Source organism: Ictidomys tridecemlineatus, chromosome 11 (assembly GCF_052094955.1).
Source record: "Ictidomys tridecemlineatus isolate mIctTri1 chromosome 11, mIctTri1.hap1, whole genome shotgun sequence".
Lineage (NCBI taxonomy): Eukaryota > Metazoa > Chordata > Mammalia > Rodentia > Sciuridae > Ictidomys > Ictidomys tridecemlineatus.
In genome coordinates, this window is record NC_135487.1 from 82,992,363 (window position 1) to 83,064,451 (window position 72,089).

Consider the following 72,089-nt stretch of genomic DNA (forward strand, 5'->3'; position numbering starts at 1 on the left):
CAGATTCAGACAACTCAAGGTAGCCAATACTGACCATGTAATGGCTTAGAATATTCCATGGTCACAGTGTCCCAGCTGATGATGCTACTGTGAAAGAATGCAGAATCAAAATGAAATTTATGTACCAAAACCTCACAGAAGTGGAGGGCAGAGGACCATGCAGGAGAAGGTCCTTGAGCTTGAGAGTTTGATAATAGACTTTCAGGAGGACTCTGCCAAAACCACAACTTTACACCAAAAAAATTGCTTCTAAACTCCGAACTCTCCAAAGAAGATCATAGGATTTTTATCATTGGCTCTCAAGAGATTAATAAAACACAGAATGTGACCTGTAAATTCCAAGAAACTCCACTAGAGACTTTCTTCTGCACTGCAGTCGAGTCTATTATGGTTCATTCTCAAGCACATTTTGAAACTGGTGGGCAAATGATTCCAAAGACAATTAAAAAGAGTAATGGCTTCCACGTGGAATGTTCCAGTTGAACATTTCTCAAACAGATGCTCTTTTAAGCCAGGTGAGGTGGGCCATGCCTGTAATTCTAGATTTTCAGGAGCCTGAGAAATGAGGACGGCAGGATTCAGGCCATACTTGGCCATTTGGCAAGCCTGTTTCAAAATAAAACAAAGAGAACTGGGCCGGTAACTTAGTGGTAGAGTGCCCCTGGTTCAATGCTCAGTACAGGAGGAGGGGAGAGAAAGTTTTTAGGCTTCAAGTTGGTTTTATCCAGTTCTCTGATTACATGGGAAAAGGAAAACTGAATCATCTCTGTTAAAAGTTGAAGTATTATTTCATAAGACATAATTTTCTGTATTCACTTTAAATATCTTTCATCACTCTGGTGAAATGACTTATCTTTTATAATGATCTGGGAGCCGAGTTTTCATTAAGAGCTTTAAACCATTTGAGATTATTGACTAACTTCTCTATTATGAAAGTCTACATAGTCTTTTGACCTTGAGCTAACATTGGGATGTTCTAGAGAACTTCATATTTGCTCAAGGGATTTCAAGAAAAGAGACATTAAGGCAATTTGCCTAATTTGATATGATGGGAAGTCATGTCAAATATGACATAACATTTTCAAGTTACATTTATTGGGATACTTTATTAATATTTACTTTATAATGGCAAAAATTCATAAAAAAATCTCTTATGTTTTCAGATATTATTCCGGACATTATATAAAAATGTATTCCAATCAAATCAACTTGTTAATAACTGGTTATCGTACATTGCCAACAGATTTTAAGCCATAAAGATTCAAAATGTTTATCATCAATGGTTATCATTTGGGCTGGGGATGTGGCTCAAGCTGTAGCATGCTCACCTGGCATGCACACAGCCCTGTGTTCATTCCAAAGCATCATGTACAAATAAAAATGTTGTGTCCGCCGAAAAATAAATATTAAAAAATTCTCTCCCTCTCTCTCTCTCTCTCTCTCTCTCTCTCCTCTGTCTTTTTTTAAAAAAAGTTATCATTTGGATGTTTTCCCTGAAGATAATGAAAATCAGATTAATTGATTAAGAAGAAAAAAAAACACTAACAAGTTTACTTGAACACAGGTCTCTCACCTATTCATCTGTCTGTCTATCTATCTATCTATCTATCTATCTATCTATCTATCTATCTATCTATCTATTTATCTATCTATCTACCCATGTATTTCTTTATTCATTTCTTTATTTATTGTTGCTAGGGATCAAACTCAGTGCCTTATGCATGCTAGGCAAATGCTCTATCTTTTCAAAATTCTAATTCAAAACAGGGTGTTTTGGTGAACACTTTTAATCCCATCTGCTGTGGTGTGAAATGATAAATACAATCAATAAGTGTGTCACCTATAGTTATGTAATAGTAAAAAAATACAGATGATGGATATAAAAGTTTGAAATGTGAGATAAGACAATTATAAAGCAAAAACTCTCATAGGCAGGCCTGAGACTCCATTTTGCTTCCTCCTCTGAAAAACTGTTATAAGAGCTGTTTCTGAGAAACTGATATGGAAGCTGTATTCTTATTTTTAAAAAATCGCATCTCTGTATTTGTTCCCCACAAATTGTACCCTACTCAAGATTCACTGGTGGTCATGAAGAGCTATATCCTGGGTTTGAATGCTATTGTGGGTCCACATGACTTTGAAGTAGATTCTCATCCTGATGACCCCAACCCAAATTAAAAATGTGACTGTCTAGCACCTGCTTGAACCCAGGAATGTGCTCAAATGAACTTCAAAGCTAATGTGCTGGCTTGCTGATGGGAAAATTCTGATCCTGCCTAGAGCCCACAGGCCCCACTTATTAATGTTTCAATTTCTATGATTGGCTAGCTTACACAAAATAAGCAAGTCACTGAAATGTGGATTTTGTGCTTATATTGTCTTTGGATGGATCAGAAAGTTGCTGTTCTCTCACAGAGCTTGAGACTCTGTAGTGCGTGACAGTTCCTAGTCAGGTAAGTAAAGCTCTCTTTTGATTTGAAATTCAGAATTAGAGTGCTTCTGGGAGGGACTCCCCATAACACCATCTATTTAACAGGATAAGGCAGAAGGATCTCAAATTCAAGACCTGTCTCAGTAATTTAGTGCAAAACTGTCTCAAAATTTAAAAAAAAGATCTTAAAAATAGTTGTGGGAATGTAGCTCAGTGGTGTAATTCTCCTAGGTTCAAACCTTGGTACCCAACCTGAATATATGCATAATTTCATTAACTAAGTAACTAATTAATAAAAATGAAAAAAGGTGAGGATGTAGCTCAGTGGTAAAGATCCCCTGGGTTTAATCCCCAGTGCCAAAAAATAAAAATTCATAAATTCAGGGCCTAAATATTTAAAAAAAAATGAACATCTATACTCATAAAATTTCTGCAAAAGTGTAACACTTCATAGAATAGTAAAGGCCAAAGCTTGGAGATGAGATACCAAAGGCCTAATGAATAGGCAAAATTGAATTTAACAGAGATTTTTTGGTGAAGGGACACTTAGAGCCACTCTCTCCAAACCCACCTTGTTGTTCAAATGTGGCTTAATGAGTATCAACATTGATTCCTAGTCATCTATTAATTCCCTCCAATGGGGGACTGGACCAACCAGGAAAAGTCCATCCTGGAACTGAGATAGAATCAAACCCTAACCATTAGGTGATGCATTCAGAGGAGAAAACTCTTCATCCCAAGGGGGAAACATAAATGGTGCTCAAATCAACAGGAAGTAACTTTGTCAAATCTTGATAAAGGGGAAGCAGGGTGCTGCGAAGGGAAGGTCTCTGGGCAGCCCTGCATGATGGCAGGAACTATCACAAACCAGTCAGCCCCAACCTCAGCTGTGCATAAAATAAACCCACAATTTCTAAGAGGACACCCGGCCAGTCACCACCTATTGTCCTTGAACTGAGGCTACCCTTTGTACTGAATCTGTGGAACCAGTGATAATTGATTCAAAGCTGCCTTTGACACCCTGTCTCCCTTTGCCTCCTGGATGGGGCACTGACTCATCTTTCCTTAAGTGTCCTGCATTCCTGCCCTATTATGACTGACTACACTTTTCTTTAAAGAGACTCTCTTTTGTGATATAGGTTGACTGTAATTTTGACCTGCCTTGTGCACCAAGTCAGGGGTAATAAGAGAAGCCAGGGCTGTGGCATGAAGTCACCCTTTCAGCTGGTGACACACAGATAAATTCCAGAGAAACTTAAAATTAAATCAGAGTGTAGATTTCAAATATTGTAGAGCATAAAAACCAGAGACAGTGTTGGATGTAGCCTTAATCCTATATAGGTGCACACACGCATGAAATTAAATGTGTTTCATTTGTGGTAAGTTATTATGTGAAACAGAAACCAAATATAAACTTAGCCAATTGTAATTATCTACCTTAGATATGATTATGTGATGTGAGCAGGGACACTTTCCAACAAGATACCCCCAAAAGACCATCACGGTTTAGACGCTGTGTCTCTTAACAGCTCACATGTGACAATGTTTTGGAGGACAAATGATTGGTTTATAGCCATAACCTAGCCAGTGCATTAATCTCTGGTGGGATTAACTGGGAGATAATGGGGGCAGTTGGGCTGTGGCTGGAGGAAGCTGATCTTTGGGGTGTGAATATGGGTGTAGAGTTTGTATCTGCAAGTGGCCAACTCTCTCTCTGCTTTCTGGTAATGTGAGCCTCTTCCCTCTGCCACATGCTTCTGCCATGATGTTCAGTCTCAACTTGGAGGTGCTGTCTCTGGATTGAGGCCTCTGAAACCAAGCCACCAAAATAAACATTTCCTCCTCTGTAGTTTGCCGCAGTCTGCCTGGGCACAGTTCAGGAGCCACTTGTCAAAAAAGAAACTAACTTTATTTTTAGAACTACAAATGCCAAACAAAACAGCTCCTCAGGAAAAAACCCTCAGAGCCCAACTGCCACCACTGGCTTCCCACAAGCCTCTCACCCACACCAGCCTCACCACCTCCCACAATCCTCCTGCTCTTGAGGCCAATTGGCTGGGTCATGTGGGCGGAGCCAAAGAAGTCCCCCAATGAGCAGCTCCATGGTCTGAAAGGGCAGGGAAACAGCCCAATGAACATCACCGCAGAGGAGCCAATCAGCTAGATGTTGCTGGGGCCTCTGTGAGCCAATCATCAGCTTTGCAGTCTGAAGGGCGGGGAAACAGCCCAATGAGCATCACCACAGAGGAGCCAATCAGCTAGATGTTGCTGGGGCCTCTGTGAGCCAATCATCAGCCAGCAGCTGGAAGTTTGCTGGCAGCTGGAAGTTTGCTGGGGCCCCTTTGGCTGTGGCTCTCAACAGTAGTTGTTGTCCTTGGGTCTTTTAGTTACAGCACCATAAAGCTGACTAAAACAAAGAGACCGAAAAAACAGAAATGCAATTGTCTAATCGCCACCCATCATTAAGTGGGTGGAGATTTTGGAAGGTGATCACATACTGCTTTCTGATTGGATGCTGATCAATCAGATGGAGGTGGGGGCGTGGCCAGAGAGGTCCTAAACGCTTCTGCAGAGCCAGAAGAGAAGCACAACTGTCTTGTAGCCTAAGGAGACACATCCTGACCTACTGAAGCTCAGAGCACCTGCACACCTGGCCAGATCCCGTAAGTCCGTCACTGGCCTAAGGACCAGCGCCTTCCCTCCTCACCTGTGTGGATTCAAAAACAATTTTGTTTCTGTCTTTTCTCCTGAAGCAACTTAGGACTTCAATTTTGCTTCTCAGTGTGGTTTTGCCTTCATGCTAAATATTAGGATTTTCATTTTGGTTTATGTCACTTTCAAATTTCCTTTTTTTTAAAATGTTTTTGGTACCCGATATTGAACTCAGGAGCACTTTACCACTGAGCCACATCCCCAGCCCTGTTTTGTATTTTATTTAGAGACAGAGTCTCACTGAGTTGCTTAGCACCTGCTCTTGCTGAGGCTGGCTTTGATCCCTTGATCCTCCTGTGTCAGTCTCCAGAGCCTATGGAATTATAAGTGTAGGCTCCCTCGCCCAACTTTTATTCATTTGTTTATTTTGTTTGTTTGTTTTTTAAGGATTATATGGACAATGTAATTTATTTATTTACCTATTTATTTATTTGGTGGTATGGTATGGTGATTGAACCCAGGGCCTTGTATATTCGAGGCAAGCACTCTAATTACAGAGGTATATCCCCAGGTCACCATTTATTAATTTTTATGTTCTGCTGAGGATCAAGCCCAGTTCAAGCCCCAGCTACTTTTTTTCACCAAGGAGATTGGATTTCTATTTTATTCTAATTGATTGCAATTCTATTTTCTGATGATGGAAATATTTATATTGTGTGCCTATAAATTATACTCTTTTGCTGGGTTGGTGGCACACACCAATAATCCCGCCAACACAAGAGGTTGAGGAGGCTGGAGGACTAGAATTCAAAGCCAGCCTCAGAACACAAAATGCTACACAAATCAGTATGACCCTGTCTCCATCTCAAATACAAAATAGGCTTAGGGAAGTGGCTCAGTGGTTGAGTGTCCTAAATTCAGTCACCAATATCGGCCCCTAAAAGACTATAATGTATGGCCTATGTTGTTTTGTAATTTATAATTTGTTTAAACAAATTAAACCAAAAGCTTCAAATGATCTCATAGAATAGTTCATAGATTCTTCTCTGATCTGTTTGTTCTCTTCAACATCCCCCTAAGATGGCAGAATCTCACAAGTGTAACAGATATCCATGAGACTCTGTTGTAATTTCCAAGTGTTTTATAATATGGCCACAAGCTTTATAAATGTTCATTTAAAAAACAAATTAAAACGAATGTCACCCATATAAGGGCAAGTCCATTTTCAGCCATATAGTTGTTGAATCTAGGAGCCTACTGTTTAGGTCACATGGCACTCCAATTTCCCTTTTAAAACGATAACCTAATAATCCAAAGCTTTCACCCTTAAGAGTGAGGTGTGTTTATAGACTTCCCAGTACCCCCTTACCAGAGGCTGGCAATGGATGGGATAGTGGCCTTTTCTCTGGACCATATTCCAGGACCTTTCTTCTTTCAGACTCCCCAGGATGTGCATCCAGTCTCCACCCACGCTGCTGGAGCTGGCAGGGCGCAGCCTGCTGAGCAACAAGTCCAGGGCCGTCCTGAATCTGGAGGACCTGCCCATAGAGCTCTTCCCACCACTCTTTGTGGAGGCCTTCAGCAGGGGACACACTGAGGTCCTGAAGAAAATGGTGCAGGCATGGCCCTTCACCCGCCTGCCCCTGGGGGCCCTGATGAGGAAGCCACAGCTTGAGATGATCCAAGTGGCCCTGGAAGGCCTGGACATGCTGCTTGCACAGCAGGATCACCCCAGGTAAGGGGGACCCAGGTGGCCTGGAAGGGAGCACCCTCGGGGCCAGGGAAGGAATGGGTATAGGCAGGGAGAGTTGGTGCTGAATTGTGCACCACAGGCTTCCTGTGCTGCCAGCAAGGAGGGGTGGAGAGGCCTTGGCCATGCTGAGCCCCATCTGAGAAAGGCTTCCAGATGTGGAGGTGCTTGTGGCAGCTGTGGTGATCCATGGAGGAGGAGGCTGTACCTGCCCCTGCCTCAGTCTGTACAAGTGGGGGCACCAGGCTGCATTGGAGGGAAGTGGATGGAGAAAAGTGAGACAGAAGGAAGAGGTGGAGCAGGGGGCAGCAGCTGAGAGGTGAAGGAAGGAGCCTCAGGGCTGAGACTCTGCTGTCGTCTCCACAGGAGGTGGAAACTGCAGGTGCTGGATTTGCGGAATGTTCCCCAGAACTTCTGGAGGATGTGGTCTGGAGCCGTGGTTGACGCCTGCTCACCAGAAGACATTAAGAAGAATCGAACATTGAAACTTGGTCCAGCAATGGCAGCTAAGCAACCCTTCAAGGTTTTCATAGACTTGAGCCTCAAAAAAAGACCCCCGGATGAATTCCTGACCCACTTGTTCCTGTGGGTCACACAGAGAAGGGACAGGCTGCACCTGTGTTGCAATAGGCTGAAGATCTTTGGGAAACCCACCAGCCACACCAGGAAGGTCCTGAGACTGCTGCAGCTGGACTCTATCCAGAAGGTGGAAGTGCACTGCACCTGGGCGGCCTCCAGCTTGGCTGCTTTTGCTCCTTTCTTGGGCCAGATGAGGAACCTGAGGAAGCTGCTTGTCTCCCAGGTCTATGTGCCTGCCTACACCTCCCAAGAGGAGCAGGAGCAGCTGCTCGCCCAGCTCACCTCACAGTTCCTCAGGATGGACTGCCTGCGGAAGTTCTGTGCCAATGCTATCTTCCTCCTCAAGGGCCACCTGGAACAGGTGCTGAGGTGAGTAAGACGGGGGAGAGCACCCTCTGCAGACCAGTTACAGAAAATTTGCACCTACCAGCCACTGAAACTCTCATGGTTAATAAGACACTGGAAGTTCACTAACCTATCCTTTTGTTCCTATTCAATCCTGAAGATTGATCGCATAATGTGCATTGGAGCAGACTCCTAAAGGAGGGTCCATAGCCTGGGAAGTGCCACCATGCTGGGAATCCAGTTGGGAGGGACAGGAGCTAGGGATGGGATTGATGTTTCTTCCATGGGAGGCCTGTCCAAATAAGGTGGTGGAAAGTGGGTAGAGAAGAGGGCTTGGAAGGAGGGAAGCCCCCACACTTACACCTGTCAACAGAAAAGCTCTGTGATCCCCAGCTGGGAGCAGAAGACCTGCCTCTATACCCACCTGGGAAAGGCTGTTCTGAACTCCAGGTAGTGATCCTGGGTGTAAGGGTCAGGAGCAGGGGTAAAAATCTTGCTGAGGATATAGGGTGTGAGCCTCTCAGAGGGGTAACCCCAGGGGATTTTGTTACATACTGCCCAAATTTTTCCTTCATACATGACTCCCCATGACCTCCTGTGGCCAGACCTGTGACTTTCTGCTTGGCAGTGAGGAGGGGACACAGAGATGTGGACTCATCTTTTCACAGGAGATGTGGTGAAAGGCTCACCCTGACATGGGGTGATGTGAATCACCAGATTCTGCAAAAGGCAGCATTCTAAGTGTGGACCATTGTCAGATCACCAGGGTGACTTTGGGTTTGGGCCAATTTGTCTTCTCCCTCCTTGACATTGCTCCTCAGTACTAACTTTCTGGTTTTTCCTTAGGCACCTGAAGACCCCCCTGAAGACCCTCTCAATAACCAACTGCCCTCTGTCAGATTCTGACTGGAATTATCTTTCCCAATATCCAAACACCAGACAGCTCAGACACCTGGAACTGAGGGGCACAAAACTGACCGATTTCAGTCTGGAGCCCCTCCAAATCCTGCTGGAGAGCACTGCAACCACCCTGAACAGCCTGGACCTGGAAGATTGTGGGATCACTGACTCCCACCTCCAGACTCTCCTGCCTGCCCTGAGCCACTGCTCCCAGCTTGTGATCTTGAGCTTCCATGGGAACTGCCTCTCTATGTCAACCCTGAGGAACCTGCTGCTTCACACTGCCAGGCTGAGCCAGTTGAGCGTAGAGCTGTACCCTGCCCCTCTGGAGAGCTATGATCCCTGGGGTACCATCCACCCAGGGAGATGTTCCCAACTCTGTGCTGAGCTGACAGCAATAGTGAGGGACTTTAGGCAGCCAAACATCCTTGTGTTCTGTACTGTCCCCTGTCGCCGTTGTGGCTACAAGTTCATGTATAACCAGGGCCTCACTCACTGCTCCTGTCCAACACCTGCATAGATGGGTGTGTTTCAAAAGTGTACCTCTAGGCAATTGGTGTTATAACCAGGATGTAAGGTCACCTTAGAGGGAATACAGAGCCCACAATTTCAGACATTGCCTAAAGTGTGGTTGCGGAAAGGAAAGTACAGCAGGGGGCTTCATTGGAGGGAAGCCCTCTGAGGTTAGGACTTTCAGGACATGTGTCTTTATAGAGACATACATAGGGACCTGAATTTCTAAAATGGGATTTAGGCTTGATGGGCACAGAAAGAAGCTATTGTGTTTCATGGCTGGTCCATAAATAGTCAGAAATGAAGAGAATCTCAAGGTTAGTCTTCTGATGTCTTCTGCACTGGATTTACCTGTCTTCCTAATGAAACCTTGGGATTCTCCAGATGCTGTGGAGAAAGAAGGCATGGAGTACTTGGTGAACAATGAGGTTCAGCCCCAAGAAGTCAAGGTATCAAACTGAAATCTGGTCATGATATGTGGCTATTCTGTGGCTTAACACATGCAGATTCAGACAGATGGATTGGAACATTCTACATAGGCATTGAACATGAGCCATTGCAAAGAAACCTCTTCTCAGTGGACCTCAGTGCCACCCAGACATTAAATGCTGGCCCTTCCTCATGTGTCTCCATGTAGACCCAGAAAACTCAGGTACCAGTCTCTGGATCTGCTGGGCAAGAGCATCTGTGCACAAGACAGGCCGAATTGCCTCACTCCCAGTGCCTGCAGGAAGTGTCCATGCTGCTCATTGATCAGAGCCTCTGGGCCTCACCGAACCTTGCCTGTCATTTACCTAGGTAGTCTGTCCTCATTTAAACTAGTGGTGCCCCTTGAAGGTATCCAAATTACCTTTCAGCAAAATAGTAGAATCATATATGTAGATAACACTTGAAAATATTTCAAAATGAAACTGAATCAATTACAAGCTCTGGTGGGGCGGGAGTTGCACATAACTGACAGATCTTGCCCTAATGCTTCCTTCCACTGAGGACTGCACTGATGGGGTTGTGGAGCGACCTTAGCCTTAGTTTCCCATCCAAGGATGAGAACGAGGTCCACTCAGCCTTCATTTGAGGTGTTCTAAAGCTGCCTGTGGATGTGTTTTAATTATGGCTTGAATAATCCCCCATCCATAGTGAACTGGAACCCACTTTGATGTGTAAACAGAGCGCAGCTCACTCTTGGAACTGGTAGCAGAGTCTGGACCAAGCACAGCCAGCCTCTCTTTCACCCAGAGAGTGATCTTTGTGCCTTGATCCCTCTTTATGGCACTTTCTTTTCTCGGGCTCTAAGTCTAGCTTGCACGTGTGGGGCAGGTGGAAGGTTCTGAATGACATTCAATTTGTTGGATTGTAGGATCAAATAAAGTCAAGGAAAATCTGCATAATGAGATCTGTCATCATGTGTTTTTTCAAGAGTTATCATGACTAAAACGGGTCTTGAAGATATTCTGGTGCCTCCAGACCCCTTGAACACTGCAAGGGTTGTGAGGGTACTTTGCTTTCTCAGACCTGGTTTGAGGTCTGAGAAAGCAAAAGGTGGCCGGGTCAGGAAGTGGGAACTGGGTTTCACTCCTTGGCTACTGAGTGATTCAGAGTCCTTTGTACACCTGTATCCAGACACTAGAGCCCCTTCTGGAACACTGGCCAATTTTACCTCCAAAATTTAGAAACCCAGAAACCTTGCTATTTTAGAGAACTGAGTGAACTTCATCAATGCTAACTCAGGGAGATGGAGACATTTCTCAGTTGTGGAGCACTTGCTAGCATGTTGAAGGGCCTGGGTTCCATCCAAGGCATCACAGAAATAAGTAAACAAATAAATAAATCCAAAAATTATGTGACTACATTGGGAAGGGTTAATTGGAATAGAGGTGTCTATCTGTTAGAAAGTTTCAAAAAGAAGGATCCAGAACCGACATAAAAACAATGGAATGCATTCTCTAATTGGTCTGGACAGGTAAGTCAAATTGATGTCCTGAAAGATTCTCTTCAAAAAACAACTGCAAAAGCCGGCTTGGTGGTGCTCAGCTGTAGTTCTAGCAGTTCAGGAGGTGAGGAAGGAGGCTGGTGAGTTCAAAGCCAGCCTCAGCGATTTAGTGAGGTTGTAAACCTCAGCAATTTAGTGAGGTTTGTGAGACCCTGTTTCAAAATCCTACCTCGGGATGGGGCTCACTGATGTGGCACCCTTGAGTTTACTGCCTGATCCCCAAAACAATAACAAACAAGTATGAAAAGCTGGTTGCAGTGGCACATGCCTGGCATCTCAGCTACTCAAGAAGTTTTATGATTTTATTCCTTCTCCCAATTTTACAAACTAGGGCATGACTTATCCTTATTTTTTCCAGTCCTTTGAGATGCAATGTTGGGCCATTTATTTAAGATCTATTTTCCTAATAAAGGTGTTTCTTGCTGAGGACTTCCGAGTTAGAATTGCTCTTGCTCTATCCCCAGGTTTGAATATCTTGTGTGATATTTTTCATTGGTCTTCAGGCATTTTATACTTTCTTTTAAAATTTTTATTTATTTTTATTATTTCTTACATACATGACAATGTTTTGATTTCTTCAATGACCCATTGGTTATTGGGGAACATGTTGAATAACTCCCATGATTTGTAACTGTCCAGGTGTTCCCCCTGCTATGTATGGATTTCATTCTTATTAAATTTATGGAGATTTATTATGAGAATAAATGGAGAATGTGTCATGTGCTGTTGAGAAGGATGTTTGCTCTGCAGTGGTTGGGTGCGATGGTCTGTAAATGTCTACTGTGTGCAGAGATGATCTGTCCAGTGTTGAAAAGGGGAGTTGAAGCCCCTACTGTTCTTATTGTGTCCTAGTTGACTTTCTTCTTTTACATTCCAGTAATATCTGTATTGCACATGTGGGTTTTTGGGTGTCAGGTACATGTATGTGTACAATTGCTGTCTCATATTGCTGAATTGACCACTTTATCATGGAGCCATCACCTTGTTTTTTTTTTTATTGTGTTTTAATCTGTAGTCTATTTTATCTATTATGAGTCTAGCCATTTCTGCTCTAGGTTGGTTTTCTTTCTGTGGAATATTTTTCCATCCCTTCACTGTCACTCTGTATGTGTCCTGAGGTGAAATGACTTTCTTGTACACAGCAGGTAACTGAGTCCATCAAAAAAAGGAAATCCATTCAGTCACTTAACCTCTTATGATTGGGGAGTTTAATCCCTTTAAATTCAAGGTTTTTGATTGAAAGATACAGAATTATTTCTAACTGGTCTTATTCATTTTTAGTTACTTTTTCTGATTTCTATTTAGATCTTTTTCTATGTTTTCCTCCCTTCCTCTCTAGTCTGTTTCTGTGGGTTGGTGTTTTCTCCTTGGATAAGATTGGATTTGCTTCTTTGTCATTTTTAAACATTCCATAATTTTCTGTTTTTCTCTTTGGGCTTCCGCTGGGATTTAGAAAATTTATATACTTACCAAAGATCATTTTAATCTGAACAGAACCTCCCTCTGCTCTGATACCAGTACTCTGGATTCCATCTTTTTCCTTGTAACATTTGCTTTGGTTGCCTTGGTTTGCTTCTCCTGGTTTCGTGCATTCCTTAACCTCTTACTGTGGCCTTGCTTAATACTAACCATTTTCTTTTTAAATTTCCTATTTGTTATGTGAAAGTTTAAATATCCCTGTTATGTAAGCCAGGCACACTTCTGTATGCATGTGATCTCTCAGGAACCTGAGGCAGGAGCATTGCAAATTGAAAGCTATCCTCAGCAACTTAGCAAGCTCCTAAACAACTTACTGAGACCTTGTCTCAAAATAAAGAATAGAAAGGGCTGACTTCCCATTAGACCCAATACCTTCAAAAGCCTGTACTCTCACCTGAGGCCTGCACTGGAAGATATGCTGTGTTCCCTTCCTGCATAAAGCTGGCTGTGAGATACACCAAGAAACCAGACAGCACAGAAAAAATTTTGAAATGCAAGGGCAGGCCAGTTCTGAGATCTTAAGAGTTCTGCTTCCACACTGGAAGGAGAAAGTGAGTGTGTGTTTTTATTTTTCTATGGGGGATACACAAAGGCTTTTCCATAGAATATGATTCACCAAATAAAGTAATGGGTGGCCTGTCCCAGCCCGACAGGTAACACCCAACCTCAGAGCTACAGAGCAGTCTCTACATCTCCATCACATTCCCCTTCTCTTAACTCTCAAGAACTCTGGTGAGGGAGGCCAGCAGGACTCTTCAGGGGTAATAAAATAAGTTAGCTAGCGATGGTGCATACACACATATATAGATAGGTAATATGTGTTAGTTTTTGTTTGTAGCTGAGGTGGAGTTTAGTTTGCCTTTGAATGAAAGCCCTTCCTTTGTCAAGGAATTCCCCACTCAACATGGGAGTCTCCAAGTAAGGCAGGGTCCACCATCAGTTGATAGGAATAAAAAAAGTCAAATGTATTTTTCTGCTTTCTGATGTAGTTTGGGGTTAATGCCTAAGGTGTGACCTGTGCCCCCAATGTGCTAGGTCACCTGGCAGCAGGTCTTAATCAGGATGTCTGTGGGGGTTCCAAGCTATGGTCCAGGCTAGCTGTAAGGATGGCCTTAACATTAAAATGGCCTAAGCCTGAGTATTTCCAGTTGAAAATGAACCTGCAGGTCCACCAGGCACAGCCTCCAGAGCCCTCTAGTATGAATCAGGCACAGCCTGATAAAGACAAGTTTCTGTCCACAACCCAGTGGAAACTCAGAGTGAAATCATGGTCATTTGCCTTCACCCTGATCGGAGTCAGAGGTGAGAGGTCAGGGCAGAAATTATCAAACCAGAGGTTGTGACCTGAGAATGTAAGAGGTCACTAAGAAACACAGTAATAGCTGATAGGGACTGGAAAGGTGAGCAGAGCCCCAACATTTAGTAGAAATTATGGAGCAAATGAACAGACATTCAGCCAGCTGCACTCATGGCCACATGCTGGAGAGCCTGATGAGGTCCTGCACTAATATCGAACTCTTATCATTATCTGCCTGATCCTCTGCATTGTCCTCACTGCTCTCAAACTCTACAGCCACATCTGGACCCTGGTGAGAATGGTGATTTCCTCTTAACACTGTCTCCTCAACCAGCTGTCACATCCAGCCCAGTAGAAGCCTCCATCGGTTCCTGACCTGATCCCTGTGATCTGAGTAAGTGAGCATCTGCAGGACCCTTAGACTTGAGACTTTAAACCTGGAACTTGAACTGAGCATAAAGAGGTAATGCCTGTAATGAGTCTGGCATGATTAATTATTTGCTGTGCTCAGAGTTAACTTAGAATTTTTAGTTTTGAATTGATTATATGTATTGCAGTGCCCAACATTAAGGATTATCATTTTCTTGATTAAGAACCTATACAATGAAGTTGTATTGAGTGATTTGAGTTAATAAAGCATTGAGAAAAGCATTAGTGTGTGAATATGATTTATTTCTCCCCTCCACTGCAGATGTCACACCTTTGCCCATCACAACACTAGCCAGCTTTACTTGGTCCCTGCCCACTTCCACAGCATTGTCTTAACTTTGCCAATAATCTTGTGGGCTTTACAACATGCTTACTGTACATTCTCTCTGCTTAAATATACCTGGGTTATTTTTTGATACTAAGAACCATGGTTGCCGGTCACAGTGTCACATGCCTGTAATCGCAGTAGCTGAGGAGGTTGAGATAAGAAGGTCACAGGTTCAAAACAGCCTCAGCAATGGCAAGGCACTAAGCTCATCTGTCCCTAAAATATATTCACAATTGTGCTGAGGATCTGGCTCAGTGGTCCAGTGCTCATGAGTTCAATCCCTGGTGCCCACCACAAAACCAATGATTGCTGATGTTTGAAAATATGTAGGGTTCAAGTGACCTAGAGAGTAAACACATATGTGAAAATTATACTCCCTAGCCAAAGGCCAAGTACAGCCTTCATTTAGTATCCATAGTGAATTCATTCTAGAACACACCTTTTTTTATACCAAACCCTGCACATGTTCAAGGTCCAGGTATAAATAATGCAGTGTTTGCATGTAACCTATGCACATCCTCCCATGTGCTTTAAACCATCTCGAGGTTCCTTATAACATTTAATACAATGGAAACATTATATAGAAGTTTACACTTTGCTGTTTAGAGAATAATGACAAGAAAAAAGACTCTACACATTCAGCACAGATAAACTTATTTTCAACCATGTTCACTCCAAGGTTGATTGAGTCCAAAGATGCAGACCCTACAGCCTCAGAGCCCAGATGAGAGTCACCGTAGCACACGAGTGTGAGCAGAGGCAGAAGCAAACAGAGACATCAGTTACAGAAGATGACCAAAGGACCAGGAAGAGCAGCCTTGAGAATTAGAATCACTGCAGCTCTCACATCTCCTTGGTGTCAGCTCAAAGAGACCTACACCCCTAGGGCCTCCAAGGGCATTTCTGAGAAACAAATAAGACTAGAAAAATGAAACTGGTGAATTTCGTTCCATGCCTAGGTTTCAATAATGAAGGGAATTGTGTATCTATTAATTTTTCATTAAAAAGTCCAATGTTTCATCTTACCTCAAAGCAATAAGGTGCAGAAATCAGAAACTGAACTAAAAAGAAAGGCCTAATTGACCAACATGTTGTATGATTAAACTGTTGATTTCCTATAACTTGTATTTACTGTATTTAAAAGAATGCTAGAACTGTGGCTCAGTGTTTTAGTGTCCTTGGGTTCTACTCCTGGTACCAAAGGAAGAAAAAAGAGGAGAAAAAGAAAAAGTCACGTGGGTACCTTGTTCTTTTGCTGAACAAAATTTTGGGGTGGGAAGTTTTTAAAATGGTGGATTGTAGTGGACACAGTGGCACAACCTCTAATTCCACCAACTCAGGAGCTGAGGCAAGAGGATTGCAAATTCACAGACATCCTGAGCAAGTTAGTGATAACCCCTCTCAAAATAAAAAATAAAATGTACTAGGGATGTGGGTCAGTGTTAAAGTACCCCTGGGTTCAATCCCCAGTTCCTCCACAAAAGGAGTTTGGGATGTGGTTCAATGTATAACAGGGGTTTGCTTGATGCTTTCACTAATTTCCTTGTGGCTTGAATCTTACATATGTTTTTCTTTCCCCCAAGACTTCTCCCTAACTTCCTACTCGTGATCTTCTTGTCCCTGGTGTTGTCCTTCCTGGTTTCTTCTCTCTAATCTAATTTTCTCAGAATCACCACTTTAAAAACAACTTGTTCAGCACGAATCTCTAGGGTATATAAAGAACTCAAAAAGCTAAGCACCAAAAACAAGCAACCGAATCAACAAATGGGCCAAGAACTTGAACAGGCACTTTTAAGAAGAGGATATACAATCAATCAACACACGTATGTAAAGGTGTTCATCATCTGTAGCAATCAGAGAAATGCAATTCAAAAGTACTCTAAGATATCACCTCACTCCAGTCAGAATGGCAGCTATTATGAAGACAAACTACAATAAGTGTTGGTGAGGATGTGGGGATAAAGGCACACTCATATATTGCCGGTAGAACTTCAATTTGGTGCAGCCAATACAGAAAGCATTATGGAGATTCCTTGGAAATTTGGGAATGGAATTAGCATTTAACAAAGCTGTTATTCTCCTCAGACTAAGCCCAAAGGACTTAAAAACATCATCCTACAGGGACACATCCATATCAATGTTAATAGCAACACAATTCCCAATAGGTAAACTGTGGAGCCAACTTGGATGTTCTTCACTGGATGAATGGATAAAAAAATGTGGCATATATACACAATGGAATTTTACTCAGCATTAAAAGAGAATCAAACCATGGCATTTACAGGTAAATGGATGGCATTGTAGAAGATAATGCTAAGTGAAGTTAGAAATTACCTCCCAAAACAAATGCCAAATATTTTCTCAGCTTTAAGGAGGCTGACTCATAGTTGGGTATGGAGGGGGACCATGGGGAGAATAGATGAATTCTAGATAGGGCAGAGGAGTGGGAGGGAAAAGAAGGGAACAGGGGATTAGCAAGGATGGTGGAATGTGATGGACATCATTATACAAATACATGTATGAAGACAAGCATTGGTGTCAACATACTTTATATACAACCAGAGATATAAAAAAATTGTGCTGTATACATGTAATAAGCATTATAATGCATTCTGCTGTGATTAAATTTTTTAAACAAGTAAAAAATAACAACCTATTTTTCTGATAGGCAGAATGACAGCCTTTAATACTTCCCACCCGAAAATTTTATTCAGCAAAAGAACAAGGTACCCAAGTTACTTTTTTTTTCTTCTCTTTTTTTCCCCTTTTGGTACCAGGATTAGAATCCAAGGACACTAAACCACTGAGCCACAGTTCTAGCATTTTTTAAAATTCAGTAAATACAGAACAGTGGGGAATTGCTCTTCCAGGCAGGAGATCCCTCCCACATGGGTGTCAGGTGGAGATCTTATACCACTGTAGCCATGGTAGAGGGTACTTTCTCTTTCAGGTGGGTGACCCCTCCCACCTGGGTGGCTGGGGAGTTCCTTTACTACTGCAGGCAGGGTAGAGGGAACTCTCCCCTCCAGATGGAAGATCCCTTCTATCTGGGTGTCCTGGGGAGCTCCTATAACGAGGCAGACAGGGTAGAGGTGAGTCACAGCTCCAGAAGGGAGACCACTTCCAACTGGGTGTCAGGGGGAGTTCTAATAGTGCTGCAGCCAGGGTAGAGTGGACTCTCCCTTCTAGTTGGGAGACCCCTCCCACCTGGGTGACTGGGTGAGCTCCTATAACTCTGCAGCCAGGGTAAAGGGGACTCACTCCTACAGGCTGGATCCCCACAGCAAGGACAGAGGGAACATGCCCCTGCAGGCAGAAGACGCCTCCCACTTGGGTATACTAGGAGCTCTTATATGACAAAAGGTGAAGTAGAAGGGACTAGCCCTTCCAGGTGGGATACCCCTCCTACCTTTGTGTCAGGGAAGCTTGTATACTTGGAAAGCCAGGGTAGAGGGGACTCTACTGTCCATGCAGAAGACCACTCCCACCTGTGTGTAGGGGGGCACTTGTATACTACCTTAGCCATAGTAGAGAAGACTTGCTCCTCCAGTCGGCAGACGCCTCCCACCTGGGTATCTGGAAGAGCTTGTATACCTCCACAGCCAGGATAGAAGGGACTCATTGCTCCAGGTGGGAGACCCCTCTCACCTGGCTATGGGCGGGGGCCGCCTATACCCCCTCAGCAAGTGTAGCGGGGACTTGATTCTCTAGTTGGGAGACCCCATAACCTGGGTGTCTGTGGGAGCTCCTATACCACCAGGGTCAGGGTAAAGTGGATATGCACCTCCAGTTGGAAGACCTACAGTTGCAACTCCAGTTGGAAGACCGCTCCCACCAGGGGAAAGTCATATATTGCTGCAGCCAGAGTAAAGTGGACTCTCCCCTCGAAGCATGAAACCCTTCCCTTCTGGGTGTCTGAGAGAGCTGGTACACCCACTCAGCCAGGGTAGAGGCACTCAACCCTCCAGGCGGGAGACCCTTCCCTCTTGGGTAACAGGGAAAGCTCCTTAACTTCTGCAGCCAGGGTAGAGTGGTCTGGCCTCTGCAGGCGGAAGACCCCTCCCTCCTCGGTGTCAGAGGGAGCTCATATCCACGGTAGAGGCAACTCGCACCTGAGGCAAGAAACACCTCCCAACTGGGAATGGGTGTAACTCCTATACCCCCTTAGCCCGCGTAGGGTAGAGGGGACTCCCCGCTCCAGGTGGAAGACCCTGCCCACCTGGGTGTCAGGTGGAGCTCATATACCCTAGCAGCCAGGGTAGAGGCGACCAGCACCTACAGGCAAGAGACACCTCGCACCTCCCACCTGGGAATGGGGGTAACTCCTATACCGCCTTAGCCAGGGTTGAGGGGACTAGCCCCTCCAGGCAGAACACCCCTCCCACCTGGGTGTCTGGTGAGCTCATATACCCCAGCAGCCAGGGTAGAGGCAACTCCCTCCTCCAGGAGAGAGACACCTACCACTTGGGGATGGGGGTAATTCCTATACCGCCTTAGCCCGGGTAGAGGGGACTCGCCCCTCCAGTAATAATCTGGGTGATGGGGGAGCTCATCCACAGGGGAGAGGGGACTCGACCTTCCAGGCGGAATATCCATTTCACCTGGTTGTTCAGGGGTGTTCATTTACTCCCACAAGCAGTGTAGTGGGGTCTCAAAACAGGAGGCAGGAGACCCCTTCCATCTGGGTGTAGGGGGACCTATACCACTGCAGCCAGGGTAGGGTGGCCTGGCCTCTCTAGGCCAGAGTCCCTCCCACCTGGGTATCATGGAGAGATTATTTACCCCAGCAATGGTAGAGGGAACTCGCCCCTTCAGGCGAGAGATACCTCCCTCCAGGGTGTCAGTGAAAGCTAGTAAACCATTTCAGCCAGTGTAGAGGGGACTTGCCCCTTCAGGTGGAAGATTTCTCACATCTGGATATGGGGTGGTGGGGCGCTCATATACCTCAGCAGCCATGGTAGAGGTAACTGGCACCTCCAGTCCAGAAACACCTCCCACCTGGGAATGGTAGTAACTTCTATACCACCTTATCCAAGGTATAGGGGACTCGCCCCTCCTGGCAGGAGACCCCATAACCTGGTTGTGGGGGGTGGGAGGAACTTCTATACCCTTAGAACCAGGGTAGAGGGGACTCGACCCTCCAGGCAGAAGATCCCTTCCATATGGTTGTCAGGGGAGTTCATATACTGCCACAGATAGAGTAGAGGAAACTCTATACTCAAGGTGGACGACCTCTCCCACCTGGGTGAAGGGAAACTCTGATACCACTGCAGCCAGTATAGAGAGGACTCACCTCTTCAATCCAGAGACCCTACCAGCTGGCTGTCAGGGGGAGGTCCTTTACAGCCACAGCCAGGGTAGAGGGGACTCATAACTCCAAGAGAGAGACCCATCCAACCTGGGTGTCAGGGAAAGCTAGTAAACCACTGCAGCCAGGGTAGAGGGACTCCCTCCTTAAGGAGGGAGACCCTCCCATCTGGGCATGGGGGATGGAGCTCCTGTTAGACCAGGACGCAAGAAAAGACCACTTACTCCAATTAAAATCAAATTAAAGCAAGCTTATTATTTGGACTGGCTGGGCTGCCTTTCCCTCCCCAAACGGCGGGAACAAGACAGCTCCCCACCTTTCCTACAGCCCAGCTTTATAGCCCAGAAAGTTACACAAAAGGGGGTGTTAAAGATAACAGAACTCTGACAAGCATCACACTAATGGTAGTTTACACATTTTTTTTTTTTTGCCCCAACATCAGAATTTATGAGGACCATTAGAGCCTCCGTCAGGATGGCCAGGGAAGGCCAATATTTATGAGGTGTCACTAAAGTTTCAGAGAGGGCTGCTATCTGGTCAGAGAGCCAGGCATGGGTGAGTTCAAGACATGGGAAGGCATTCCAAGCAGGTTTAGAATTTGCAGTAATTTGTAGTAAAGCCAAAATTATCTTTTTATGGCTTTGTGGCAAGATGGCTCCCAATTTTAATAGAAGATCAGGTTGGGTCTATCATTCCCCCCTTATGTGTCCCTGTCAAATCTTTGATAGGGTAGGGGAAGAGAACTGAGGGAATTTTAATCCCTCAGGCAACAGTCTCCAACTTTTAGAACTCACCTAAAACTGGTCTCCCTGATTTTACCTGAGTTAATTAATTACTTATATTGACAGTCTTTTTTTGGCTCCATTGTTGTAAAAAGAGAGGCGTCGCTCGTTTTGGCTTCTTCTGAGCTGAGAGGGGGTGACAACATGAGGGGGCACAGCGTGAGGTGTGAGTTTCCTTTTAGAAGTCAGTTAAGAGACATGAGTTGCCTTTTAGAAGTCAGTTCAGTTTGAAGTCTGCTTGGGGAAGAACAGGTTGTAACGTCATCTGAGGATGGTGCTTCTATGAGAGAAAAAAAACCATGAGTACTGAATAAATGTTGCAGCAGCTGGAACATGTCACTGGATAGAAGTTCCCTCACCAGGCTTTCACATCCCCAGTTATCAGGACTGTAAGCATAACATTTAACTTTTAGGGTTACAGTTGTCCCTCCCCATAAGATACAGTTTAATAATTTAATGTCATCTGATCTTGCAAAATTCTTTTACTAGTATTAGCTCTGTGTCTAATAGAGAAACCTTTAATCCTGTTACTCAGGGCTGCATAATCATACTAGCAAACACGAAGCCTACCTGTGTAGATTAGGAATATCTGTAGGCCTTAAACTAAAAACTTCTGTCTCTGGCAGCTCCTCTTGATAGTCTCTTTTTATAGTTACCAGGCATTTCTGTCTGAGAATCCTTCTTTGTAGCCTCCAGTCTTACTTATTTTGGGAGGCTACCATAAAGTGTATACCTTAAAATATATTATTATTATTATTTAAAATGCCCAGGAATGGCTGTATTTTGGTTTTAATGTCTTTGCTAAGTGTTTAAGATGAAGCAATCACACTGACTTTTGTTTCTATCTATTGTTAACAGTCAGCTGAGCTTTCATGGGAATCATTCCTGGGGAAACTTGAGAGCAGCTTCTCAGTTCTGCTAGTGCCATTTGCGCTAGGATGGGTCCAGGTCTTGCTTGACCACGTGGCTTCCCTTGGAAGCATCAGAGATGTCTCCCTTCTCTGATGGACTCTCCTCTTTATAGCAAATGCACTGATTGGCTTTCTGTTCTCCAGTGGTCTCATTAGTCTCCCTGATCGGGAGGTTATGTGGCCCAGAGTTGCAAAGCTCTTTAGAGAAGTCCCCTATTCCCTGGATTCAGACTGACTCAGAGGGCAAGAGCCAAATATTGGTTTTTCTGGCCCTTTTAATTTAACTTTAATTTTAAAACTTAATCTTAAACATCCAGCAAATAAATTTAAACAGCCTTATATTAAGAGTACTGGGCTTTAATGTCTATAACTTTATAATTATTTATCTTTTTATTAACTGGGATCTGTATTATCCTATCTGTCTTGTAGCTAATGGCTTATTATCTTAAATTAACCCATGTTGTGTTCTTAAAGCAACACTTTTATAAAACACTATCAGGGAATCTTTAGATCACTTATAAGGAAATTACAAAATATAATTAACAAGAGTAAAAACACTTAGTTCGTGTAATAGCTACCCTGACTATTTGCTGAGTTACACACTATATCCCCTGTTTGAGCTCCTAGTAATCTTGACAGAAAAAAAAAACAACTTTTGAACATAATTTTAAATGAACTAAAATTTGGTCTACTCCTTTTGTAGTCATTCTCACATGTAGTAAAATGGGATACAGAGCCTTCTCTCAGGTAAGGCAGAGCTCTTTATAAATCTTAAGTGTTTTAGTTCTAAAGCTGATCATTTGTTTTTTTAATATCATTTTACAAAGTTTACATAAATTGTTTGAGGTCACATGAACATTAGCTAACACCATATAATATCACATTTAAAACATGAATTAAAGAAAGGCTGACAGTTTTTTAATCTTTTCATAGATTAGGCTCTCATTAAATTAAAAATATATTTAAATTGTTCCCCAATGTAAAAAGTAACATAAAACTGTTTTTTATTGATAACAGGTAAATAAATCCCCAATATATTTTGCCATACAACTTCAGAACAATAGCTTGATATAATGCTCTTTTAAAGTTTCTACCTTACAGACTTGTATACCTGGAAGATATGAGCACATTAATAACATCACAGTTACATTGATGTTTCTACATTAACCAAGTTTAGCTTTTAAAGTAATGGCAGTACAGTGCTCTAAAATAACAGTTTTATTTAACCAGTTGTTTAATTTTTATGTTTGCTTTCTCTAGAAAACAAATAAAACTTAATAAACACAATGTTATTGGTAAACTTATGTTTTAAGAAATTTTTGTCTCTTTAACACATGACTGATTTTTACAATCTTATACAGACCTTAGTACAAACTTATACAGACCTTAGTAAATCAATCAGATATCTAACAAAAGTACTCATGAATGAGTAATCCCATATCAAATTTACTTTACTTATTTTACCAAAATATTAGACAAGTGTATTGAACAGTGCTAGCCATTTTTTTGTTGTTCTTGAAGAAAAATTTCTAGAACCTAGGCATTTTAGACATTGTATAGGCATTAATATTTTATGAGTTTTTTTGAACACCTAGGAAAACTTTTAAGCTTAAATTTAAAGACATTTATTTTTATCTGTTTATCCAATTTAAATTGAACCATTTAAATCACATGAATTAAAGATCTTTGAATCCATTTTTTTAAAATTGTTTTTATGAGCGCTCCTTATATATGTTAATTGTATATCATATATAAGATATATGGACATATGTATATATAGACATACAACACATAACAAAAGTGTGCACACATAACAATAGTAAAGGCCTTATTAGCTTTTCGAAAATCTGCATAATGAGATCTGTCATCATGTGTTGTTTTAAGAGTTATCATGACTAAAACGGGACTTGAAGATATTCTGGTGCCTCCAGACCCCTTGAACACTGGAATAGTTGTGAGGGCACTTTGTTTTCTCAGATGCCTGGGGATAAAGCACTCACCTCTCTTTGAGTTCCTCATCTTTTGACTCTAGGTTGATTTGTGCTGTGAGAGAGCACACAACTGTAGGATGGCATAACAAACAGGACCTGGGTTGTAAGGGTGGCTGGGTCAGGAAGTGGGGACTGCGTTTTTCTCCTTGGCCTCTGAAAGATGCAGAGTCATTTGTGCACCTGTATCCAAAGACTCTACAGCCCCTTCTGGAACACTGTCCAGTTTTACCTTCATAATCTAGAAACCAAGAACACATGCTATTCTAGATAAATGAGTGAACTTCATCAAATCTAACTCAGGGAGCTTGGGACATTTCTCAGTGGTGGAGCACTTGCTAGCATGTGGAAAGGCCTGGGTTCCATCCAAGGCATCAGGGAAATAAGTAAAAAATAAATAAATCTAAAATTGGTGTGACCACTATGGGAAGGTTTAATTGGAATACAATTAATTAATTAATCTTTTAGAAATATTCAAAAAGAAAGAAACAAAACCCACATGAAAACAATGGAAAGCATTCTTTAATTGGTCTGGACAGGTGGGTCAAATTCATGTCCTAAAAAATTCTCTTTCAAAAACAACTGGAAAATCTTGCTTGGTGTTGCTCAGCTGTAGTTCCAGCAGCTCAGGAGGTGAGGCAGAGGATGGTGAGTTCAAAGCCAGCTTAAGTAATTTAGTGAGGTTGTAAGCAAGTTTTTGAGACCCTGTTTCAAAATCCTACCTGGGGATGGGGCTCACTGGTGTGGCACCCTTGAGTTCGCTGTCTTTGTCCCCAAAACAATAACAAGCAAGTAGGAAAAGCTGGTTGCAGTGGCTCATGCCTGGGATCCCAGCTTCTCGAGAAGATTTAGGATTTTATTCTTTCTCCCAATTTTACTAACTGGGGCATGACACACCCTTATTTTTACCAGTCCCTAGAGATTCAAAATTGGGCCATTTATTTGAGATCTATTTTCCTAATGAAGGTATTTTCTGTTGAGGACTTCCCAGTTAGAATTGCTTTTGCTGTATCCGCAGGTTTGAATATCTTGTGTGGCCCTGTTCATTGGTCTGCAGGCATTTTATACTTTCTTTTTTATTTTTATTTATTTTTCTTATTTCTCACATACACGTCAAAGTACTGATTTCTTCAATGATCCATTCGTTTTGGGGGAACACAATGAAGAATTCCCATGCTTTGTAACTTTCCAGGTGTTCTCCCTGCTATGGATTTCATTCTTATTAAATTTATGGAGATTTATTTTGAGAATAAATGGAGAATGTGTCCTGTGCTGTTGAGAAGGATGTTTGCTCTGCAGTGGTTAGGTGGGATGGTCTGTAAATGTCTACTGTGTGCAGAGATGATCTGTCCAGTGCTGAAAAGGGGAGTTGAAGCCTCCACTGTTCTTACTGTGTTGTAGTCGACTTCTTCTTTTACATTCCAGTAATATCTCTTTTGCACATGTGGGTGCTCGGCTGTCAGATACATGTATTTGTACAATTGCTGTCTCATGTTGCTGAATTGACCCCTTTATCATCGTGTTATCACCTTGTCTCTTTTTATTGTGTTAATCTGTAGTCTATTTTATCTGACAGAAGTCTAGCCATTCCTACTCTAGGTTGGTTTTCTTCATGTGGAATATCTTTTCCATCCCTTCACCGTCACTCTGTCTGTGTCCTTATGTGAAGGGATTTTCTTGTAGACAGCAGGTGACTGAGTCCATTAAAAAAAGAAAATCCACTCAGTCACTTTCCATCTTATAATTGGGGAATTTAATCCCTTTAAATTCAAGGTTTTTGATTGAAAGATACAGAATTATTTCTGACTGGTCTTATTTGTTTTTAGTTTTGCTTTCTGAGTTCTTTCAACATTTTTCTTTATTTTCTTCTCTTACTCTCTACTCTGTTTCTGTGGGTTGGTGTTTTCTTCTGGGATAAGTTTGGATTTCCTTCTTTGTCGTTTGTGAACATGCTGTCATTTTTGTTTTGTTCGTTGGGCTTCCTCTGGGATTTAGAAAATTTTTACAGTTCCCAAAGAGCATTTTAAGGTGAACAGAACAGAACCTCTCCCTGCTCTGATACAACTACTCTGGATTCCATCTTTTTCCTTGTAACTTCTGCTTTGGTTGCCTTAGTTTTCTTCTCCTGGTTTCCTGCATTCCTTAACCTCTTATTGTGGCCATGCTTAACACTCACCATTTTGTTTTTAACTTTCCTATTAGTTATTTGAATGTTTAAATATTCCTGTTAAGTATGCCAGGAACACTGCTGTATGCATGTAATCTCTCAGGAACCTGAGGCAGGAGCATTGCAAATTGAAAGCTGTCCTCTGCAACTTAGCAAGTCCCTAAACAACTTAGTGAGACCTTGTCTCAAAATCAAATATAGAAGGGGCTGACTTCCCGTTACACCCAACCCTTTCAAGAGCCTTAACTCTCACTTGTGTCCTGAACTGGAAGATATGCTGTGTTCCCTTTCTGTAGAAAGCTGGCTGTGAGATACACCAAGAAACCAGACAGCACAGAAAAATTTTTGAAATGCAAGGGCAGGTCATTTCTGAGATCTTAAGAGTGCTGCTTCCACACTGGAAAGAGAGAGTGAGTGTGTGTTTTTATTTTTCTATTTGGGATACACTAAGGCTTTTCCATAGAATATGATTCACCAAATAAAGCAATGGGTGGGCTGTCCCAGCCCGACAGGTACACCCCAAACCCAGAGCTACAGAGCAGTCTCTACATCTCCATCATGTTCCCCTTCTCTGAACTCTCAAGATCTCTTGTGAGGGAGGCCAGCAGGACTCTTCAGGGGTAGTAGAATAAGTTAGGGATGATGCATACATACATATATAGAGAGGTAATATGTGTTAGTTTTTGTTTGTAGCTGAGGTCTAGTTTAGTTGGCCTCTGTATGAAAGCCCTTCCTGTGTCAAGGAATTCCCCACCCAACATGGGAGTCTCCAAGTAAGTCAGGGTCCACCATCAGTAGATAGGAATGAAAATGTCAAATGGATTTTTCTGCATCCTGATGTGGTTTGGGGTTAATGCCTAAGGTGTGACCTGTGCCCCCAATGTGCTATGTCACCTGGCTGAATTTCCTAATCAGGATTTTTGTGGGACTCCAAGCTGTGATCCGGGCTAGATGTAAGGATGGCCTTAACGTAAAAATGGCCTAAGCCAAATTATTTCCAGTTGAAAATAAACCTGTAGGTCCACCATGCACAGCCTCCAGAGCCCTGTAGTATAAATCAGGCACAGCCTGATAAAGACAAGTCTCTGTTCACAACCAAGTGGAAATTCAGAGTAAAGTCATGGTCATTTGCCTTCATGCTGATGGAAGTCAGAGGTGAAAGGTTAGTGCAGAAATTGTCAAACCAGAGTTCATGACCCAAGAATGAAATACATCACTAAGAAACACAGTAATAGCTTATAGGGACTAAAATGGTGAGCAGAGCCCCAAAATTTAGTAGAAATTATGGAGAAAGTGAACAGACATTCAGCCAGCTGTACTCATGGATACATGCTGGAGAGCCTGATGAGGTCCTGCACTAATATCCCAACTCTTGTCATTATCTGCCTGATCCTCTGCATCATCCTCACGGCTCTCAAACTCTACAGCCACATTTCGACCCTGGTGAGAATGGTGACTTCCTCTTAGGACTGTCCCCTCAACCAGCTTTTACATCAAGCCCAGGAGAAGCCTCCATTGTTTCCTGACCTAATCACTGTGAGTGAGTGAGCATCCAGTGGATACTTAGAATTGAGACTCTAAACCTGGCACTTGAGCTGAGCATGCAGAGGGAATGTCTGTAATGAGTCTGGCATGATTAAGTGTTTTCTGGGTTCAGAGTTAACTTAGAACTTTTAGTTTTGAATCAATTATGTGTATTGCAGTGCCCAGCATTAAGGATTATAATTTTTTTTGATAAAGAACATATGCAGTGAAATTGTATTGAGTGATTTATGTGAATATAGCATTGAAAAAAGCACTAGTGTGTGATATGACTTATTTCTCCCCTCCACTGACGATGCAACATCTTTGCCCATCACAACAATAGCCAGCTTCCTTTGGTACCTGCCCACCTCCACAGCATTGTCCTAAATTTGCCAATAATTTTGTGGGCTTTACAACATGATTACTGTACATTATCTCTTCTTAAATATACCTGGGATAGTTTTAGATACTAAGAGCCATGGTTGCCAGTCACAGTGGAACATCCCTGTAATCCCAGTGGCTTAGGAGGCTGAAATAGGAGGATCACGGGTTCAAACCCAGCCTCATCAGTGGCAAGGCACTAAGATCATCAGGGAGATCCTGTCTCTACAATATATTCACAATTGTGCAGGGTATGTGGCTCAGTGGTTGAGTGTCCCTGAGTTCAATCTCTGGTACCCACCACAAAACCAATGATTGTTGATGTGTGAAAATATGTAGGGTTCAATTGACCTGGAGAGTATAATTATATGTGAAAATTATACTCCCTCGCCCAAAGCCACATACAGGCTCCACTCAGATTCCACAGTGATTTGATTCCAGGACCCCACCTCCTTTGTACACCAAACTCTTCACATGTTCAAGGTCCAGGTATAAATGATGCAGTGTTTGTATATAACATATGCACATCCTACAGTGTTCTTTAATCTATCTCGAGGTTCCTTACAACACAGCATACAATGTGAACATTATATAGCAGTTTACACTGTGCTGTTTAGAGAATAATGACAAGAAAAAAGACTGCACACATTCATTACAGATGAACTTATTTTCAACCATGTTCAATCCAAGGTTGATTTGAGTTCAAAGATGCAGAGTCTACAGCCTCAGAGCCCATATGATAGATGCAATAGCACAGAAGTGTGAGCAGAGGTAGAAACAAACAGAGACACCCATTAGAGAAGATGATCAAAGAACCAGAAAGAGCAGCCTTGAAAATTAGAAGCACTGCAACTCTGAAATCTGCTTGGTGGTGGCACAAAGAGACCTACACACCTAGGGCCACCAAGGGAATTTCTTAGAGACAAATAAGACTAGCAAAATGCAACTAGTAAATTTGATTCTGTGCCTACATTTAAATAATGTAGGGAATTGTGTCTATTAATTTTCAATGAAACAGTCCAATGTTTCATCTTATCTCAAAGCAATAAGCTTCAGCAATCAGGAACTGAACTAATTGGAAAAGCCTATTTGCCCTACATGTTGCATAATTGAACTATTCATTTCCTATAACTTGTATTTACTGAATTTTAAAAAATGCTAGAACTGTGGCTCAGGGGTTTAGGGTCCTTGTGTTCTACTTCTGGTACCAATAGGGGGAAAAATAAGAGAAAAATAAAAAGTGACTTAGGTACCTTGTTTTTTTGTTGAATATAATTTTGGGGTGGGGGTTTTAAAAAATGTAGATTGTAGTGGACACAGTTGAAAAACCTTTAATTCCACCAACTTAGGAGCTGAGGCAAGAGGATTGCAAGTTCATGGACATCCTGAGCAAGTATGTGATAACCCCACTCAAAATAAAAAATAAACTGTACTAGGGATGTGGCTCAGTGTTAAAGTACCCCCGGGTTCAAACCCCAGTTCCTCCAAAAAAAGGGGGAGTTTGGGATGTGCTTCAGTGTGTAACAGGGGTTTTCTTGATGCTTTCACTAAATCTCTTGTGGCTTTGAATCTTACATATATTTTTTGTTTCCTTCAAGTCTGCTCCTTAACTTTCTCCTCCCTGATCTTCTTGTCTCTGATATTCTCCTTCCTTGTTTCTTCACTCTAATCTAATTTTCTCAGAAACACCTCTGTAGAAACAATCTGTTCATCACTAATCTCTAGGGTATATAAAGAACTCAAAAAGCTATGCACCAAAAAAATCACATAATCCAATCAACAAATAGTCCAAGGACCTGAACAGACACTTCTCAGAAAAGTATATAGAATCAACAACAAACATATGAGAAGATGTTCATCATCTCTAGCAATCAGAGAAATGAAAATAAAACTAATCTAAGATATCATCTCACTCCAGTCAAAATGGCAACTATTATGAAGACAAACAACAATAAGTGTTGGTGAGTTGTGGGGAGAAAGGCACACTTACATATTGCTGGTGGGACTGCAAATTGGTGCAGCCAATACAGAAAGCAGAATAGAGATTTTTGGAAATCTGGGAATGGAATTTCCATTTGACAAAGCTATTAATCTCCTCAGACTATACCTAAAAGACTTAAAAACAGCATCCTACAGGGACACAGCCACATCAATGTATATAGCAGCACAATTCACAATAGCTAAACTGTGGAGCCAACCTAGATGCCCTTCAGTGGAAAAATGTATTTAAAAATGTGGCATATATACACAATGGAATTTTACTCAGCATTAAAAAAGAATAAAATCATAGCATTTACAGGTAAATGGATGGCATTGTAGAAGATAATGCTAAGTGAAGTTAGAAATTCCCTCCCAAAACAAATGCCAAATATTTTCTCAGCTTTAAGGAGGCTGACTCATAGTGCGGTAGGAAGGGGGACCATGGGAAAAATAGATGAGTTCTAGACATGGCAGAGGAGTCACAGGTAAAATAATGAGGCAGGGGATTAGCAAGTATGGTGGAATGTGATGGATACCATTATACAATTACATGTAAGAAGACAAGAATTGGTGTCAACATACTTTATATACAACCAGAGATATAAATAATTGTGCATCAAGAAAACCCCTGTTACATTCTGCTGTCATTTTTTTTAAATCAAGTTAAAAAAAATAACAACCTATTCCTGATAGGCAGAATGACAGCCTTTGGGACAGAAGAGCTTCTGTTTTTTTTTTCTCTCAAAATAGCAAACATTCCCTTTCATTTTTCTCAAAACTGTGTCCTCATTGTTATGTTAGCATCAGGGATACGAACAGAGCATTTGGCAACAAGTGATTTTGTGGTATATGCCAACTGAGCTCAAAACAGAACCATTAGAAGGTCTACACTCAGACAATCTTCCCTAGTGACCTACAGCCATGAAGTTGTATCCCATGACTGCAAACCCAGCAATGCCGGAACTGAGGCAGGAGAAGCACAAGTGGGGGGCCAGCCTCAGCAAGTAGCAAGATCTGTCTCAAAATAAAAATAAATGGAGGTGGAGATGTAGCTCAGTGGTAGAGCACTACTGGGTTCAGTCCCCAGTACCAAAAAAGAAACATAAAATTGTGGCACATAGTTTGTGATGCAAAGAGAATATCACATTTCTTTCTCTTCAAATGACCAGAGGTCTAGATTTAGGGTCTCTACATGTAGTTTCCCTTCATTCTAATAGTTTTAATTTCTGCTTTGGTTCAGATCATATGAAACTTCATTCCTTCTTCTTTGTTTTTTTCTGTTGTATTTTTTTTTTTTTGTTGTTGTTGTTTTTTTTTTTTTTGTTTTGGTTTTGGTTTTGGGGATTGAATCCAGGTGCACTACACCGGAGAGCTACATCTCCTTTTCATTTATATATTTTCAGTTTGAGACAGGGTCTCACTAAGTGGCTCAGGGTCTCATTAAATTGCTGAAACAATTTAATCCTTGCTTAAGCAATTTGATCCTCCTGCCTCAGCCCCAAGTCATTGGAATTACAGACATATGCCACCACACTGTGCTAAATTTCTTTATTTCCCCTTAACAAATATGTGTGGGTGTGTTTTAGTGGGTGTTGAAGCCTAGGGATGCTCTGTTACAGCTACATCCCAGGCTTTTTCATTTTGTATTTTCAGACAGTGTCTTGTTAAATTGCCAAGGCATTGCTTGAACTCATAATCCGCCTGCCTCAGCCTCCCAGGGAGCTTGCATTACAGATGCTGTTCACCAAACCTGGAATGACACACATTTTTCAAAGGCTGGACTCTATTCTGATTTATTTTTTTCCTGGGACTCCACTCCAAATGACACGCTGTCACGTGTACAAAATACACATGACAATCGAGCCTCATCTCAGAGTTAGCATTTTTCATCTCTTAACTTGCAAATGTTCTCAAATACTATATGTGGCTTTTAGCATTGCTTACATTTAAATGGAGCCTGTTGGTACCTGTCTATAATGTAGCTATTCAAAAGGCTGCAACAGGTTGATCATGAGTTTGAGACTAATATGGAGAACAAAGTGAGATCCTGTCTCAGCATAAGACAAGGCTGGGTACCAGATGTGGGGGTCATGATTGTAATCCCAGTGGTTTAGGAGGCTGAGGCAGAAGGATCACAAGTTCAAAGCCCGCATCAGCAACTTAACAAGGCCATAAGCAGCTTAGTGAGACCTTGCCTCCATAAAAACTGAAAAGAGCTGGGGATGTGGCACAGTGGTTAAGTACTCTTAGTTAAAACACCAGTACCAAAAAAAAAAAAAAAAAAGATGAAGAATGGAGAGGAGAAATAGGGGTAGAAGTAGCATAAAAAGGAGGAGGAGAAGAGAAAGAAAACAAAAAGTACTAAGGACAGATGGACAACCCTGACATAAGGCAGAGTCCATGTAAAAGCTGCCCATTTCCTCTACTGGGCACAATGGAATCTGGCTCTAAAACCCAGCAGTAGAATGTTAATTGATAGGAAAGGGGACACACTGGGACATGCCTGCCCCCTACTGGCTCATTTATCACTGATTATTAGGTGGCTCTTGCTTCAGATTACACTTTCCTCTGATCAGCGCTGACTGTGGAGAGAACAGGCATGAAAATTAATTCAACACCAACCTCCCCCACCCCCAAAAGTTATTTTCTGTTTGTTTGTTTTTGTTATTGGATGGTCTAGGGGCTGGTGGTGCACCTGGGTAGAGGCATCTTGGAGGGCCCTGGGGAGATGAAACTAGAAAACTGCACCCTGGTTTTTGGTGAATCTAGCTTTCCTACTGAGTGTTGTTTCTTTTTAACATCCTTTCAACTACTAGAAAATAAAGGCACCAAACACTTTCTATATGGAAAGTCATGATGCCTGAATTGAAGTAAACTAATAAGAAGAAAGAAATTATCAGAGGCTGGAGTGGAGCAGCCACAGTTAAATCATAAATAAGGTTTTTGGAAGGAAATATGGAGAAGTTCCTTAACCTCAAACACCCTCTGAAGTCTATTTTAAAATGCATTAATTACTTTTGAATTTATCCACCATTCCCTTTAATAAAGATTATATTGTTCCTCATTAAAATGTAACTGGCTATGTCATTAACAATATCATGAACAAATTCCTGATGAAGATAAATGGTGGGTGTAATGGATAGCAATGGTGTTTGGAAGAGAAAAGCAAATAGAGACAGAGATATGGAAAGGAGAGGAAATTATGAAGGGAGAAGAAAGAAAAGAGAATAAAGTAGACCAAATGAGACAGGAGATGATACAGGGAAAAGTGGATTCAGGGAAAGAGAAAATAATATGGAGATAGAGATAAGGAAGATAGACACAGGTGATAAGGAAAGAGAGACACCATTCACTGATAGAAAAAGGATTGGACCCAGAGATGATGTACCACTGAGCTATCCTCAGATATTTTGGTTTTCTCTTTTGAGACATGGTCTCACTACGTTTATCAGGGCCGCACTGAGTTGCTGAGTCTGGCCTATAACTTAGGCTCCTCCCCACTCATTTGGGATTACAGGTGAGCAGCACAATTTTCATCTCTCGTTTAAATTAAAAGTATTATTTTATTAATCTCCCTTGTCTTGTGTTGTGTTTAAAGTAATTTTATACCATGCAAATCCATTTTGAGTATGAAAACTGCATTACTAAAATGATACTTTTCTGCAAGACCAAAATGTTTGGTTTATAATAAAAGTATAAAGTGCCTCTCCAAAAGAAAAACCATCACTGTATCTATTGTGTATGTCCAACATCTTAGGTTGTTCAACAAGTCTTAAAAAACACTTCTGGAAAAAGAAGTTTCCCATAATAGAAAATAATTTTCCATAATGGAGAAGAAATTACTTGTGTTTTTACTATTTTATTTTATTATTGTCTCTAGTATTTTTTTTTATCAAAAGGAAATTCACATTCTCTATATGTTGCTTTTAAATCAGCCTTAAAATAAATTCTGTTCAGCCTGAAATTAAATATTCCTAAAATCATACTCAGGTGTTGTCTTCAAAATATCTGGTTCCAGAATGAATGATCTTTTAATCTGCAGTGGTGACATCAACCATATTGTTAATTTTGTAGTATAGGTAACCTACTTTTCACAGCAGAACATAGGTCTGCTATGAAAACCTTTGATAAGTTCTGAAGACCTGTGGTTTTTTGTTTGTTTGTTTGTTTTTTGGGGAGCAGGGCAGTAGGGAGGGAGGATTGTGATAGCTAAGGGGGCTCTACTGACATCTAGTGGGTAGAGGCCAAGGATGCAATGAAACAGCCTACATGTACAGGAGAGCCCCCATCCTCAACAAGAAATTATCAGCCCCAAATGGTTACCAGTGCCAAAAGGTTCTAGATCCAACTACCTCTTTGTAAGCTTTAGGACAGAAAAAAATTAAATTATGCCACAAGTTACACCCAACAAAATGTGGACTGTGGGCAATTCTATTGGACAAACAACACAATTTCTTCAACAAATTAAGTGGCAAGAAAACAGGTGAAACAACAAATCTCTAAAAAAAATTTTTTTAAAGATATATCAAGTAGAATAATTAATTAGTTAATTAATAATTATTTCATATATTTAAATTTATATTTATATATTTAAATTTATATTTATTAATTTATATATTATTAAATATATTTAAATATATATATTTAGTTGTACATGGACACAATACCTTTATTATCTTTTTAATTTGGTGCTGAGGATCGAACCCAGTTTTTCACAAGTGCAAAGTAAGCACTCTAGAGGAGAGCCCCACCCCCTGCCCCTAAATGTGTTACTTCTATTTAGCTTTTTTTTTTTTTTTTTTTACTTTTATTTGGCTCCTAAAATCAACAGATTATTTATTTCTATTCTTTAAAAGTTGAGAGTCATTTCATTATAAATGAGCTAGAAATTTACAACATGACTTCAAAAGAGGCATGGGTTAGCAATTCTTCTACACTTTCTTGGTAAATAAGGAGTTTTAAGCTTCTAGTGTAAAATTCACAATCTAATGTTTGTTTATGTGAATGCTAAAATATTTGTGGGTTGTGACAGGAGTGATTTAGGTTGGTGATGTATAAATATTGTTTTCTAGTGTGAAGGAAGTTCTCATGGTGGTATGTGAATTGCCCTCATGTTGTGATTAATGTGTGGAGGGAATATAAGGCCATAATTAGTATATTGAGTCCTCTTAGGATAATGGTAAACTAAGTCAGGAAAATAATGCTATAACTACAAATAATTCTCCAGCTGAGCTTACACTTGGTGGTGAAGATAGGTTAGTTAGACTTACCAGTACTTATCATGTTGCTATTAAAAGAGTTAATATCTATATTCCACAAACTAATAGTAGTTTCACTATGGATTCATAGTCTGAGTTTGTGAGGCAAAATAGCATTGATGATGTGAAGCTGTGGGATGATTACAACTCCAGTAAAACTTTGTGGTTTTGGATAAATGTGGCCACAATTACTAGTGCTATATGATGTGGATAAATTTGTGATGAGCAATGTTTAAGGCTATTTCAAATAAATAGAGTTTGTTATTTGTAGCAATTGGTGATTCTCCATAGAAATTATATTAGAAATGGTTAGGGTATACATTGTATTAGTGGATTTGAAAATATAGTAGTGCTTATTATACTATAGCTTCCTAGTCTTGGTAACACAGCTGCAAGTTCTGTAGATCCAGCAACTGTGGCTTCTATGTGTGATTTTGTAACTAGAAGCAGGGGCTGTAAAGGGATATTTTTTCTGTGAATCCTATTATGTTTGCCATTCATAGAAGGCCATTACAAAAGGAGCTTGGTAATTTGGTAGTAGGTAATTAAGAAAAATTGAATGAACCTGTAGAATTTTGAACATGGAATAATGCTATCAGTACAGGTGAAGAGCCAATCATCATATAGAACTGAAAATAAAGTCTTGCACTTAATTATTCAGCTTGGTTTCCTCACTAGGTGATAATAATTAGAGTTGGAATTAGAGTCGCCTCAAAAAGAATATAGACTTGAACTAGTTTTCTGACAATACATGCCATGACTAAGTATATTTGTAGAAAATCAATATGTAGATATGTAGGTTTTTTCTATATCTGATGTTTTGGAAAGATGGTACTTAATGTAATTGCTTGGAGAAAGATTTGGGTTATTAATTTTAAAAGTGGTGCTCATAGTGAATTGGAAAAAAAATTAATGAAAAATTTAGGCTATTTTTGCCAAATTGGTTTAAGAGAAATAAGTTGATGAAACTAATTTGTAGGCTATGTAGTGATTCAGCTTATAGAATTTTTAGAGTATCATCTTACTAATGCAAATATAATTATGGATATGATAATTTTCAGCATTGGAGGAAGCTTAAGTTTTACATGTGGTCTAAGCTGTATGTGTTATACACTGTTCAGTAATGCTAGGCCAATAGTAGCTACTCAGAATGCAAGTGTTGATGAAATGATTGGTACAAAGGTGGCTAAATATAAGGGATAATTAAAATTATTTGAGTCCCACTAGGTATAGTGGCTCATTCTTATAATCCTAGCAACTAGTGAAGCTGAGACTTGAGGAGAAGAAATGTAAGCCCAGTCTCAGCAATTTATCAAGTACTAAGTAATTTAGTAAGCCTCTGTCTCAAAATAAAAAAAAAATTATAAGGTCTTGGGGGTCTTGTGGTAGAGCACCCCTGGGTCTCATTCCCAGTACTCAAAATAAATAAATGTATAAATAAAATTATGAGAGTTCCTAGAATAAACAATGATAATATTATGCCTTTTAACATAGTTTGAACTTTTAGGAAGTTGCATATAATCCAATGCATTTTATTCAAGTAGTGCTAATAACACTATGATGAGAAAAATAGGGATAATAAGTAGATTAACTGTAACCTGCTGTTAGGAATAGAAGTTGAACATTGGATTATAAGATGTTAGGCCATTAAGGGGATCAGCATTTTAACAAGTCCTTTTAGGAGTCAGGGCATATAGTTATGTATTAGATTGTAGATTATATCACCCATTAAATCCAGTGTGCTTTTACAAGCAGGCCTTATGTCTCTTGGTCTGTTGTACTGGGAGAAATATTGGATTCATATAAACCAACATGGATTTCTCAGATTTAAACTCAGATTATGTAGGACTTTACTCATTGAACAAATGGATCATTAATGATGGTTACACCATCCAACATCCAGGTCGTAAATTCTATTGCCAATATGGACTCTAGAGTAAGATTGCACTATTGACCCTAGAAAAAGTCATTTTTTCAATCAAATGTTTGGGTCAATTATTTATTTTGCTACTTCAATTGGTATGATCTAAGTTTTAATCATCAGAGCTTGTATTCTGCTCTAAGGTCACCCTAACTGAAAATTTTCATTAGGTTAAGCATTATTTCTTATAATTAGGTTAAGATTTGTTTAAGTTGATTTAAATTAAATACCATGAGGCTCTTCTCATCTTATTTTAATATCCTTATCTTTTCATGTAGAGGTCAATTTCACAATTAAGGTGAATTAAGGGGTCAATTAAGACAATTAACCTGGTATGGTCATTCATACAAGTCCATATTTAAAGAACAAATGACTGTGCAACCTTTGCACAATCAGGATACTGTAGTTGTTAACAATATGTCACTGAGAAGGCATGACTGATGCAAAGTATGCTATAGGTGATGATTTTGGTAAACAGGAGAGATTTGTGTTTGCCAGATCATTTTACTCTTTAGAATCTTTTCTTAGGTAAATGCCTGTGTTAGGTTAGTGATTATTTGAGTAAACAGTCAATAGATTAATCTTTTTTTATTGAGACATTAGTCATTCTTGTGTAGTTTTATGACAGGACAATTTATTTCTTGCTACTTATATTAACATGCTTTCTTCTATTTATACATAGATTAATCTAGAAACATGTTAGACGTTTATGGAATTAATGTGAAAATATTAGAATTTGTTGCACTTGAATGCTTTCTTAATTGGTTGACTGTTCTTAAGCCAACTATAAAAATTTAATAACTTACTCTATGAAGGACTGTTTTCAGTTTTTAAAAAGCTGTTCCTCTTTGGAATAACATTTAAATTGACATCATTAAAAGAATTTTTGTTGGGCCTTGTGGCACTCGCCTGTGATCCCAGAAACTTGGGAGACTGAAATAGAGTAATGCCCAAACTGGGCAACATAGGAATACCCTGTCTCAAAAAAAAAAAAAAAAAAAAAAAAAAACGATTAAAATTCCTTTAGGTCAATTTAAAGTGGAACTTCAATTCTATTCTGGATATCTAGATATCAACATACAGGACAAGTTTGTCACCTCTATTCAGGGGTCTCACTGCATTGCTTCAAAGATGTGTTTGTTCTGACAATTGTCTACAAATTTCTTGTTCAGTGTTCATTGTTCATGCCTGTAAATTCGTTCTGGTTAATTTATTATGCAACGTGCATAAGAGATTAGCTTTGATTTTTTTAACTTTAAACTATTCTTTCATCTTTTCCTCAATAATATTTTTTTCTCTGGTTTCTCAAGAAATTTGTATGTCCTATGATTTAAGTTGTGAGCAAAGGTCTTCCTCAAAGATTCTTCTAATACTACATGATGATAGAAATTACCATCAAATTGTATTTGAAATTTGCTGATATTTGCTAATACTGTACAAGTTGTGTTCAATATATGACTAGTGTTAAACCAACTTTAGGATTTTTTTTTAATTGCCTAATGTTGGTTTGAGGCAGAGAAATTTAAAATCAAGTCTAATCTATTAGTGCACAATAGAATGTGCAGACTTGGGTTCCAACTGATTGTCCCCCTAGACATAGCTTCATCCCAACATGCACAGGAACTTATGACAGAAAACAACTTTGCCATTAAAAGAAGAATTAACATCTTTCTTTTAGAGAGAACCCCAGGCTGCTAGGAAATCTTGAGCTGAGAATCGTAATGAGGCTAAAATATTGAAGAGCAGAAGTACCTCAGGTAAGCCATGAACATTCTCTTATGTTGAAGTCTCAATTGTGGACTGAAGGAACTTAACTGGGAGGTACTGTCTCCTCATGGCTGGCTCATCTGCCAAAAAGAGGGGCTTTTCTAAATAATTCACAACTGTGAAAATGAAGTTATGAAATGCTTATTTTCATAAGTGTTAAAATTCAGAAATAAAATACAGTATTATACTATTTAGAGATACTATTTTTTCTATTAGTAGGTATTTAATTGAGATAGTTATATTTGTCTATTATCTATTTCTGATGTTGAATCATCAAATACAATTTGTATAGCAGGAATTGAAGACTGAAAGCTGGATATGCACAGAGGGTTATCTTGGTTTTGAAGCATGGAGATTAGAAATCCACTATTTAAGCAGATCTTTCAGGGGCCTCCTATACTCACTAAACTTTGAGAACCATTGGGTTTGACATCTGATCTCAAAGACTTGATTTGTTAAGGGCCACAAGTATCTTGTCCAATATTTCTTACTAAAATAATATTTTTCAGGTGGTGGACATCTGTAAATCCCAGCTACTCAGGAGGCTTTGGATGGAGAATCAAATTAAGGGCAGCCTGGGCAACTTAGGTAGACCCCAATATTAAAAAAAAAAAAGTCAGGCATGGTGGAACCAGTAGTCTCAGCATCTTGGGAGCCTGAGGAAGATTGTTTGACTTTACAAGTTCAAGACTAGCCTGGGCAATATGAAGAGACCCTGACTCAACCAGAACAATCCCCAAAACATTTTTAGTATAAAACAAAAAAACAAACAAACAAACAAACAAAAACAAGTGGCAGGCCAGAGTTGGCCTGTGTGATTTGTATCACATTCATTTAAATACATATAGTACACACATATATATATATGAAGAGAGACAGAGAGTCATGCATTGAATTCAGGATGTTTTCCTCAAATGTGAAAGATGAAAAATTAGCATAATTCACTGAACTCTTCAGAAATAAGCTAACAGGCTTAAGTAAATATGATCTGTGTACTATGTAACCATTTGTGCACTGTTAACAAATGAGACAATTGTGTGAATATATGTGTACACTATATATATATATATAGTGTACACATATATTATTATTTATATATATATATATATATATATATATATATAAACATGTTACAAGTATTTAATGTTGAAATCATAGATATATTATGAAAAACTTCAAACTATATTGGGCTCTTTTCTTTCATGGCTACAGGTGCAGCCAGGAGGTTGCTCAGGCTTCTAAAGAGGTGCCTCCAGTGACCTCTGCTGTGGCAAAAAGAAGGTTTCATTGGATTCAAATGAGACCAAAAAATTTCCAATGAAAACTCTTAACAGCAGATCTGGAAGCTGATCAAAGATGGCTGATCATCCACAAAATCAGTGACTGTCCATTCTGGGGTTCAATGCCAGAAAAGTACCTTGACTCCCCAGAGGCACAGGCATGTGTGAATAGGTAAGCAGAAGAGTACAGCTAATGCTCCAATGCAGGAAATGGTCACATGGGTGCAGAGGATGTGGATTCTGTGTAGGCTGCTCAGAGATACCATGAATCTAAAATTGACTACCACATGTATCACAGCCTCTATCTGAAGGTAAAGGGCAATGTGTTCAAAAACAAGTGGATCCTCCTGGAACATATTCCCAAACTGATATCAGATAAGGCCAACAAGAATAACCCACTTGAATCAAACTGTGAAAGATGATGTATTAAGAACTGTGTAGTGTTTTGAACGACCAACAATAAAAAAAAAAGAAGCTTCTGGCTGACCAGGCTGAGACCAAGGAGGAACACAAGCTCAATGAGGAGCATTCCCGTTCAAGGAAGGGGACATCAAGACTTTGTCTAAGGAGGAAGAGACCATGAAATTAGGCTCCCATCTTGTGTCTGTACCTAGTGGCCTTGATGATTACATAGATACTCCTTGAAACAAAAACAAGCTTTGTCTGTGAAAAAATTGTATTGTACCACAATTTTAGAAATTAACAGTTTTATAAATCATCCTTTTTACAATAAAAGAAATACAGTTAGTCTGCTCTTTGAATTGTGAGGCTTAAAGAAGCCATGTTACTTGTTTTAAAACCAGTAATATTTTATCACTTCAAATGTTTCTGCTCTGTTGCACATACTTTAATTTTTTTTAATCTAAAAAATTGTTCTAAACTTCTTTCACCATTATATACAATGTTCTTATGGTCAGCATTGAATTTTATTGGAAATGTATAATTTTCTTGTTGAAGCCCATGTCCTGAAAGACTTTGGACATATTTAAAAAGCTAAATACTGAAATGTAATGAAACAATATCATTCAGAAAGAACTTTAAGTGCATCCCTATAATTGTCAATGGTAAAAACTGGCAATACCAAAAATCTTAGTACAAGTTATGTAAATGTAGTTGGCAACCTTTGGCTGATAATATTAGAAAATGAAGTTGTCAATTGTCATTTGGAAAATAATTTTTAAATAGGACAGCTGTTTAAAAAAAACTCAAGCTCTTTTTTACACTCATATAGTTTATGTGGTAATAATTTTATTTTAATCATTGTAGTTAGAAATATTATTACTATACTTAGGCACTTAGCTCCAGTCTAAAAAATGAAGTCATTTCTAAATAATTCTATCAGTTTGACAACTGTATTTTGTTGAAGATGAAATACAAGAGGCTGCTTTTTCATTATGGCAATAAAAAATAAATGGAACTTTAAATCATCACACTGTCTTTGTAGGTTCCAAAACACGAAATGTAGTGGTGTGCATAATGAGCTCAGGAGGCTTAGAGAACAACATGGCCTGTTTGGGCTGCAATATTTTCTGCACTCAGTTCAAGAATTTGAAGCTGAGCAAGAGCTAGACATCTACTTAATTGTTTTTTTTCAAGAGCACCTTGGTTCAATGACAAGAACTTAATTTTTCCTGAAAAAGGAAAAAGTGCCTTCCTTTCTTTCTTACTTTTTTTTTGTACTGGGAACTAAACCCAGGGGTGCTTTACCACAGAGCTCCATCCCAAGACCTTTTTTAAATTGCTCATGCTGTTTTTGAACTTGAGATTTCTCTACTTCACTGAGGTTACAAATGGGTATCACTGTACCTCGTGTGTGTCAATTTTTTTTTTACAAACCAAACTTGAATGGCATTTAATTAAATGATCAAGTTTGAGGTCATAGATGCATAACCTTGTAGATCAACTAGTAATTCATTTGAGTTTGTTGAGTGAGATGAAAAGTGCTTAGAACAGTACCTGACCTAATAAATTCTCAGTACACTTAAGAATCACCTTGTTAATATCAACATTTCTTATCATGTACTATATATCGTGGGATAGTGGAACTGTGCACCTTGACACCTGTCTGACAGTTTTGCCACTGGCCCTGTTCACAGCCCCAAATCCTCTTGTGCCACCTGGTTCTTCTCCTACATCTTTGGGCAGTGGTTTGAAGACAGGTGCACACCAGCATCACTTGCAGTTTCATCACCTCATCTGACCTCCTTTTTCACCTGGGACTGCTGGCCTCTCTTACCTGGTTCCAAGCCAGTGCTCCTGTGATTTGCTGTCCTGGGCCTTCTCCACATTGATAGAATATTTTTAACACATCCACAATACCAGTACTTTGATGTGATGCTTCCTCTTTATCAGTGTTGTCCAATGGACCTTTCTGCCATGACAGAAATGTACGGTATCTGCACTACACTGTCAGATATTATAGCCACCAGCCCATGTGGTTATTGCACTCTTAAATTAAGTGGTGGGACTGTGATACTGAAATTTGATTTTTTAAAATTTTAATTAATTTAAACAGTCATATAAGGGCTTTGGTGCCTGTAATGGATGATTAATATGTAGGTTAGCAGAAGACATTTTAATTGGTGTTCATTATAATTTTTTTTCCTGATCTTTTTCCTTATCTCCATTCCTTTTTTTGTTCCTTCCTTCCTTCCCTTCCTTCTTCCGCCCTCTCTCCCTCCCTCTTTCCCTTTCTATTTCTTCATTTCTCTTAGTCTATTATTTTTTTCCAACTTTCTTTTCTTTCTTCCTTCCTTCCTTTTTTCCTTCCTTCCTTTCTTCCTTCCTTTCTTCCATCCTTCCTTTTTTCCTTCCTTCCTTCCTTCCTTCCTTCCTTCCTTCCTTCCTTCCTTCCTTCCTTCCTTCCTTCCTTCCTTCCTTCCTTCCTTCTCTCTAGCACTAAAGCTCAAACCCAGGGCCTCAGCATGCAAGGAGAGTTCTCTACCACTGAAACACATCCCAGCCTTCAGGAGAGTTTTCAATTAAAGTCTCCTGAAAGAAAGCTGCGTGTACAAATACGATAATTACAATTTTAGAAATGGGAGTTTCATGCCTTTAATCCCAGTGGCTCAGGTGTCTGAGACAGGAGTATCAAAAACTCAAAGCCAGTCTCAATAAATTAGTGAGATCCTGTCTCAAAAAATAAGGGCTCTGAATGTGGCTCACTGGTAAAGCTCCCCAGGGTTCACTCCCTGATATCAAGGGGAGGAAAAGAATTTTAGAAAAGGAAAAAAAAATTTTTTGAAATAATACAAGTTGCACAATTTTAGCTTCTGTTTAAAATTTACATCTATTCTCAGACTTTATTTATAGGGAAATTCTGCTATTTGTTCCTAGAAAACCATGGTACTTGGTTTAAAATTTGAAATGGTGGTCTTTTCTGTCTTTCTTTCTTTCTTTCTTTCTTTCTTTCTTTCTTTCTTTCTTTCATTCTTTTTTTCTTTTTTGTGGTCTTTTCTTTGCATTGTGGTTTAACACTGGTTTCCAGATTATGGCCTTTCTTAAAATTTTGTCTAAGTCTAGCTTCACTAAACTCAATTGCATATTCACAATAGTTCACAAAAATCCTATGGTTCTTCAGCATTTCTTGAACAAATCCTTAGTGTTTTGACACCATGGCTAATAGGTATATCTGCGTTCTTTTCAAATTATTGTAAAACATTCAGTTTGTCATTTTCTGGTAAAAGCCTAGCTCTTCTGCCTTATAAGATTCTGTACTCTCAGTTGCAGGGTTTCTGAGGGTCAGGTTCTACATGGGCTGTTAGAATGTGCTAAACCTTAGTGAAGGATTCTGGAGGAAGACCCCTGGTCTATCATGGCTGCTTTCATTGAAGCTCTGATTACCTTAACTCCTCCTCACACCCAGCCCCAAGATAATAATTCAAAGAGAAGAAAAGAAAATAGAGAAGCACAGACATAGACACCCTGGTAATGCATAAATTTTTACTTCCAATAATTCTGAAGTTTGAGCAGAAATTCGGGGGCCTTTTAAACTTTTTCACTCCTTAGGTCTTCTAGGTCAAAAGGTCAGAGGATGTCACTATGACCCTGCAACTTCTTTTGATCATGCTCCTAGAATCTTAACATACTTTTAAATTTTTTATCTCTCTGCCAGTTTTAGGAAAAGACAGACAACCACCACTACCACCGCTCCTCTGGCACCAAAGAATTCTTCATATATCAGGCTGTTTCTTATTGCCAGCCCTGAAGTGGGCTAGATTCTTGATCCCCTCTCCATTTTCCAGTTCTACATTAATGTTGCTAGTTTATTTTACGATGAAACTATGTTACCTTCTTCAGGTTAGTACAGACATTTTGAAACCTGAGCACTGTCATCAGGGCATCCCCAAGTCCCAGACATAATATCTTTGAAATTCCATTCCTGCATGTATGGGGGAAGGGTGAGAGAAAACTTTTACAAGGACTGATATGGAGGTCTTGTTTGCAGTTGAGAGTTTCCTTCAGGTGTGGAGTCGGGGTCTCCTTGACCGCAGAAATATAGGTCTGTACTAGTATGATTGGGGGCTTGAAGGTTCTCAACATTCCTACCTGTGGTCTCTTCCTCAGCTGTTCTGAGCTGGAGAATTAAGAGGCTATAATGAAGAGAACTCAGTCTTGGTAGTGTTGAGAAGATTGTGGAGTTGTGCTTCTGATTGGTAGGAACCACAAAGCACTGGATGCATCCATTCTCCAAACTGTTCACTGAGAGCCTGTCCCTTTTTCCCAGGTTGAGTCAATGAAAAGGGAGCTCCTGGATCTGTGAGCCCAAGTATCCAAACAGAGAACAGCTGAATGTCTGATGACTGCAAACAAGCAGAAGCAGAACATGAAGCAGTTCATTATCAGCCAGCGTCGGTGTCTCTGATCTGTGGTGCTGCAAAAAAAAGGGGTGGTCTTTCACATGCCCCACTTGTGCTGCAGAGGAATAGTCAGAAGAGAGACACAGAAATTTGGGAGGGGAGCACCTAATGCCCTGGGGCAAACCCTCCTGTGTTATGAATAATTGTGGGTGCAGAGGGAGGAGAAGAAGGGTGAGAAAGAGACCCAAGATTGAGGGATGAGAAGAAAATGCTTTAGAAATTACACACCCAGCAAGTATGGCCCAGTGTTAATTACTTCTCTGTGGGGCTCCTTTATTTTTCAGTTACCAGGACACATGATGTTTTCAAGAAGGCAAGGACTTACTTGAAGCTAAAGAATCGGTTGCACCTTTCACGGTCACAGAGTCTTCTTCAAACACATCACGATCTATCATCAGATCTGTAAGTGACTCTGACCTCCTTTGACCTTCCAGAAGCATATAATCTGGTCCACTATACAAGTCTTAGCTCCTAGATAGCCTCTAGCTAGGGTTTCATCCCTTTGCCCTTGTGCCCCCTCAGCTCCCTACCCTGACCTTGCTCTCCTGTGTCATTGTCTCTCCTCTTTAACCCAATTTTCCCTCCTTGATATCAGTCAAGCAAGAAGGTGGGAGAAATGCAGTTAAGTTGGTCCTTGAATGAAGAAACTTTTAAAGTCTTTAAATTAGTTGTCTACAAGGAGATCTTGAGGCCATTTGTACATTCTGGACTTTCTTGAACTAATTTATAAAAAATCAAATAAGGCATAACTTTATAAATTGACTTGAGTGCACAATATTAGATTAAGAACAGCAATTTTATTTTGACACACCAGTTTTAAAAATAATGAAGGAAGATTCATGTGGTCTCATTGTCATAAAAAAACTGATAATAAAAACACTGAACTTTAAGGGAAAAAAATTAAATATGTGTACCAGATATTGTCTACATTTACTTAAATGCTGTGCTATAATTCTCTCAAAATACTTTGAAGAAAAACTTGATATGTAACTGATTGTTTTAAAAATCAGAAATTAAATCTTTACACTTAGATGGTAAACATCAGAGGAGCTGAGCATTCTCCTAGGAATGTTCCTAAATTATACTCTGAGAGCTTTGACCCCTATAGCATGATCAAGGATCTAGGGCCATGATTTAAGTAGCTCTTGTTTTCTACTTCCCTTTGGTTCTTCTCTGAGGGTTGCTTTCTTTCCTGAGCCACTTTAGCACAACACTTACAAGATTGCCTCTATACAGACTCATGCTGTCCCTGCCAAGTTAACCCTGAAGCCTCCAGTTCCCACTGGCTCCCTCTAGTGTGCAGACCACCCTGTCTTCTTACTGATGTCTGGTCTGTAACTCCAGACTTGTCACTACCTGGTTGTATGCCTTTAGCTGGCCTCTTTGTCTCCGTGAGCTGATGCCCCTTATCTGTAAAAGGTGGACCTAGACTTAGATGATGTCTGAGGTCCCTGTCAATTTGTCTTCTCCTTAAGAAAACTAATATACACACTTAACAGGGTACTTCCCTTAACATATTCTCTCCAATAACCACAAGTTGTTTCTACATGTGTGTTTTTCATGTTCCATTCTACTTTTCTTAGAAGATGACAAGGGCCTTTATTTCCCTTCAGACTACATTACTTGTACCATAAACTGGCTAATGAAAAGGAAGTGATAAGATATGACCACACAGCATGCTATGGGATGGTGGCTGGGACAGCAAGGATTTGGGGGCACAGGGAGGCTTCCCCTCTTAGCTGGAACCTGGAATCTTTTCCAGACCCAGTGCACCCCCTTGGCTCATCCTCTTAATCATCTCTCACCCAGTTCCTACCTTCCTGCATGCTTTGCCCTCTTTCCAGCCTCTGGGCACTATCATCAGGTCTGACAGTTCCATCTGAACAGGGTTGTTTTGTTTGCTTTCTCATAAAGTCCTTAAGGGCCCTGCTCTGTGCTCCTGTCTTGAGAGCCTTGCCTTCCAGGAGCCACACAAGAAGCAAAGTCACCACAGGTCTCTAAAGCACAAGGAAGCCTTGGCCTACCTCCACCCCCTATCTGAATAACCCTATCTGCTAAGGAGCATCTTGGGCCCTCTTCATTCAAAACTAGTGCACATCTGAAGAGGTGATTAGAGATGTGTCCTACTAGGGTAGGCAGAAAGACAAAATGACTTCCTGGCAGTGATGGAATACAAGTAGACAAATACCACCAGGCCCAACATTATGGAAAGAGCACCTAAGATTGCATGGTAAACTTTGTGACACTGCTTTTGAACAGCATCTGTGGCACAACACCTGCCACAGCATGGTTCTCACCTCAACAGCTCTCCTCAGATAATCAACTTGGGGACAACAGCTGCCCCCTACACATGAGTCATATCGTTTCAACATTGCATTCCTTGGAAGTCCTAGAAGCACCCTAGTGACAGCAGGGCACTTCTGAACAGTGTCAGTGGTTTTCAGCAAACACCTTTCACAGATCCACACCTCACCAAGTAGCTCCTCTGAGCCAAGCCAGTTGGACTTTGCACTGCACCATCAGGTCTGAGCTCTTTGAGTCCATGTGGGGAAGGATATTGGTGACTTCAAAGAAGCCCTCTCATTCATAGCTTATAACAATCCGCTTCCTTTATTACCATGTTCTCCAAAATTTACTGCCCTCCTGTCCCCCCTTAAGTATGCTGTCCCATATTATTAACCTGACTTCCCTCAGGAAGGAGTTTGATGTCCACACCAAGCCTATGCAAAGTCTTGCACATGGCAGCCCTCCACTTATTTTTTAGTGGTGTGGGCAAGACACCAATTGTGCTGAAGTCTGTTTTGTGTCTCCAGAGTTTTCCTAAAATGTGAGTAGATGTGTATACATGTATGATAGAGATTTCTTTTTATGTTGCTGTAGCCATATGTTGAAGGCCAAAATCAGTCAAGGACATGGAGAGTGAAACAGAATAACAGTCTTTAAGTGGCATTTTTTCTTTGAAAGCAAAATTGTTTATACAAATAGTTTCTTTTCTTTCTTTCTTTTTTTGTGTGTTGTTTCCCATTTTTAGAGCAGTCCCTAGAACAAATGTTAAGAATAGAAAAGAAAATAATCCAAACTCAAAAAACCAAAGGCTGAATGTTTTCTCTGATAAGAGGATGGTGATTCATAATGTAAGGGGGAAGGGGGATAGAGAAGAATGAAGGAACTTTGTATTGGGCAGAGGGGGATGATGGAAGGGGAGAGGATGTGGGAAGGACATTAGAATGAGAAGGACATCAGCACCTTATATACATGTATGATTACACTATCAGTGTGACTGCACCATGTTCAGACAGAAGAAGGAGTAGTTGTACTCCACTTGAGTACAGTGTGTCAAAATTTATTCAGCTGTCATGTATAACTACTTATAAAAAATTTAAAATTATAAAAACTTAAACTAAGAATAATAATTCTGAAGTCTAAGATTAAAAATTACAATTTTCCCTCTTTCCATTTTGTAAAAATCTCCAATTTAAGATATGATGGAGTGATTCTTAAAATCATTGTACCTTTGAGGTTTTCATTGGGAAGGACATATTTTGCTTTTTCTTCTGCAGCATTAAAACTCAGGAGTCAGGATGGAAATGAAAATATGGGTCTCTTTCCAGTTTGGGTTGAGTAAAATAGAGGAAAATATTTTCTTTCATGAGTCTCCATTGTTGGTGACTCAGTGTAATTTAAAGCTTTCATTAGGACAGAGGGCACAGTGGGAATAAAGACAGGAAATACCCATATAATTAAAGTCAACATACACATATATGACTTTAATTCTTTAGGATAAACACTGAGGATTTGTATAGCTGAGTCATATGGTGGTTCCATTTAAGGAATCTCCATAGTGATTTCCATAGTGGTTGTACTAATGTACAATCCCACCAACAGTGTAAAAGTGTTCCTTTCTCTCCACATCCTCTCCAGCATTTATTATTATTTGTGTTCTTAATGAGTGTCATTTTGACTGTTGTGAGATTTGCATTTTCCTAATTGCGAATAATGTTGAACATTTTTTTATATATTTGTTGGCCATTTGTATTTCTTCTTTTAAAAAGTGTCTGTTTAATACATTAGTATGTTTTTATTTATTAATTGGGTTATTTGATTTTTTGAGTACTTTATATATTCTACATATTAATCCTCTCTCAAAACAGTAGCTAGCAAAGATTTTCTCCCATTATTTAGGTTCTCTCTTTCCATTCTTAATTGTTGCCTTTGCTGTGCAGAAGCCTTTTAATTTGGTGCCATCTCATTTATTAACTCTTAGCATTATTTCCTGAGCTTTCGGTGTCCTATGGAGAAAGTCATTTTTTATGCCTGTATGCTGGAATGTTGATCCTATATTTTCTTTTAGGAGTTGCATTATTTCTGTTGCAATGATGGCACAGTAGTTCTGTGGAATCTCCTGCTGATAATGATCACAATTAGTACAAATAAGCTTCATATTTATGCATGAAATTGCATTACTTGACCTGTCTGACACCAACTCTCACATCTAGGAAACCTCAGAGTGAACAAGGTAGGTGAGTTAGAGAAACTACAAAAAAAAAATTAAAACATTTCTTAATTATTTTGAATTCTAAACAGATGTTTCTTTGAAGGCAATATAATACAGCAGAGAGTTATATAGCAGCTAGGTTTTTGACCATTTGGAGGAGAAAAAACAGTTTTCAAATTCATTTTGATTTGTTACCAGCTGATATATTAGTTTTCTCAAATGAGAAAATGCTAAGTGCTAATGTTTTAGTTATTACTGATTTCCTGGTTGCTGAAGGAAGCGTGACGATTTATTAGTTTAATGAATTTACAATTCTTAACTTATTTAATTGCAAATACATATTATCTGTATTATTAGCCTGATGATTATTTTTCCATTAGTAGAAATTGTAAGTTTCATTTATAGTGGCTCATTTACAGTTTCTTATAGAAGATTCTTTATTAATTTAGTCTAAAGAAAAATTTTAGGATTAATTACTTTCTTTTGCAAGCTCTATGAACAATCTTTTGTATGGAAAATAAAATGGCTGTGGCACTTTGTGGATACATTGGGTGGTGTTAGAGCTGCTGGCTTTATTCAACAATAACAATCCAAGCAAGATAGTCAGGTGAGCTTGCTAGAAGTCATTTATTAACAATAAGGAATGACCAAAATGCACAGATGAGACATAAAGGTGATATTTTAAAAATATAAAACATACTGGGAACCTGAGGAAGTCAAAAAAGTTTAACAATAGTAGATAAAATGTTAATAATTTGTTTAGAAATCAGCAGTATAGAGTTCACAGAAACTTACATTAAAATGTGGTTACAGTCTGTGGACAAGGAAATATATAAAATTTTATATAATTTCATATATTTTATATAAATAAATATATAAATATTTAAATATATAAAATTTCAGAGAGAATGTTACTAAATGAGCTTATTCTAATGCTATGCTAATGATGACACATGTGAATCAAAAACAAACATGCAAAGTCTAAAATCAACATTATATATAGTTACTCATTTCTTCACACTAAAATAGGTCTTGAGTGTAAGTCAGATTCTAAGCCACAATGCATGGAAATACCAAATGATTAGAAAGAGTCTGAAAATTTTTTATGAAACTAACTACCAGGATTAAGACAAAAAAAAATAAAACAGCAGATGGACTTCCAATCTTTAGTTTGTTTTTAATACTTGTATCCCTATTTTCTCTCTCTCTCTCTTTTTTTAGTTATTAATTGACCTTTATTTATTCATTTATTTTTGATACTGAGAATCAAACCCAGTGCCTCACACATTCCAGGCCAGTGCACTACTGCTGAGCCACAAATCCTAACCCCCTATCTTATCTTATGCTACACCTTGGCCTGAACAATGTTCCAGTCTCTATCTTTAAAAATAAATACATAAAATAAAATTGCTACTTGTTCTTGTTTTCCCCATTTTATCTCATTCCATTTTCTCCTTCTCTTCATCAACAAACCGCCCAAAAGTACAGTTACACTCCATGCTTCTGAGCTTTACCACCTGCTCACTCCCTTAGTCCTGAAAACCTGGTTTTTGCTCCTAGGAATCAATGAAAAGTCTCCTTCAGAGTTCGCTAATATCTTGTCAAATAAAGACAGCAGCTTTAACACCAACCCATGTATCCACACAGTGCTAGAGCCATTTTATTTTCCATATTTTTATTGTTGTCTCTTTCTACCAAAATTCCATCCTCTGGCCCTTGGGTATTGTTCTATTTGCTATCCCTTGTCAACCTACACACCTTCATATACCTTACTTGCACCTTACATTCAGAGATCAAAAAAATGTATAAATAATAAAGGCAGTGAATTGGAAAATCAGGGATATCCAAAATGAACAATCCTTAATTACACTCCAATCCTGAAGGAATATTATGTATGGTTCTTTTAAAATAACATATGCTAAAGTTCTTAACAACATGAAAAATGCTTATTTTATAATGTCAGATTTAAACAAAACAAGTTAAGATACGTGTATGCAATTTAGTTTCAACTATGTAAAAAAAAATAAATTGGAGGAAACTAGAAAGCTGTATTCCAAAATGTTATTAGTGATACCTGCTGATGGGTAACATTTTTCCTTCTTGGTAATGTTCTGCATTTTCCAAATTTTCTATACTGATCTTGTTATAATTTTAGACTCAGTAAAAAAGTGAGTTCAACATCATATTTCTGGGATGGGATTATTGCTCAAAGGTAGAGAATGCTTGCCTAGCATGTGTAAGGCACTGGGTTTCGTTCCTCAGCACAACAGATAAATAAATTAATTTAATTGAGGTATTGTGTCCATCTACATGTAAAAAAAATTAAAAAGTTCATATTGGTTACAGAAGTAAGCCCAATTTTTGTGTTGGCATTCACACAAAATCTAACCCTGAATACACTTTCCATTTTGTCGTTCACTATATCCCAAAACATTCTCTGATCTCTTGCTGGAAACTACATTTTCAGCATTCCTTCATGGTTCTTTCTATGTCTTAGCAAATCTGTCAAAAATGGGAAATGTCAACCCTGAATAGAATCACCTAAGTATAAAAGAAATTATTTTATTCAATCCATAATGGATATATTGGTAGCAATAGTAAATATAAAACTCACCAGCTAACATGACACAGGATAACATTTGATCTTGAGTATAAACTGCCACACAAGTTAAAAATTCCTAATAGAATTTAGATACATAATCTGATCCTAAAAAACTAAACTTAATAAAAATAATAGCCAATATATAGATTATGGAAATCAAGATAAATCAGAATAATAAAATCTTTATACATTGTACATATAGGAGAATAAACACCAAGAAAAATAATTTCATAGTATTAAAAAAAATAACAAGTAGTTTAATGCCTGAAGAATTATCTAATAGATACTCAACAGGTATTTCTAACAAAAGAATGCACTTGCACAAGGAATTAGATTGTGCCTGATGGGAATTAGTCAGAAAACACTTGTTTTATAAAACAGATTTTTTGATATAATTCACATAATATTCAATTTACCTATCTAAAAGATGTTTTAATGTTTTTTAGTATATTCAGTATGTGAAATCACCCTAAGCAATTTTAGAACATTTTTGTTACCTCCAAAAGAAAGCTTGCACTCATTAGTAGTCATTCTATACCTTCCTCCCACCACTCAGACTCAAGTCACAACTATTTATCTACCATTTGTTTCTAAGATTTTGCTTTTTCCATATATTTCTATTATATTGTTTTAGACTTAAATACTTTAATATGCAATGAATAAAAGAGCAGAAAATGCAAGTTACAATAAATAAAATTCTAGAGTACTTAAAAACACAATTTCCACACTTTTTCTACTAGCATATATAAGCTAATAATATGCAAAAACCATAGCTTTAGTTTTTTGAATTTCCCTGAGGTTATGTTCTGAAGGGTTTGTAACACTTAGGAACTGACATTAAAAAGGCAAAAAGCATTATAACTCATAAACAGTACTCAAAACTTACTTAATCTGTAAAAATAATAGGAATGCAAATGTTTTATTTACCATACAGATAAGGGGGAAACATCAGTGGAATGAATTGGACCACATGACTCACACTTCATTACAGGCCATTTTCCCAAATTCACAACTTTCACATTTTGGTGATCTAAAAAAAAATGTTAAAAAAGTAAAGAAAGGAACTTTCACTAGATGTAAATAGGCCAAGTCATTTAATCCCTCCACATGTTTAAATTGACTACACTTTTCTAGCTGGAAATGTATTTTCCTTATTTTAGTGAGCTTAAATAATGTACCCATGGTAATGAATATAACCTGGGTTTAGGTGTAGAAACCTTCTCTATCAACTTATTTCATAATTACTCCAATATTATGGAACACAACAAGATATTTTCTTGGTTAAGTTTTAATAGTAATAAGAATTTTTAAAATCCATGCTACTTTACAGTTTTTCAGACTTTTTTTCTCCTAACTATAGTATTTTGAAATTCTTAGGTATGCTATATAATTATATAAAGTCCGTTTTCATGTGTTCATAAACTTTAGCATCCAATAGAAGTAGTAGGAACTAGGCTATTTAAACTACTTCCTCATCTCCACCCCTTAATTACCAGTAATGAGTTTTATTTAGGAAACAACGAGGAACAAGTACCATAGCCTACAGGCATCTAGGAATGGAAGGAACTCAGACACAGAAATTAAGGCTCTGGAGAGGTTAAGTCATAGTGGAAACTTCTGGAGTGGAACTGAACCCTTGTACACTTTTTCCAGCTGCAGACTTAGATAAGGTGTGAGATGTTTAGTTTGTGCATAGACCCACCATAAACTGACATTTTATCCATCTTTTTTTCCTCCATGAAACAAAAGAAATGGAAATACAAGTGCTTGTTACCACATGATTTTAAGGCTTAAAAGCCTATCAATAAGCATGCTGTATCTATGATTGAGAAGATCACTTTATAAATTGCCAGAAGAATCTCCTCTAATGGAGACTGAAGTCACTCTCCCCAAGAACCATCAGGGAAAAGAGAGATAGTCACCTTCTTGCACAAGGGGTCTCCCTTTCTCCTCTGACCTCCCTATTCCTCTCCCAAACAGGCCAGGCTGCCTTGGGAGGTGGCTGTGAGAAAAAGCAAGGCTCAGTCCTCCATGGCAAAGTCTTTGGTCTTTTCCTTCTGGTCCCACACTTCGTAGTGCATCAGAATGCCACAGTTAGGCTGGGCACAAACCACGAGCCACTGAAGCAGGAACAAAATTTATTTTTGAACTGCAAGAAAACACTTCACACATGCTCCTGGGGAATTCTCTTGTAATCCACGCGGCTCATCCAGGAAACTGCCACCAGAAATATCTCTTCCTGAAATCCCTCCTCCTGCACTTCCCCAACCAATGAGAACTCTTGGGGAATCCCCGGGAATCCCCACGAGAACTCCAAAGCAGCGCTGCGAGAACTCAAAAGTAGAGGCCGAGGCGGTAGTAATGCCTCGCCTGTCAACCAATACTGTTGGCAAAATGACAGGGGCTGTACAGACTCTGCCATAGCTCTCAGCATCTCCCCCCTTCTGTTTAATTGAACAACAAGCAATGTGGCTTAGGGACCCTGCCTGTTAGGTTGTCCAGTACAACATATCCTAATTACCCATCATCGGATGATCTGACCTCTAGGCGTCAGCCTTCCATCTTTGGTTTGTACCACTGCAATTGAATCATACCCATCACTGACTACCAGTACAGCATATAGCCATACTTGTGTATAGGCATTTGCACCAGTGTGTGTGGGGGGTTGAGGTTCTTAGCCTCACCTCTGTTGGCCCCTAAATTTGGCCTTGGTGTCAGTGGGGGGGTGAGGTTCTTTGCCTCACCTCTGTTGGCCCCCCAATGTTAGACCATCACTAGTAGAAGGGAGAAGGATGCAAAATGCCATGACACTAAGCCAATTGAGGGCTCCTTTGAAAAATTGTACCACCGGTGACACCATCAGCAAAGATACTCCAGCACTACCACTATTCGATGCACCAACAGATAGTTCACAATGCATACAAGTGATACATAGTCCAGGCAAGTTCTGCAAGCAGTTCAAAGCAGAGGAATCCATCAATGTGTCCATTTCCTCCCAAAGTAAATTGACTTCTTGATTGAGCAACCCTTGTTGAGTTATTATTCATTGATGCATCAGTTTATACAGTTTTTTGTGATAACTATGGAAGAAGCTGTAGTTTGGTTTTATCTTTGTCTTCACTGGAACTTGGATAAAGATAGGAATTCTGGCAATAATGCTAAAAAAAACTATGTAACATTTCAACAGGTACTAAGAAAACAATTTTCTGAACAATTTACATTATCCTGAACAGAATTATTAAATATAATAAAAAGGAAAGGTGAAAGTAAACAAACAGATCTGTTAACCTCCTTATTTGTACACATATTAAAACAATCCTCAACAGCTGTTTGCCCAATTTAAATTAAACCATTAAAATCACGTGAATTAAAAAAATATTTAGATCCATTTTTTCATGAGCTCTCCTCATATATGATCTATGGATATATGCACATACAGACATACAACACAAAACAAGTGTGCACACAAACATACAACACATAAGACAATAGTAAAGGCCTTGTAGCTTACACAGGTGAAATCTCCATTGCAATGTTTAAAACTCCACAGTCAATAAATAAAACTGATCAGAAAAACATTAACCTAGGTCTGTATGAGCTCAAAAAATAAAATGGAATTTTATGATGTGGGAAAAGGCAATAATAAAGTAGATATTGAAAAAAGCATCCTGGTTAATCACTGTCACGGATGTAAGAATAGCCAAGCTGGAGCTCTGGATATGAGGTGTTATGGATTTGAGTCAAATCATCTTCTTTTTGGTCTGTAGAAATCGCTTTGGTTAGTCTCTCTGGAATCCAAATTGGCTGTTGTTCTCCCTGTGGAAACAAACAAACAGAACCCTGACTCCAGACAATCACTGGTTCAGGAGCTTTCCATTGTCCTCTTAGAATATCCAGCCAAGGTACCTTAGGCTTATGTACATTTTTTGGACACACATGCTTTTCTGCAGCACTAAACCCTGATGAATCCAAATTTCAAAAGTTTAGAGTAAAAATGGTTATTTTAAGTTTATCTTTGGGGGATATATACCTCTTTCCAATTTCCTTTTTTTGCTTTAATAAGTACATTTTAATAGTTTGATGAGCTCTTTCAACTATGTCTTGTTCCTGAGTATTGTATGGGATTCCTGTTATATGAGTAATACCAAATGATGAGCAAAATTGTTTAAAAGATGTAGAAATATAAACAGGACCATTATCTCTTTTTAACTGTTTTGGAACATCAACAGTGGCAAAATTTTGTAAGCAATGAGCTATAACATCTTTAGTTTTTTCTCCGGCATAAATGGAGCCCATCAAAAATCCGGAAGAAGTATCAACTGTAACATGCAAATATTTTAATTTTCCAAATTCTGGCAAGTGTGTGACGTCCATCTGCCAAATATGGTTAGGTATTTATACTCTAGGATTGACTCTGAGATTAACTTGTGGTAAAAAGGTCACACAATTTTGACATTGTTTTATTATTTGTCTAGCTTGTTCCTTGGTTATTTTTAAATGCTTTTGTAAAGTATTAGCATTGACGTGGAACCTTTTATAAAAATTTGTTGCTTCTTCTAGTGTACAGAAAATATGTATGTCATGTGTAGTTTTTTCTGCTAAAACATTGCCCAAACTAAGGGTTCCAGGCAATCCTGTATGTGCTCATATATATCCTATAAAGAATGGATCTTTTCTGTGTCAGTTTTGACTTTGCAAAGTGTAAAACAGAGAGAGAACAGTAGAGGAAGGAGAAATCCTACCAGCATCTTCAAGAGATACTAGAGCATTAACTACATACTGACTATCAGAAAATAAATCAAATAAAGAATCTTTAAGCATCACAAAAGCTTGTATAACTGCAATGAGCTCTACCTTTTGAGCTGATTGTTTTAATACTAAAAAATGTAAAATTTGATCAGGGGTAACTACTGATGCTGTACCATTATTTGACCCATCAGTGAATACATTTGGAGCATTCATAATAGGGGTTTTTCTAGTCATTTTTCGAAAAACTACATGATGCGAAGACCAAAAAGACAACAAAGGATTGCATGGTAAGTGATTATCAAATGAAACATTAGATATACAAATGATTATTGCCCAATTATTTAACTCATTAGCTAACTCATCAATTTGATCCATAGTATATGAAGTAATAATTTTATTGGGAGAAATTCCAAACACTCCCTTTACTGCTTTTATTCCTTTGAGTATTAATTGTCCTACAGCCTCTGGATACCTAGTAAGAATAGTGTTAGGAGAATAAAATAAATGTATCCACAATAACGGACCTTCTTGCCAAAATACTCCTGTAGGAATATTTTTTGTTGGTAGTACAATAAATAATAAAGGCAAACTTGTATCAATTCTATCCAAATGCATATTTTCCATGTATGTTTCAATGATTTTTAATGCCTTTCTTGCTTCAGGCGTTAATATTTGGGGTGAATTTGGATCTGATGAACCTTTTAGGATATCAAATAAATGTCCTAATTCTTCTGTTGGAATACTTAGATAAGGCCTTATCCAATTTATGTCTCCTAATAACTTTTGAAAGTCATTAAGTGATTTGAGTTGATCTACTCGTATTTGAATTTTTGGTGGACAAGCCATGGTTGAGGATAATAGAACTCCTAAATAATTAATTGGAAAATGTAATTGCACTTTATCTATTGCTATCTCTAGATTATATTTTTTAATACATTTGTAAATGTGGCATAACATTCTAGCAATGTGTTTTTATCTTTGTGTGCTAACAATACATCATCCATATAGTGAAATATTTGTAGTTCAGGATTTTGATTTATAAGTGGCTGGATTGCTTTGTTAACATAAATTTGACACATAGTTGGGCTGTTAGTCATCCCTTGAAGGAGTACTTTCCATTCATATCTCTGATAAGGACCTTCATGATTCAGTGCAGGGATAGTAAATGCAAAACATGGACTATCCTGAGGATGAATTGGAATTGAAAAAAAAAAAACAATCTTTAATATCCATAGCTAAAATGTACCAGGTTTTTGGCAAAGCAGACAATTGAGGAATCCCTGATTGAGCAGGTCCCTTAATAACTTTCTTATTATTAATGGCTCTTAAATCTTGCAATAATCTCCATTTACCAGATTTCTTTTTAATGACAAAAATGGGAGTATTATAGGGAGATATGGAAGGTTGTATATGTCCCTCCACTAATTGTTGTTTGACTAGATCAGGTGCTGCTTGTATATTTTCTTTAGTCAGGGGCCACTGAGGAACCCATACTGGTCTTTCTGATTTCCAAGTAATTTTTATTGCCTCAGTGACCCCTTCTGAAAACCCAATCAATGTCTATTTATTCCTTGATCTCTTTGAATTGGTGCTGCTATACCTTGTTCTCCTAAACTTTTTTCTTTCCTGAAACCTTGTCTAGCCCTAATAGTGGGTGCATTTGGATTAATGTTATTTGTTAATGTCAAACCTAATTGATCTAGGACATCTTGTCCCTATAAATTTATAGAAAGATTATCCAATATATGTGGCTGTATAGTTCCTTCACATCCTTCAGGATCCTTCCAATCAATACCATTGCATTTCTATGGGGATTAGTTGCCACTCCTAGGGCTCGAAGCGTTTGAGTAGCTTGTTGTAACAGCCAATGTTTTGGCCATTCTTGACGAGATATGATGCTAAGGTCTGCACCTGTATCCAGTATCCCATTAAATTCATGTCCTTAAATATTTGGTTTTAGCATTGGGCGAGAATCTAAATTTAAAGACAGCATAGCCCAATCTACACCTGTGGAGCCTAATCCCCTGGAACCTCTTTCTATACTACTGGTAGAAAATTTATCATGTAGGCTGGGTATTATTAATAACTGTGCTATTCTATCTCCTGGTGAAATTACTGATATACCCTTTGGAGAACTAGCTATAATTTTTATTTCACCTTCATAATCGGGATCAATTATACTAGGACTTATCATAAGTCGTTTTTGAGTAGAAGAACTAACAATAAGCCTACTATTCCTTGGGGAAGAGGTCCTTTTACTTCTGTGGGAATGATTTGAACTCCCATCTCTGGAGTTAGTACTGCTCTGGCAGAGGCACAGATGTCCAAACCTGCGCTCCCTCTGGTTCGTCTGATGAGAGATCTGATGGATAATGTGTCCTGGGCACTACCCTGATGGAATTGCCGGTTTTCTCCATGGCATTTCTGGGTTCCTCCAGTACCCCATATATTTTCGGTCATGGGCCCCAGAGAATTAGGCCCCCCGGTCCGTTTTTTGGCAATGGAGCCTGATGCCTTTCTCCATGATATTGTGGGTAAACACCTGGTCCTTGTCCGCTTTTGATAATGGAGTACCCTCTATGGTGGTTTGAGAATGGCATTCATTAGCCCAATGTCTTCCTCTATGGCATCATGGGCAAATACCTCGTATTCTACTCCTTTTATACCTAGCTTTGTTAAATCCTCCTCCTATGGGGAAATTTCTTTTAAAATATCCTGTTTGTTCACAATTGTAGCATGTTTTTGGCCAGGCATCTAAAGCCTGTTGTACTGCAGCTGCCAAGACTTGCGCTTGTTCATTAATGTCTCTACATAATTTAATATATATGTTTAAATCTCCATGTTTCCATGGTCTAATTACCTCTCAGCACTAACGATTTGCTTGGTCATAAGCCAGTTATTTAATTAATGGTATTGCTTCTTCTGTATCCCCCAAAACTCTGGTAGCTGTTTGAATAAGCCTATCTACAAATTCAGCGTAAGCTTCATTAGCTCCCTGTATTACCTTAGATAATTGACCTTGTAAATCTCCATGTCCTTGTAAAGTCTTCCATGCCCTAACTGCATCTGCAGCAATTTGTGCATATATAGTAGGATCATATTAATTTTATTGCCATTGACCCTCATAAGGTCCTATTCCTAACAACATATCTAGATTTCTTTGAGGGTGACCGGCTGCTGCATTTCACGTAGCTGTCTCCATGCAAAATTCCTCATTGTCAACCTTCCATAACAAATATCATCCTCCATTAAGCATAGATTTACACATACTAGCCCAATCTGCTGGCGTCATGTACAAATTGATAATGGATTCGACCATGCTTACAGTGAAGGGTGCTTGAGGACCATAGGTTGGTACAGCCTCCTTTAACTACTTCATTGTTTTGAAATTAAAAGCATGGTGAATTCGTTTCCCTCCTGCCTGCTCAAGTACAGGGCATGCTAATCTTTGAGGTCCTGTCTCAGAATCCCATCTATCAACTAAAGAGGTTGAGGGCCACTCAGCTATCTTCATAGGTGGAGCTGTTGGTTGAATTACACCCTCTGGTGATAGAAAGGTGTTAGTAGCAGCCTCCTGCTGTAGCTTTTTCCTGAATAGCTCTTTCTCTAAGATTTCTTCCTTTAAGTTTTCTTCCTCTGTTATACTAGCTCTAGAGACCTTTTTTGCTTGATCTAAAATGTCTTTCTCAATGGTGTGTACCTCTACCAATTTATGTAACCCTCTTTCAGTTTGTTTTTTGCTAATTTCTAATCTATTATAAAGATAACACAACCCAATAAGATAACACAAAACAAAACCAAAACAGAATGAAACAAAAACGGAACAAAAAATCGTTGGATCAATTTTCCTATTTTCTTGACATATGCATTTGTGGTCTATTTCTATCTCTTCCTCAGGGGTGAACAACTTCAAACATTTAGCCAACTATTTTTCCCAGTTTGCCTGAGAAAGTTCTAGGGATAGGCAGCTTGAAAAAAAAAAAACAAATAAAAACAAAAACACATTGTTTTTTAAAATGGTCACCCATTCTCTCGACTTTCCTTAGGGGTGAGCAAATTCACTCACTCCCAAGTTTCAGGCATTCCCCACATGGGCCACCAAATGCCGCAGTCTGGCTGGGCACAAACCACGAGCCACTGAAGCAGGAACAAAATTTATTTTTGAACTGCAAGAAAACACTTCACACACGCTCCCAGGGAATTCTCCCGTAATCCACGCGGCTCGTCCAGAAAACAGCCACCAGAAATATCTCCTCTGGAAATCCCTCCTCCTGCACTTCCGCAACCAATGGGAACTCTCAGGGAATCCCTGGGAATCTGCAGGAGAACTCCAAAGTAGTGTGAGAACTCAAAAGTAGAGACTGAGGCAGATAGTAATGCCTCGCCTGTCAACCAATATTGTTGGCAAAATGACAGGGGCCATACAGACACTGCCGTGGCTCTCAGCAGCAGAATGCACAGGTGAAGAAGGTTGTCTCAGGGAGAGCAGCAGCATGATCTCTGCTGAAATGACACTGCCTTGCTCCACTTTGTACTATCTCCTTTAGGTAGAGCAGTGCCTGCTTCCAGTGTGTGGCCAGGTGAAAAGGCGAGATGGACAGCACCAGGGGTTTCTTCGAATCTCCTCCAGAGAAGGTCACCTGGAACCAAAAGGCCAAACCATGCATGGGCGCCCAGCCATAACAGCTGTATAGGAAGTGCCCAGCCACCTGGCCTCCAGCTCCAGCTCCAGGCCAGAGTGGGCCAGCTGGAGATGAGCAAAGTGCTGCAGCCAGGCCAACATATCCTGGTTGGACAGACCCTGCACCGATATCTCTGAATGGCTCATGAGGCGGCATGTGGTGAAGCTTTGTAGTCAACTCATGTCCACGCCATAGTGCTGCTTCACCTGGCTCCAAAAGCCTAGGCACCACTCCAGCATCTGGTTGCTGATGGGGGCCACAAACAGCTCAGCAAAAGCCAGTAGAAGAATACCGCCCTACTTCAGCCACTGGGTTCGCACATGCAGCACAGAGCTAAGCATGGACTCCTGCAGAAGTCCATAGCCCATTCATTCACTCAGGATGGCATCCAAATGCTCTGGAAACTCCACCATCTCCACTGGACCCTGCAGGACATGCACTCGGTCCTCCAGCCCATTGAGCCGCCCTATCTCTCGGGCCTCTTGCCAAATGGCACTACCAGCCTGGGCACAGAATATGCTCAAAATGCTGGTGCATGCACCCACCTCCAACACAGTCTTGCCTTGCAGAGCTGCCCAGTTTCACAGGATGCCGAGACAGTAGGCATTGGTGAGGAAACAGTTGGAGATCATCTCCTCTCCATTATGGCCCAGTAGCACTCTTAGTACAGGTGGTCCCGCTTGCTATTGTCCTCTGGGGTCGGGGTCATAGCAAGGCCACCTCCTTCTCTCTGCCATCTTCTTCTTCAGTTCCCTCCCCTCCTTTGCTGCAGTCCCCTGACTCTCCAGATATTTCATATAAATGGAATCATACAATATGTGGTCTTTTTGTGACTGGCTTCTTCACATAATATTTTCAGGTGTCACCTGCAGTGCAGCATGTATCAGTACTTCATTATTTTTATTGCCAAATAATATTCCCTTCTATGGATACACCACATTTTATTCAGTTGACAGATCCTGAGGTTATTTAGATATTTCTTGGCTCTTATGAATAATGCCATATAAAGTTCAAGTACAAGATTCTATGTGAACATTTTATTTTCATTTATCTAGCATATATACCTTTGGGACTTACTGAGTCATAAGCTCTTTCTCCTTACTGAGTAAGTGTAAGTTCAAAGAAAAAAATGGAACTGTTAATTCTGGCTGAGAAATTAGAAAAGACTACTTAGAAAAAGTCGTGTGTGAGCTAAGTTTTGAAATAGGAGTGATAGGATTCAACCAGAAAAGGAAAAATGAGATGACAGAAAGTCAGACATTTTGACTTGAATAGCATTAAACTTATGTTTGCATATCATTATCCAACGTACATGTATGAAAACAAAAATTGGTGTAAATATATTTTATATACAACCAGAGATATGAAAACTGTGCTCTATATATGTAATTCGAATTGTAATATATTCCACTGTCATATAAAAAATCAATTAAAAAAGACACTTAAAGAGTGGTATATCAGTAGTAAATCTTCATCAAAACAGCATATGTTTTTACTTCTGAATGTTTTATTAGTACATTATAGTTACACATAATAGTGGGGCTCATTTTGACATAATTATATATCATGGAATAAATTTGCTCTACTTCAGTTCCCAGTACTTCCCCTTCTCCACTTCTTCTCCTTCTTCCTGTTTCCCTTCTACTCTACTGGTCTTTCTTCTATTTATTATAATTTTAAAAATCAGTTCTTTATATATAAACATAAAGGTCAAATTCACTGTAGTGTATTCATATGTACATAGCATAATTTGGTCAATTTCATTCTGTTATACCTCTATTTTCCCATTCCTCCTCCCACCCCGTCTATCATCTATCCCCTTCCTGTACTCCGCTAATTTCCCTTCTATATTCACAGGAACCCTCCCCCACTTTTTCCCCTTTCTTTGGTCAAGCTTCCTTGTATGAGAGAGAACATTCAAACTTGACTTTCTGAATCAGACTTATTCACTCTCTCTCTCTCTCTCTCTCTCTCTATATATATATATATATATATATATATATATAAATATATATATATATATGTAAAATAATCACAAAATTTAACTAGAACTCCACAGTTTCATGGCATTGAGTACATTCACATTTGTACAACCATCAACCATCTTGAGAACATTTCCATCTTGGCAAATTGCACCTTTTCACCATTAATAAAGATAACTCCCAGTCCCTGGCAGCCTCTACTCTACTCCTAGAGTACTTTTGGACTGTTTCTTTTTCACTTAGTAAGAGACATCCACCACTGAATAATGGGTGATTTCTATATTTGCAGGCCTTGCTACACATACATGATTAAGTGTATTATAAGGACAGGTAACAGAAAATAGGGGAAAATAAAGAGGTGGAGACAAAAACTAAACATATGGATCTTCTATCCACAGGCTTAAGCAGCTGTTCCACAGATCTGCCTGATTATTTCACATCAAGAAATTGACCTTCCACCTGGTGCTGTGGCATATGCCTGTAATCCCACCAGCCTGGGAGGCTGAGGCAGGAGGACTGCAAATTCAAATCCAGCCTCAGCAAAAGCAAGGGGCTAAGCAACTCAGTGAGGCCCTGACTCTAAGTAAAATACAAAAAAAAAAAAGGCTGTGGATGAGACTTGGTGGTTGAGGGCACCTGAGTTCTATCCCTAATACTATCCCATAAAAAAACAAAAACCAAGAAATTGGCCCTCCTATAATCCCAACTACTCAGGAAGATGAGGCATGAGGATTGCAAATTTGAGGGCAACCTGGGGAGCTTAGCAAGATGCTGTCTCAAAATAAAGTTTGTAAAAAGGGCTGGGGATGGAGTTCAGAGGTAGAATGCTCCTGGGTTCCAGTCCCTTTAATGGGCAGTGATAAAAATGAAATTGATTTTTGGAGCCATTTTTACTTTGCAGATCCACCAGTAGTTTCACAGTTTCCCTGCCTTCAGAGGAGGCCAGACACATCACAGCACCACTATAGCTTCATGTCCTCAGTTCCCATCCATGGTGAGGATTCTGCTGAGGGTCCTGTAGGCACCTTCCATGTTCCCCTCCTGTACCCTCACAGTCCTGGCATTGAACTTCACATGTTTTACCATGATCTTGGATTGAAATCTAAATTTTATAGAACCCTGAGCCCCAAGAACCCAGCTAACCTGAAGCACATTTGTTTGCACTGATTCTTTCTGTCAAGAAAACATTTCATAGTACAGCCTCTTGAAAAACAACTTGGCAATGCCTCAGAATTACACAGTTATACTATGATGGAGGAACTTTCCAAAAGTGTCAAATAAAAATTTATCACTGTATAAGCCTAAGCCTATATGTCTATAGTTTACTAAATCACATTAGTTAGTAGAGTGAGTGACTGGACTCATCAAAAATTGAGTATTGAAAAAAGTTCTTTTTAACACTTGTGTACTTTACTTGAATATAATAACACAGAAGTAATTAGCTTAGCCCTATAAAAATCTGAGGCTTGGTCAAAATGTTTACTCATTTTTTAAAAAACATTGGTAGAATACACATACCACTCACCATCACAACCATTTTTAAGTGTACAGTTCAGTTCAGTGGGTTAATTACTGTCATGAGGTTGTGTGCCCAATCTTCAGAACTCTTTATCTTAAGAAACCAAAACTCCATTTCCATTAAGCAACTCCCCATAATACTATTCATTCCCTGGCAATCACCAATCTAACTTTCTGCCTCTATGAATCTGACTACTCTGGGTCAGATTAACAAATGTTAAGTAGAATTATACAGTATTTGTCCTTAGTTCACATAGCATCATATCCTTAAATTTCATTAATGATGTATCAGAATTCCCTTCCTTTTTAAGGATGAATAGTATTCTACTATATGTGTATATGCCAAATTTTGTTTATCCATCCAACCTTTGATGGACACTTAAAATGCTTACACCTTTGGCTACTGAAAATAATGCTATGAGCATGGGTGTCTAAATACCTGTTTGGTTTTTGTTATCAATTCTTTTGGGGACTTATACCCCAAAGTGGAATTGCTTATTAAGTTTCTTCAGAAACTGCCATACTGTTTTCCATAGTGGCTGCACTATTTTACATTAGCCTACCAACAACACAAGAGGGTTCCTATTTTTCCATTCCCTTGTCAACACTTGTTATTATTATTATTTTTGAATAGTAGCCAATCCTAATGGGTATGAGGTGGTTCCTAATTGCAGTTTTGGTTTTCATTTCTCTAATGATAAGTGATGCTGTACATCTTGTGCTTATTGGTCATTTGTGCAACTTATTTGGAGAAATCCTTTGCCCATTTTGTAATCAAATTTTATTGTTGTTAAGTTAAAAAGAGTTATTTATTTACTTTGGATTTTTAAAAAATATTTATTTTGTTGTTGTAGTTCAACATATACCTTAATTTTACTTATTTATTTTTTTATGATGCAGGGCCTCACACATGCTAGGCAAGCACTCTACCCCAGTCCATTACTTTGGAAATTTTTTAAAAAATATTTTTAGTTGTAATTGGACATAATAACGTTATTTTATTTATTTTTCTATGTGGTGCTGAAAATCGAACCCAGTGCCTCACTCATGCTAGGCAAGTGCCCTACCACTGAGCCACAAACCCAGCCCAACTCTGGATATTAAACCCTATGGGATATGGGATTTGCTATTTCACTATCAACTTAACAAGTTTTAAATATAAATAAAACTCTTGGGTTTATTTGAAACTTTAATATCCTCATCACTATTGAAGGTCTTAAAATATTATATGTTTCTAGCTTGTACCTTTTCCTCACCCAGTTCTAGGTATGACATTACTGCAGTCTTTTTTTGAGCTGTATGATAATTTTAGACTTAGACCCCCTGGGTAAGAAATCTAAACTTTTTCTCTGTCATGTAATGAGGAAGCCACATAAGACAATAAAAAGTCTTGGACCAGTAGGGAGAAAACCCAAAGTTTAGACCTGCTCTATCACTTATTACTAGTGTAATACTTGAGTAAGCCATTTAACTTTTTTGACCTTAAGTTACATGTTTACAAAGCAGAATATTAATGACTGGCCTCCTGTGAACCATTCACCTTTATAAAGGGTGGACAACATTTTCACCATGTGGTCCAGCAGTCATGTTCTCTGGTATTGAACCCAGTGAATTGAAAACATATCCATATAAAACCCTAACTATGCATGTTTATAGCATCTTTATTCATAACTGCCCAAACTTGGAAGCAATCAAGATGTTCTGATGAAAACGAATGAATTTAATTCTAGATAACAGAATATTATTAAGCACTAAAAAAAAAGTTAGAAAGCCATGAAAAAACATGGAGGAAGCTTAGATGCATGTTACTAAGCAAAAGACACCAGTCAGAAAAGGGCTCCTAACTGTTCTATTCCAATTACATAATATTCTGGTAAAAAAAGAAACAACTTAATTTTTTTAAAAGAATTGAGGATGAAGGGGGGCAATAAATCAAGAATCAGACTTTTCTCATTCTCTGCTCAGCCTCAAAGGTAAAAAAAGGAAAAAAAATCAAGCAATATGCTTACCTGTGTTTACCTTGATTAAAGCCAGATTTTAGTTGGAAGAGAAAGGGTGAAGCTTATCACAGGATAGTTTTTCATTTCCAAGTATTGCAGAGGACAAATCAAATGATACCCACTGCACCTTAAAACCATTAGGAAGCTGCCTATTTAGAAACTCTTCAGCACAGAACACACTTTCCCCCTTTATCTGGCATCAACCTGTTTGACATTACACCTGTATCAGAATCTCGGTATTACACATATCATCTGTGGGAACTTTAAATTATTTATTCACAAAATGTGGATCCCTAGGCTTGCTGTGAGAATTAAATAGGATAGGATATTTCAGGAGGATCATGAGTTCAAAGCCAGCCTCAGCAATGGTGAGGCACTAAGCAATTCAGCCAGACCCTGTCTATAAATATAAAATACAAAATAGGGCTGGGGATGTGGCTCAGTGGTTTACTACTCCTGAGTTCAAGCCCCTGCTCCAAAAAAAAAAAAAATTCAAAAGCCTAGTGGACATTTTTGCCTGCAACGACTAAATAACTGACTTAAGAAGGTAGCCAACAAGTGTCCTGACCACCAGTTGTCACCATTGGGCCAGGAGTATCGCCTAACTGCTCCAGGCAGGGGGTAGAACCTAGCAGCAAAACAAGACTGTCACTTTCATCTACAGTACATTCAGAATTGATATAGGCTTTTCCCTACCTTGGGAGCTGGTATTATACACACACACACACACACACACACACACACACACACACACACATATTGTTTGCACCATTCATTATTCTCTTACAGATTTGCTAAAAATTATGTACTATAATTAATTAGGTAAATATACTCAGATTTGTACCAAAATTTAATTTTTAAAATTATCCTCAGTGGACTATTTATTAATTTTGAGAATCAATAGTGCTTTACACATCCTTTGGTTTAGCCAACCAGACATAATCAGGATCCCATAGACTTCAATATTGCCACAGTGGACAATTTTCTGGCTCTAATTCCACAATCCATTGACATTATTTCCTTTACAACTTTAATTGGATGACAGATAAAAAAGAGAAAGTACAATAGTTTTAGTGTAAAAATAAAGTTTGTGACCACTATATGTGGGTTAAACAGATTATTAAGCCTTCTCTTTGATCTCAAGAACTCCAAAATTCAGTTATAAACTTTTTGTTTTCTATTTTCTTGAAAAGAAAAAAACACCCTAGGGCAAATCTATCAATCTGCGAATAACCCTGAAATTACTCAAGGAATATTGCCACACCTGGCTGCATTCTGGAACCTACCAATATCTCTCCCAGAGAGTTCACAGGGGCACACAGGGAGAGGCTCATTTCAAAATGAGCACAGAGTTTGGGTTTCCCTCCTGGTTCTAAGTCCCCCACATTGAGACTCACTGTGGTCACTTCAAGACAGGTAATTAGATGAGCATTAGTTTGGAGCTGGAGATGCAATCTACAGTCTCATGAACTGTTGCCTCATCTGCTAGGAACAGTTGCCTTAAATTAAGGCCAAGCTGGCCTACCTCAGCCTCAATCTGGGCGCTCAAAACCCCTCCTAGCCCACCAGAAAGAAGAGTGACACCAAGCACAGTCTGTTTAGAGTGGATTCTTGGAAATCCAGCAGCTGGGTTTTTTTTTTTTTTTTAAACAGCTCCAATTCCACTTTGTATTTTACAAATATGAAAATGTCTTAAGGTAAACAAAAAGCATCCTCTCTCTCCCTTTGGCCATTTCACCATTCCTAGAGAATTGGGAGGAAAGAGATGTCACCAGGAACCATTTGGAGCCAGGAACACAGAAGCCAAGGCCAGCCTAGATAAACCCATTTAGCACTTTGTGCTGATGGATACATTCCTGACTGGATTCAGACTGGTCACTGGAGGAGAGCAAGCTCAGGAGGCTGGCTGCCAGGCTGGAATGAAGGGGCCAAGGTAAGGGAAGCTGTCCATGAAGCTGTCCATAAGCCAAGCATAGCAGCTAAGGAGGAGCAGGAGGCGCGAAGGGCCCTTACCTGAAGGACTCAGGGGTGAAGCTGCTGACATCCAGCAGCCCCATCTTGCAGAAGAGGACCCTATTGAGGTAGGGTACCCAGGAGAGCTCCTCCAGCTGGAAGTCCTCCTTAAACTTCTTCATCATTGTGAGAGCCAGGCGCCTGGGAGCGGGCTGCGCAGGCGGGCGCCGCTGCCTTACCTAGGCTGAGCCCTGGATCCGCCTAGACCCATGCTCAGGGCCTCAAGCTGAGCACAGGGGCGCAGCCTGGGTTGCTGAAGGTAGGCTGGGGCAGGGAACACCGCCGCTGCCTCTCGCGCAAGTCCAGGCCAGAGTGCAGCGGGGACAGCGGCACAAACCCTCGCAGACCTCCACCAGCGGTTGTGCTGCAGCTGGCCCAGGGAAAGGGCGCCCTTAGGTGCGCACCTCGCTCCTGGTGCCACCCTTCTGAGAGCTGCCAGAGGAGAAGCTTGGAGTATGGTGGCTGTCTCAGCCTCAGCGACTCCAGCCCGGTCGCCCCCAGCGCCCTGATCTGCAGTGCACTGTCTGGCAGAAGCAGGAAGCAGGGGGAGGGCGGAGAGATTCAAGGTGGGCTGGCGCCTCGCGGGGGAAAGTAATCCGCAAAGGCAGTTAGCACGTCAGCCTCTCTGTGCTTAAAAAAGACAAACATGGCAAGAAAAAGCTTTTTTCTACAGCTTCTGGGCGCCTTTGGTTTCAGTTTCTGCACCGCCTCTTTTCTCCCCCTCACCTTTCAGCTATTTCTTTCCCTTGGGTTTCAGAGTTAATAGGAACTGTCAGAATATGACATTGTTTTAGTCAAATTGGAATCCAAAAACTAAAACTTCTTTTAAATACTCAACATTTGCGAACCTTCAAATATGAAATGAAGAAGAAGAAAAAGGAAAGGGATTAAAATGTGTTGAGGGCCTACCAAGTGCCCAGCCTTGTACTGATACAGGCATTTTTTTTTCTTTTATCTAATGCCTGTCACCCATGGTAAATAAGAGCATAGAAGGAGTTAAAATCACACCTTCCCTTTTAAAATTTGCCCATACTCGGAATTGAAAATGCTTAAAATCAAATTCTGCAGGGTAAGCTTAAAAAAAAAAAAAATCTTGCTACTTGTATAGCAATTACCTGTCGTGTATAAGCACATGCAATATCTTATTAAAGTTTATGTTCACTTGATTACATAAAGTTCAGGCTTTTCAACTGATATTTTTATTATTTAATCTCAAGGATTCTCTTGCAGTAACCTCTAAAAGGGTGTAATTGAAAAGATTCTCTTTCCCAGTAAATTCATTTATTCATTCATTCATATAAAATATTTTAATTAGGTAAAATGTCAATCACAGGCTAATCGCAAAGAATAATAATAAAAAAAACTAAGAATTTTACCCTCTACTGATGGAGACCTGTTTAGATCCAACATCGAAAGACATGCCATCAAGCCAGGTGCCTAGGAGTCTAATTGGCTCAGCTACCCATCAAGCCCAGCGGCTTCTGAGGCTGAGGCAGGAGGATCACAAGTGGCAACCCAGTTGGGAAACCAAGCCCCTGCCTCAAAATTTTAACAAGCATGGGGGATTTATATCTCAGTGGTAGAGTGCTTAACTAGCATGTGTGTAAGTCCTAGGTTCAAACCCCTGAACTGCAAAAACAAACAAACAAACAAATTCCTCAAGCAGACAAAAATAGAAATCACTTAGGTAGAACTTGGAGGAAGAGGCAATGAATTGAAATTGATGAGTTTTCTGAATTTCAGATAATGCAAAATATTTGAGATAAAGTGGGGGGAACGTATTCTTGGTAAAAGAAATAGGAAAAATAAAGACCAAGAAACAGAGTGTAAAATGTGAGAATGGGTAAAATTTGTTGCCCAGCAGAACAGAGGTGGAGAAACAGTTGGAAGAGTTGGGAGACTTTGAAGTTTGTCACTTGGACAACTGGGTGGACAGAGTACTGGAAGCAGGAGGAGGACAGGTTGGGAATAGAGAAATAATAAGGCTTTATCTGAACTGCTTGCAGGGAGAGAGGGCCAGCCTTAGCTCATGTGAAAAGTTAAGATTGAAAATATGCTTTTGGGTATTGTGGTATTTACTGATGGCTGAAGTCCAAAAGGCAGATAAGAATGAGTTTTTCTGAAGAATAATTAATGAGTAGACAGAGGAGGAGTTGATTTTGAAGTCTTTCAAGAACAAAGAGCCAGAGAAAGAAGCAAATAAAGAAAGAGAGATGACCTGGAAGCCAAGAGAGAATTTTAACCATTCAATATTTGTAGTTACTAACACCCACTGTGTGCCATGCTATTATGCTGGGATCTAGATACAAATGAATAAGACACACAGGGGCTTACAAATGAATGGAAGAAAACAGAAAATCAACAGATCAAGGAGAGACAGAAAGAGATATGGAGACACACAGAGAAAGGGAAAGACCCATTTCCTGTCCTAGGACTCATTCCTTGTTCTAGATCTTACAGTCTTGGAGGACACAGGTAAGTAGGCAGTCCTAGTACAATGTAACAGTGAATACTCTCTCTGTATAATGGTACATAAAGACTGCAGAGGGAGAGTATTCTACAATCTCAGGAAAGCTTCTGAGGGTAACTGACTTTTGATAAGAGTGGGGGTGGGGAGAAGTTTCCAGCCTACTCTGCATGTGCAGAGGCTCAGAGGAAGAGAACACATTTCAGAGGGAACTGAAATTACTTCTGTCTGGCTGCAGTTTACAGTGAGGCTGTGGTGATGGGTAGAGTTGGGAGCCACTGATGTTTTAAGGCAGAAGAAGGTCATCTTAGAAAGACCTCCAGCTGTAGTAAAACTGGAAGATTGGAGATGGTCTGTTACTCTATTTTAGACTTACAGTGGAAAAACTTTGCTTATTAAACATGTGCTATGGGCCAGGGTCGAAACAGACATCATACTCAAAGTGTTTAATGGGGGAATTTTAATGAAAGGACCCTAAAGAGTTGGGGGCAGGCTCAAGAAGTCACAATTTTGTGGGGAGTTTAAAGGAGGCAGAGATAAATATTCTGATCTGTCTCAACTCCTGTTTTCTCATCTCCTACTGGAGTCTTCCTTGATCTGCCCCAACCAAAGCCAGAAGGCAAAGGAGCCTGGAAATAGCAGTTCATACAGGACAGCCTTAGGAAGCAGAGATGATAAGGATAGGTAGTAGTAAAAGTATATAAAGCTACCAGCACACACCGGATTCATCCAGCATTTACTGTAGGAATCCACAAGCACTCC

At 39.5% G+C, this 72,089-nt stretch overlaps 1 protein-coding gene and 2 pseudogenes across 1 annotated transcript; 2 read left to right on the forward strand and 1 right to left on the reverse strand.

Annotated features, from left to right (window-relative positions):
- The first annotated feature begins 6,531 nt into the window (after positions 1–6,531).
- Positions 6,532–9,234, forward strand: LOC144368585 (PRAME family member 20-like). Its single transcript, XM_078027778.1, has 3 exons — positions 6,532–6,818; positions 7,200–7,781; positions 8,604–9,234. Exons 1-3 carry the CDS (start codon positions 6,532–6,534, stop codon positions 9,175–9,177), a joined length of 1,443 nt encoding a protein of 480 aa, XP_077883904.1. The 3' UTR covers positions 9,178–9,234.
- Positions 9,235–13,745: 4,511 nt separating this feature from the next.
- On the forward strand, positions 13,746–40,605 carry LOC144368586 (large ribosomal subunit protein eL19 pseudogene; annotated as a pseudogene).
- A 13,254-nt stretch (positions 40,606–53,859) lies between these two features.
- Positions 53,860–63,582, reverse strand: LOC101970539 (protein arginine N-methyltransferase 6-like; annotated as a pseudogene).
- Positions 63,583–72,089: the final 8,507 nt, after the last annotated feature.

What these genes read in the sequence shown, in the direction of transcription:
- LOC144368585 (XM_078027778.1), top strand. Translation starts at nt 6,532, where the DNA reads ATGTGCATCCAGTCTCCACCCACGCTGCTGGAGCTGGCAGGGCGCAGC. An exon ending in GCACAGCAGGATCACCCCAG is followed by an intron (nt 6,819 to 7,199) that starts GTAAGGGGGACC and finishes TCGTCTCCACAG; the next exon opens with GAGGTGGAAACTGCAGGTGC. An exon ending in CACCTGGAACAGGTGCTGAG is followed by an intron (nt 7,782 to 8,603) that starts GTGAGTAAGACG and finishes GTTTTTCCTTAG; the next exon opens with GCACCTGAAGACCCCCCTGA.